Consider the following 72,089-nt stretch of genomic DNA (forward strand, 5'->3'; position numbering starts at 1 on the left):
TACAAGCATCTTCTTTTGTGAAATATTTCTTTGCACTTTTTAAAAAACCAACTGTAAAATTTGATTGTTTTACTATTGAATTGTAAGATTCCTTTATATATCCTGGACATAATTTTTGAGAGATATATTTTAAAAATAGCACCAAAAGTGTATTATTCCTGTCTATATCTTGATTTTTTTTTCATTTTTGTAACTTCAATTTTTAATTTTGATAATGTCTAAATTTGATAATGTGTCATTTTCTCTCTTATCATTACTGTAACAGCTTACTACAAACTTAGTAACTTATCACAAAATTACCCTGAAGTTATAGAGGCCAAAATACCAAACCAAGTTTGTAAGACTTCATTCCTTTGTAGACTTCAGGGAGGAATCCATTTCTTTGTCTTCCTCCATGTGGGACATTTCTGGAATTCTGTCTCATCGTGTCACAAAATCTAAACCTTTTTGCCCATGTCACATTCCTTTCTCTGACTCTGACCCTCCCCTCCTTCTCACAGGAACTCTTGTGATTACATTATGGTCGCCCAGGCAATCCACGGTTACCTTACCATTTCAAAATTCTTCACGTAATCACCTCTGCAATGTACTTTTTTCCATATAGGGCTACCTATTCACAGATTGTGAAGAACAGGGCTCAGTCAGTTTGGGGACTACAAACTCAGGCTATATGTTGTGTTCTTTTTCTACGATTCACAATTTCTGTATTCTATCTAGGAAATATTTGTCTATTTCAAGATCATGATTTTTAAATATTTTCTTTTACAAACTTTATTTTATTACCTATTAAGTTTGGGCCTTTGATATATTTCAAGTTAATTTTGTGTATGATTTTGAGGAAAGGATCAGAATTCACTTAATTTTTTTCTAACTGGTGTTTACAATATTAATAAAGCCTGTCTTCCTCTTGTTAGGTTACCCTGATAATATTGTTGAAAATCAATTGACCACTTATGTGTGTATTGGTTTTTTTTTTTTTTTTTCTGTATTGGGTTTTCTGAATGCCAACGTTATTGATTCAGTCCTTAACTTAGCATCATTGAATAGTTTCCAATACCAAACTTAATTTTTTAAAACATGACTTACATAGCCCTTCATGATATGACCCATTCTTCTCCCTCTTATTTTATGTTTCACCCTTACACTTTTCTGTTCAATTATATTGAGTGGTAGCTCTCTGGATATGCTAACTTCCTTGAGACCAAGCCTCTGCATATGTTTTTTTCTATGCCTTGAACATCAGTTCCTTCCATTTTGTATCATTTATTTCAGTTCATCTATTAGCTATTTATCACCTTCTCCAGGAGATGTTTTCTGACTTCTTATTATATCAGAGCACTTACTACTGGATTCCAACAGCCACTAGACTTACTGTGCTTCATTTACCTGTGGGTTCCCAGGGTATATGTGTCCTAGATTGCTCGTCTATATCTCCTCACACCAAACATATTCATTTGTCAAATAAATAATGTTTAATCTCAAGCCACACAGAATGAGACTCTTCATAATGGTATTGTTGATTCACAGAAACTACATTCACTGTGAAGAATGGACTGGATGAAAGAAGTTGGTAAAGAGTCAATTTTTCATTTAGGTAAAATGCTAGTGAGATAGCTCTACATAAATAAATATTCTAATAGACATACAGAATCATGGTAAATGAATCTTAATATTTTATATGATAACTTAAACTCTTTTATAGGTAATATTATTAATAAAATTATCTGGCTAACCAAGATTATTGTATCTTTTTCAATTTAATAAGGATATATGCAGATGGGGAACCAGTGTTTATTTAATACACTCCATGTACTTGATATTAAACTATGAACTTTATAATTGTCATCTAATTAATTTCCAAAAGCAACACTGGAGTGTTAGTGTGAAAATGCTAATACTCAGAGAAGTAATATAAACCACTTAGGACCACACAGTTAATGGAAGAGCTGGCAATTAAGCCTGGAGTTATTTGATTCTTGTATGTGAACACTTTCTAAGAAAATAACTACATTTTTCTTACTACTAAATCTAATATTAGGATTTTTTTAACAATTCTGTGATCATGTGATGATTTGGAAATTATTACACATCATCTGTTATTTGAAAGGGTAATATTATGCCTTGTATCTAGATGTCCCCTAAAAGCCTCATGCAGTCCTAGGTGTGACTTTTCAGAGATTATTGAATCTAGGGTGTATACTGCTAGGGTCAAGGATGTGATGCTGAGATTGATTCACTGGCAATAGGATAAAGGATAGGAGTGCTGCCCACCCTAAGGGTAGCCTGGATAAGGTGTAAGGAACAGAAAGAACTCCTGTGTTTACCAGTAGTTACTTGTTGCTTGCTTCTTCTGCTTGCCCTGCTTTGCCATGAATTGTTTCACCTCTGCTACTCCCTTTGCCATGATAACCTGCCTTGGAGCCAATTGACTATGGATTGAAGTTTTTACGAACTCTGAGCAAACAAATCTTTCTTCATTTAACTTTGGGTTTACATATTTTGTCTTCACAATGAGAAAAATAACTAAGACAGAATTTGGTATCAGAAAGGTGGAGTTGTTTCTGTGGCTGTATTAGACCATATGGGTCAGCATCCTTTGGAACTGGCTTGTAGGAAGAGTTTATTAAGGTTTGCAGATGGTGGCCCAACAAACAGTCCTGGAATGCCTTAACTTTACTTGATGGGAAATTGTGGTTAGAGCTCAGAAGACCAGAATGCTGATAGAGAAATGCTCCAGATAAAGACCAGGCTCATGAGGTTTCTGCTGGGCAGGATTGCATTGGTTTTTACAGTTTAGATGGTGTGTGATGTTATGCCTTGGCAAAAGTTTGTCTACATTTTGCTTATGTACAGAGACTGGCTGATACTGAGTTTAAGGGTGGTGAACTAATTAATTTTCCAGGAGAACTTTCAAGCCAGTCTAACATTGAGGCTGTGGCATAGCCAATATTGGGGAGTTTTAGCCAGATTTATGATCAACAGCAAAGAGCCCAGCAGAATGATTTTAATTGTTTTGGGTTTGGCCAGAAAAGGAACTCCAGTAAATTTGTGGTCTGCAAAGATGGAACAGAGGTGAAACTGTTTGCCAAAAAGACAAGCAAGTAAAAGTCAAATATTCAGAAAAAGGATGATAGAAAAGATGACATGAAGATATAACATGAACCAGCAGAACTTTATCCTTTGCAGCCTCAAAATTGCAAAAGTGAAAGACTTTGCCTTGATAAGAGAAGGCTAGAGTAGCATGTTCCAGAATGGTGGTGGCCTAGGGAAATTGTTCCTCAGGATTTGGTTGATAGGTACTTGAACCTTACAGGCAAGAGAGAGGAAAGTCTGGCTAGTGCTTCAGCTGATGACAGAGCTTGGCATCATCCACGTGGTGCTGCTTTTAGGTATATACAGAATGTAAGAGTTGTGGGGTCCAGAAGGTTTTTTCCCTGATTTCAGAAAGGCTGGGGGGCCAGCTAGTGTACACCTGAAAGGGAAGTGTATAAATCTGTAAGTGTGAAGCCAAAGGTGCTGTAGAGATAACAGAAGTTTGGGGAAGCAAAAACCATGGCATGTCTGATACAAACTACAAAGAGGGAGAAGAACTGGACAAAGAGAGAAGCTGAGGGAACTACAACCACCAGCAGTGCCGTAGGAGCACAGCCATCTAAGACTGTCGGAGTTCATGTCTTACCACAGTTGCCTTGGATGTTGCACATGGAACTGTAGGACTTGATGTTTGCCTTACTGGAGTTTGGAATTGCTTTGTTTCCATTCTTTTCTATCTTTCTCTTTGTATGGTTTTGAATGGAAATGTTTGTCTTGTTTCATTGTGTGTTGCGAGTGCTTAACTTTTCTTTCCTCTGTACAAGGGCTCACAGCTTATAGGTTTCCTTGAACGTCATAAGAGGCTTTGGATTTGGAGCTTTCAGCTATGCTGAAATTGATAGGATTTGGTAGCTCCTAGAGATGTACTTAAATGCCCTTTGTATAAAGAAATGTGCATAAGCCCTTGGAGGGACATACATGGAATGTTACAGCTATATCTAGATGTCCTCTCAAAGCCTCATGCAGTCATACATAGGACTTTTCAGAGATAGCTGGATCTAGGGTGTGTTCCTCTAGGATCAAGGATGTAATGCTGGGATTGAATCACTGGTACTAGGATTAAGGGTGTGAGTGCTACCCAGGCTAAGGTAGACTGAATAAAATGTAAAGATCAGAAAGAGCTGCTGTGTTTATCACTAGTCACTTGTCACTTGCTGCTTGCTGCCTTGTTTTGCTGTGAACGGCTTCTCCTCTGAGTTATCCCTCTGCCATGCTAATCTGCCTTAGATGTAGCTGCCTACAAACTGAAACTTTACAAACTGTGAACCAAATTAACCTTTCCTCCTTTAACTTTGGGTATGGTGTATTTTGTGTTAGCAATGAGAAAAGCAACTGACAAAGCTAGATATGTGACTTGGTAAATTTTTTCCAATTAATGGAAATTCCAAGTATTTTTAGGTTTCATGGTATCCTGCAAATATATACTTTGGTTTGGTAGTTGTTTGGATTCTAAAATGGTACTAATACGCTATTGAAACATGGAATCCAGGAAAGTCCAAATTAGGCCCCAAACTGTGGTCCTTCTTCCTCCAGATTTCACAAATAGTACATCTAGAAGGAAACAACTGAGGAAGATGGTAGGTGACTTTATTTTTATCTGGGCCCATAATTCTGAAACAGAGATCTGTGAAAAGCATGGCCAACATTCCTCTGCTTTGTGTTCTTTTCATCCTCATCTATTTTTTTTGGAAAATCTACAACCAAGCCAGGTTTGCAGCAAGAAGAAGCTGGGAATCCATTCCACAATTCGACCTGATGACCTTTGCCTCTATGCTACTCTGAAAGCATTGATGAGCAGGTCAACTGATGGCCCAGTGTTTTGATAAAGTTAGTCAAAACAAAACATTGTTTCAAAGACCACATAGGTTTAGATTGTTTACCCAACTCTATTTATTATCTCAAATATGCTTAGCTGTTGTGTTCAGTGTAGCACTGAGAAGTGAAGACAGATGATAGAATTCCTCAACTAATAGCGTGCCAAAAATAGAAAATGTCTTAAATTACAACATACTGCAATACTCTATCTCTTGCTGCCAAATAGAAATTATAGTCCTAGAATTGAAAGATCCTTCTATGGAAGAAATCAGTTTGAAGGAAACAATCTGTCATTAATTTTCAATAAAAGACACTTACTTGTCTATGTGGAGTTTGTATTCCTGAGTAGAGCGGGTGTGTTGTCTTCATTTTTCCAGTGAAGCTGGTGTGTTGTCTAAGTCTATTTTTATTGCTGTGATAGTTAACTGACTGTGTCAATGAGAGTAAGAAATCCCCCACTAAACTGAGTCAGTATAGTTCTGAATGTGATGGAGGGGATTTACTGAAGGCAGAAGACCCACTTGAGGGCAGCTCATCACTTGAAAGGTATAAAAGGAAATCAAGAAGGAAGGATTGCTTCTGTTTCTTTGGAGGAGCTCCAGCCCTCATCTTTACCTTGGTTTCCAGAGCAAATCTTTCAACCTTCCACCACAGACATTTCAGCCTTCTGACACTGACTCTTCAGTTTCCTGATACAGATTCACATGGGAAATTACACTGAGCTCCATGCCTTTGACTAGATCCTTCAAATCTTCAGTGCACAGACAGACCATTTGCACTCTTTCATACCAAATTCTTTGGGTGGTTATTGTAAGCCAATCTTGTAAATTCTTATATATTTGTATAGTTTGCATTAAATATGTTTCTAGTAAGCACTGACTAATATAACTGTATGACAAAATACTTGTGACCAGGTATTTATAAATAATAGGTGCTTATTATCTCACTATGCTGGAGGCTTAAAATGCCATTGTGTCTGCTCTGTTCAGCATCTCATCAGGGTCTTCTTGCTCAATCACAATATTGTGGGGGCATTTATGTTGAGACAGAGTAACTGTAACTATAGTCTCTCTCTTCTTGTAAAGCCACTAATACTATTTTTAGAGCCTCATCATTATGTGCTAATCAAATATTGACCTCCTAAAGTGTTGTGTTTCAAAATTCCATACACTTGTGAGTCTAGGGTTTTTTTTCTAGCATACAAACTTTTGGAAAACAGATCTGAAACTGCCCAGCCCTATAGTTACTAATTTAGTACATTCAGGGTAAGGTTCAAAAATTGATGTTTCTAACAAGTTCCTAGGACCTGTTGGTAATGCTAGTTAGAGACATCATTTTGCAAACCAACAAGTTAAAGGAAGTCCACTGTCAAGAGCAGTGAAACTAGTGTTTCAATGTGTGATGTGGGGGCCTGTCGATGTCGCTCCCGGCCGGCAGGAAAGACACACGACAAGGTCTGGCGGTGGTCAGGCTTTTCTTTATTCTCTCCTTATACAGTCTGCCCCGAAGCCTCTACCGGTCCGCTCTCCGCGGCTCCTTCCGTGCTTCAGTCTGCCCCGAAGCCTCTACCGGTCCGCTCCCCGCGGCTCCTTCCGTGCTTCAGTCTCTCCTGAAGCCTCTACCGGTCCGCTCCCCGCGGCTCCTTTCGTGCTTCTCTCTCTCTCCCGAAGGTGGAGGCACTGGCTATATATAGGATTAATAGCTAGGCAGACTACCCTGTGAGGCGGGAACTTAGTGGGGTGATAAGAAACAGGTGCCACACAGGCGGGCTCGATGAGAGGGGTAATCTAGCTCAGGCTTTTGTACTTTCCCACAGGCCTTGCAATCACCGCGTCTGATGACTTGACAGTGCCACGGCTCCCAACAGGGGCCATCTTCAAATGTCACCAGTGGTGATTATTGAAGATTTTAATCATATTCCCAGAGATTGGGGCTGGCAGCTTTGGAGAAGAGCCTACATACCAATTTCTAACAAACACTTCCGGTTTTTCTTGTAGTGTTTTTGATCCTGTGAAGTTTTTCAAGCCTTCACTCACTTCTATCCACTCTGTGTAGGAAGCAGGCTAATGCAGTGACATATCTCCTTTTGTTGGGGCATAATGACATAGAGCTTGACTGAGAAGGGTTAAAGCTCTGTGTGTGCCATGTTCTATTTGTATACATTTAAGTAAAATTACTTAACCATTTGGGAGTGTAAGTCTTAACCTGGAAGATGGGATAATGAGGCAGGTATTATATAATAGTCACTTAATGTCTTGTATCTTAGGAAATCCTCACAAATAGTAGCTCCTTCATGTGTGAGGGAAAAAAAAACTATTTTGGGGATATCACTGGTGAGAAGTAAGAATACAGTGAAAACTCCTTTGACTCCTGTCTCTTGCCTGTTGGCTACTAGTCCTGTTCCCCTGCATAACGCCACATTATGAAGTACAGTGTCCTTCTGTTACTGTATCTAGGATTTCAGGTGTGCTAGAGGGATGGGGGAGAGATGTACTACTTTGTACATGCTTAGAGATGGGAAACTTGCAGGGCTTAGAAGAGAATTGGTCAATCAAGAATAGAAAAATGTTTTTGAAGCTCAAAACATCATGAAGTCAGACAAAACCTGTATATACTCTAAAGGGAGTCTAAAGTCTTGGCATGTTTGGTTGCCTTATTTTATTTTTCTGCGTCTGCCCAGTCATACACATAATATGGGGTAATGTATATTCTTTCTGAGTCCCTGCAGCACAAGGACAAGTAGATGGACTATAGTGAAGTGAGTAACTGTATGCTTTGGCCTCATCCATTGAAATGGACATTCGTAAACGACCCAAATAGCCTCTCTCAAGAGCCATTATTTCTTCTTGTCCTTGTTTTACTTTTGGGTGTTTTTCTGTCACAATCCTCTCATAATTTAAAGGACAAGATATTCTGCAGCTTTTGGCCTTAAAAGAACGGTTTTTAGTTTTTTGTCTGCAACTGCTCTTGCTGAGGTTATTTTATATTCAATATGTTCTCATGATGAGCCCTGGGCTCTCAGATTTCCAAGTAAATGAAACAGTGAGCCTGACATGTAAACTAAAAAACAGTAAAATGAAAGAACAGACAACCATCTCCATTTTACTCATAAACTCTAGCTTTTCTCAAGGGAACCAAGTCCAAAACATTGTAGTTTCAAACTTAGAGGGATTAAAAGCAGGGAACAAAGGCTGAGAACGTTGGTGTTACACATGAGTGTTTAATATTCAGTTAGTGTCAGAAAGCAGATCTCAGGGCTTCTGAGGGCTTCTGCATCATCCTGGGTAGTTGTCATTTCTCCTGGGTTGTGTGCTTTCCTCTTCTTTGTTTTGTTCTTTCAATTCTTTTGACAAATTCTTCATAAATTAAAACTTAAAAAAATGAAAATTTAAAAACTTCTAGAGCATAAGGAAGAAGAGTACAATGAATTCATATGCAACTGTCATGCAGATTCAAGTTATTACAATTCAGCTATATTTATTGTACCCCACTTCTGCCTTTTTGCTCCTCTATTCTTTCTTCATCTTTTCTCTTTTGCTGAACAGTTTTAAAGCATAACCTGGTGTTGTAAACCAGGACACTGGATGGGTTTCCCTTTGAGAGGCAGCTTTCAAACTATGCGGTGAAAAAAATATCTGATAGATCATCTGTGTTGCAGCCTTGAATTGCACAGGAAGATTCATGTTGGATCTTCCAGTTATTAGCCAATATGATTTGCTTCAGAATACAGTATATTAAGGCACATGTGTGTTTTTCAAGTTATTTAGGAGTTTTAGCAAGTGACTTGAGAAATCTCCTACGTTGTCCCCAAGATTACAGTATCTTGGATTAATTCTAAAGTCAACTTTCTATTTATGTTATTGTATCCAATAGGTGAACTATTTCATTTGCAGTATTTAGGTATTGATAGTTAAAAACATAAAATAACATGATGTTTAGTTTTTTTTAAATATAAAGTTTCACTGAGGTAATAAATATATTTCCTGTGCAGTGCCAATTTAAAGATTAGGATTTGATATACAATCATAGATTCATTGTGTTTTATTAGGAATTGAACACATTTGATGATAAAGTGGTTACTATGTCTATTAGTGGCTCATTATATTTCTCGCTGAAGTTTAATACAATAGAGTAGACATGACAATTTTTGTGTCTCAAGCAATAGATGATCAAAGAGTTGCTAACCCATGAGTACCCATGTGTACTCATGAATTCACATATTAGCTATCATATAAGTGTAAATCTCTGTATTTTTATTAAGGCATATTATCTTCATTATTGAAAAACATGATTATTTTTATAAGTATTTGGCAGTTTCTGAATTATGTTAATAGAAACATAGATAAATTTGTTGTAAATAATTTAGAAATGTTGATAAAAATCTCTGCATGATCACTTTCATATGTATTACTGTTCTCAAGGGGTCTTTACTATTTGCACAGTACATAGATCCAAGAAACTTGCAGGATTTTGAATAAAAAATTTGGGTTACAGCCCTATTTTATACTTTTGGATTTCTTAACTGAGAAGATAAGGAAATTACATTTATAATGAAAAATGTATCCATGTATTTATAATTGACTTTCCATTCATTTTATTTATACTTAACTTTACCTGATTTTAGTAATCATCTTCTGAAAAAGTCATGAAAAAAGCTTTGAGAACAGTAGGGAAAAAGGAAAAAATTCAAGTCAGTCATACTATTAGTGTCTCCTAGTTCAATAAAAAGGAAAGTTTATGCTAATGTCAATAGGAGAAATTTTATACTCATATCTTGTGCCTTGAGAGACTACTTTAAAGATAAAAACATGTAATGTATTATCTATTGTTAGTCTATTACTATTTTGTTATGAAATTTTGTTTTATCTTTTTTCATAAAATAAAAAGTAATTTTAAAAGGTTTTGAATAATACAATGAAAATTTTAATATAACAATTTATTAAAATACAGTTCAAGGTATAAACGTCTCCCTCTAATGACAAAAACATGATAATAACTCTTATTCTAATCCTTTTAATTTTAATAGTAATATGGGTAAAACTATGTAAGTTGAAATTTTAATAATGGGTAAAATAATTCTAATTGACAGGAATTTTGGCAAGATCTCTGCCAGCTCATTTTACTATATTTTCACCCCTGGTAGTGGTAGACTATTTTTCCATGAAGGGTAGGTATACACCTCATAACCCCTATGCTGCTTACTAAAAGATCCTGGTCCTTTGCCCTGGGATTTTTAAAAAGAGAGTTTGTGACTGTTATTTGTATTACAGGGCAAGGTGGAAGTGATACTATGTGATTTCTGCAACTACAAAGATAATTCAGGCTATGTATGACTCTCTCTTGGGACATGTGCATTGGAAGTGCTAAAGTTTCCTGTAGGATATCCACTTATTCTGAAGCAAGAACTTTGGAGAGATCTGTGGAGAGGCCAAATGAAGGTAGGAGAAAATGTCAGAAGATGCCTGCAGCTGCTGCAGCCACCAGATGTTTCAGTCTGTCAACTGGATACTGGGCATGTGAGTGAATGAGCTATTGTCTCCTATACCCATGTGAGAAAGCCCGAGGGAGAAATGTTAAGCAGAACCCAGTTAGGTCTTAGAACTCTGAGAAAACACAACAAATTCAGTTGTTATTTCAAGAGATGTGTCTCCTACCATCCCCTAGCATGTTTGGGAGTAGTTTATTATGCAGACTGTGACATGAACATTTTAGAAGAATTCTCTTCTGTGGTTCTTGAGCAGAGTTCCTAGGACTCTTACAGATAGGAACACTGGGAAACTCTTTGTTTTAATGCTTTGTCCCTGACTCTAATTCTTGATACAGAGCTTCAAAGGTGTGACTAATTTCCTGAGTGACAGGGATGTCTGCTATAGACCTTCTACATCTTGTACAATGTTCTTGGTGATAGAATTTTTTGCTTAAAGTAGCCATTTTGGCAGGCTCCTGGCAGCCTTGGAATGAGTACTGGATGGCAGGGTAACCAACAAAGTAATTACACAGTGGAGCTTTCAGTATGATTCCCCTACCTCTGGGAAGAGAAGAGGGTCTGAAGGTTGAGTGAATCACCAAGGACTAATTGTTCAATCGATTGTCACTCCTCAATGAAGCCTCTATAAACTCCCAAAAGTACAGATCTAAGTTCCAGATAGCTGAATACATGAACGTAAGTCTGTGGCAGAGGGTATGTTGACAGAGCATAAAATCTCTCTGTCTTTTCCTCTAAGGCTCTTTTCTGTGATGCTGTTCATCTTTATTCTCTGTTATATACTATATTAATGTAATAAACAGGAAAGTATGTCCCTGAGTTCTGTGAGCCATACTTGCAATCTAATGGAACCAGAAAAGTGGTTGTGAGACCTTGATCTGTAGCTGATCAGTACTGAGCGAGTGTCACAGAAATGAGCTCACACAACTCCAGTCACCTGATTCTGGACAAAACCCCAAATATACATGGTGGAGAAAATGCAGCCTCTTTAAGAAATGGTGCTAAAATGAATCCCCAATATCAACTCTCAGAAACTTGAAACTAGATCCCTCTCTCTTGCTTTATAAAAATTAATTCAAGATGGATCAAAGGTCTTTATATATAAGACCTGAAACTTTGAATCTGCTAAAAGAAAAAGAAAGTACTCAGAATCAGAGGCATGTACAAAGACTTAAAGAATAAAACTCTAATATCATAAGCAATAAAAACAAGAATCAACAAATGAAATAATATAAATTAAAGTTTTTGCATAGCAAGAGAAGCAAGAGAAGCAAGATTGAACAAGAGTTTCCCAGTGTTCCTATCTGTAAGGGTCTTAGGAGCTCTTAGGGTCTTAGGAGAGTAAGGATATAGACTATGGAATGGAAAGAAACCTTTGCCAGGTACTTTTCTGACAAGAGGATTAATATATAGAATATACACAAACTTAACACCCAAAACACAAATAGCCCAATGAGTAAGTAGGCAAATGAACTGAGATATACTTTTCAAAATAAGTACAATGATCAATAAGCATATGAAAAAATTCAATATTTTAATCATTAGGGAAACTCAAATCAAACACTGACATTCCATCTCATCCCAATCAGAATTACACTTTTCAAGAACTAAAAATAGTAAATTCTCATGAAAAAAGAACACTTCTACATTGCTGATGGGAATACAAATTAGTATGACCATTATGGAAGTCACTATGGAAGTTTATCAAATAACTGAAAATAAAAATACAATTTGACCCAGTTATACCCACACTTTGAATATATCCAAAGCAATCAAAGTCAGTGTATCCATATTCATTATGGTATAATTCATAATAATCAAGATACAAAATCAACCTTGGCACATATCAACAAATAAATGGATAATGAAAATATAATATATACACAGAAAAATATTATTCATCCAAGACTAATGAAATTTTGTTCTTTCCAGGAAAATAATGGCTTTGAAGATCATCATGTTGAGCAAAATAAGCAGATGCAGACAAATGTCGCATGATTTTCCTAACATATGGAATCTAAAAAGGTGACCCAAAAGTAGAAGGTAGACTATTATTAGATGCTAGACAAATAATAAGGAGGAGGAAAAAGGCATAAGGGAGAGAAATGAGGGATGGAAATGATAAAAAATGTACACTGAAATTCAATATTTAATAAAACTAATGAGTACTCATGAAAATAAAGACATTTCTCTGCAATAAAAAATATTTGGCACCTACTGCTTGCAATTGTTATCTGAAGTGGGCGCAGTTTTCTGAGACTGAGCTCTTAACCTGTGGAATCTGACCATGATTTGGGTAGACAGTGGAGGAATTGAGTTAGAATGCTCAGTTGGCATCTTCTGGAGAATTGCTCTGCTTGTATGGAAAAGAATCCTTAAATATTTATTGCCAGAAAGAAGCAAGATACAGTTAGTTTAAGTGAAGAAGTAAAAACACTTTTGTCTTGCATATTTAACACAACTATAATAATTAGAATATTGACCAGTTGACCAAAATATTCTGTGGATTTTCATTTCAGGAAACTTACATGAAAATCCCTATAATTTCACATAGTATTATCTCACAATTCTCTGATATACACGTAGTGAATTCCAATTGCTTATACAAATTTCCATGGTTCAAATAAACCTCTTGGGAGGAATTACAAATCATACAGTAATAAGGAATTGTGCTAAGAATACAGTAGTAGACAAAGTAATGCAACTTATCACAGTCATTCAAACTCCATAATTCTATTAATACAGTAAGAAGATCAACATTGTCTATATACAGTAATTATATCTAGTGGTGATCCAAAAAAAGAACTGGACAGAAACATATGGAAATATTCACATTTAATCCTCCCTTGCTTTACTTCCTAAGGGTAAAAATGTCAAAGAAGTGAAGGGAAATACCAGCTTTTCTCATTAAACTTCTGTGGTGTTTGAATCTCTATAATTAGGCTCTGAACAACTGAAGGAGATTTGAGGTTGAAAATCACTGCATTCGAGATTCAAGGTCACTTAGCCATCAGTTCTCAAAGCTGGACCTAACTCAGAATCACATTTAATGCGTTGCTTCTTTTCATTTGTATGTGCCTGCATATTTGTCTGTTGTCACCTGAGTTGGCACAAAGAAAGATGACCATATGGACTGTATTTCCCACTGTTTTCCTATGGTCCCAGCCTCTGCATATGAGGTCATAGTTACTTAATTTTACATTGCTCCTTCCTTATATTTTCTTTCAGGTTACTGACAAAGTGTTGATGCCAGGAAGATTAAAAACTGATGGTTTCCAAGACAATGAAACTGCATACTGAATCAAATTAACTTGTAACCTTCTCAGAGAACTTAGCACCAGGACTGGGTTTGTATTTCTCTTCCTATAAAGCTCTATGAGGTATGATAGGAATTATATGGTAGAGGTGTGATGGCAAATATATGATAATGTTAAATTTAAAAAACTATTTACTTTCTTTAGGTCTTACTTATCTATATTTGTGATACATAATAATTACGTTCAGTTTGGAGAATTTGTATACATATATACTGCCTCTGGCTCATTTGAATTCAACTTTTCCCTTTTCCTTTCTTCCTCAAATCTCCTACCCCCAAGGAGTATAGTCCCTGTTTTCTGCCATCTCTCCTTTATTTTGTTTTAAAATTATTTACACTTTGTATTTTTAATATAAGAGAAACAATATGCTGTTTAACCACCTGTGTTTGATTTATTTTACTTAGCACTGTCTCAGGATCCATCAATTTTCTTATGGAACACTCAAAGGAAATATGTCATATATATGAAACATTTTCCTCATCCATTCATCTTTTGATGACTCTATACCATAACTTAGCAATTGTGAGTTTTGAATTTTGCTGCTATCGATGTCGGTATTCATGTATGACTGTAATATGATGACTTTGTGTCTTTCAGGAAGATACCCAAGAAATGTATAGTTTGCTCAGATGGAATGTCTATGTTCAGTGTTTTGAGAAATTTCTATACTGATTTCCATGTTAGTTGTGCTAGCTTAATTTTCTACTAACAGTGTGGGAGGGTTCCTTTTCTCTGACATCATCTCCAGCATTTGTTGTTCTTTGAGCTCTTGATTACAGCCATTCTTGCTGAAGCAAGGTGAAAACTCAGTGTTGTTTTAATTTGCATTTCCCTAATGTTCAGAGATGCTGAACATTTCCCCCATCTATTTATTGGCCATTTGTTCTCCCAATAAATGTGTATTCACTTCAGTTTTTCATTATGTAATTGGGTCTTTTATTTTGAGGAGTCTAATTTTTTTGAGTTCCTTATATTTCTAGATATTAGTCTTCTGTCTGAGGATTAATCGTCAAAATCCTTTTTCATTCTGTATGTTGCCTCTTTATTGGCTTTTTCTTTTTGCTTGCTGAAGCTTTTAAATTCAATATAATCTCATTTGTTGATTCTTCATGTTGTTTTTTGTGCAATTGGGGTTGTTTTGAGAAAGCCCTATTTATCTTCTACCAGATTAACATGTTTCTGTTTTAGTCTAGATTTCTGATCCATTTTGTTTTAATTTTAGTACAGAATTAGAGACATGGGTTTAGATTCATTTTTCTGCAGGAGGATAATAACTTTTCCCAGAATCGTTCGTTAGAGAGGTTACCTTTTCTCTAATACTTGTGCTTTTAGGACATTTGTCAAAGACCAGATGGTGAAAGTACAATGGGGCTCTTTTCTTGTCTTATTCTATTTTATTGGTGTATACGTCTATTTTTGTGCCAACACCATGTTCTTTTCTTTACCATAGCTTTGTAGAATAACTTGAAACCTAAGATTGTAATGCATCTTGCTTTGCTATTTTTGTCTTTGGTTATTTGAAGTCTCTTCTCATTCCATGACAATTTTAGGATTTTTTTCTAGTTCTGTGAAGATGTTTTTAGTATTTTGATAAAAATTTCATTAAATCTATATCGGCTTTGGCAATATGGCTATTTTGACAGTATTAGTTTTGTGCATACAGGAATAGGGAGTGTCTTTCCATTTTCTAATGTTTTCTTTAATCTTCAGGTGCCAGAGTGTATTATAGTTCCATCATAGAAATTCTTCACTTCTTTGGTTGGGTTATTTACTGAGTATTTAATTTTTTGGAGTTACTATGAATTGGATTATTTCTCTGATTTAATTTTCAATAGATTCACTATTGGTAAACAGGAACATTACTGATTTTTGTGTGTTGATTCTTTATCCTGTCACTTTGCTGAATTTATTTATTAGCTTTAAAAATCTTTTGATAGAATTTTTTGAATCTTCAGTGTAAAAGATAATTCCGTTTGAAAATAAGGATAGCTTGACTTCTTTTTTATTCATAGTCTTTTTATTTTTCCCCTTGTCTGATTGCTCTGGCTAACGTTTTGAACATTCTATTAAACATGGGTGGTGAGAGTGAGCATCCTATGCTGTTCCTGTTTATAGAGAAAATATGATACTGATAGTGGGTTTCTCATGAATGGCTTTTATCAGTTTGAGGTAAGGTTATATATATTTTTATCAGTCATTGTCAATGACTGTTGGATTTTGTCAAAGACTTTCTCTTCATCTATTGAGATGGTCATGTGGTTTTTGTCCTTGCTTTTACTTATATGACATATTGCATTTATTAATTTATCCTTGTGTCCCTGGGATGAAACCCACTTAGCCTTGGTGTATGGTCTTTTAGTGATTTATTTTAGTATCTTGTTGGAAATTTTAAACTTTGTGTTCATTAAATGTATTTTTTTCTGCTTTAGTATCAGGATAGTTCTGGATTCAAGAAATGGGTTTGTCAATGACGCTTCTCTTTTAATTTCACAAATGTTTGAGTATTATTGACATTAATTCTTTTTTGAAGTTCTGGTAAAATTCATTGGTGAATATAGCTGGCTTTTCTTCGTTGGTAGAATTTTTATTACTGTCTCAATTTCATTACCTGCTGTTGGTTTATTTAAATTTTCTATGTATTCATGATTCAGTTTTTTGATGGTCTATGTGTTTAGGAATTTACTCATTTATTCTAGATTCTCTAATTTATAGGAATATAAGCTTTCAAAAATAGTGATATTTTAGTGATATTTATTGTGATATTGTCTTTTTCATTTCCAGTTGTACTAATATGGGTCTTCACTGTTTTTGGTAAGTTTGGCTAAGTATTTATTAATCTTATTTATCCTTTTAAAAAACCAATGCTTTGATTCATTGATTCTTTATATTTTTTTCACAATCACTTTGGTTTCTACTATGACCTTTGTAATTTCTTTCCTTATACAAGTTTTGATTTGAATTGCTTTTGTTTTTCTAAGACCTCAATATGCATCATTCAGTTATTATCTGGGATCATTCTATTTTTCCAATGTAGGCATTTATAGAAATAATATTCTACTTTAGAACTGCTTTTACTGGGTTCCATTGGCTTTTGGTATATGGTACTGTGATTGTCATTGTATTCTAGAATATTTTGAATTTCTCTCTAGCTTTTTCCTCTGGCTCATTGAGTAGTCAAGAATGTTTTATGTAATCTACATGTGATTGTGTAGTTTTGTGTAGTTTTAGTTTGTGTAGTCTTTTGCCGTTTAGCTCTAGTTTTATTTTTATGACCCAATAGAATTCAAAATTTATTTCAATGCTTGTGTATTTGTTTGAACACACATTATAGTAGAAGATATGGCTACTTTGGAGAAAGTTCTGCATTTCTGAGAAAATATATATTTTGATTTGGTTAGAAGAAACAATATAAATGTCTGTAATGTCTGTTTTTCAATGATGTGGTACACTTTTGATATTTTTTTTATGTCTTTGGTCCAGTTGATCTATCTGTGAGTGGGGTTTTAAAATTTCCCAGTATAAATGTATTGGTATCTATCTTTCTTTTATGTTCAGCAGTTTTTGTTCTACGAAATTAAATGTGCTGACTTGATACACATATATTTATGATTGTTATCTTTTCCTGTTATTCTCTTTACTTAAATGTATTGACCTTCTTTCTGATCAGTTTTGGCCTGAGGTTCACTTTTTCTGAGCTTTGTATAGCTATTTCTTTCTTGTTTTTGGACTTCAGTTGTATGGAATATTGTTTTCTATCCTTTGGTTTCTTCCCTCAGGGGGATTTGAATTTTTGCCAAGATGAAGTGCTTGCCAGAGTTGGGCTTTTAGCAGTGCTGTGATTGAGCTGCTGTTGTTACTAACACTCCTGTTACTGGAAGTCATCTGATGGGCTTCTCCTGTAACTTGCCTTCCCAAGGTTGGATTTTTGTTTAGCCCCATCTAGTCCATGCAAACCTTAGGGAGCATCTTCTGAGCATCTCATGAGTGCTGCTTCTAGCCTGCCATGATGCTCCTCCTTCTATAAAAAATGTATCACAGTAAGAGATTTATTGCCATTAATCCACCTCAAAATATTTCTCCTCTCTTCACACACTATTCCATCATCCTTCCTGATTTCTGAAGCAGGTCTGGAGGTCTTTTTCCTGAGCCTCTTTATGAAATGTAATTTAAACACACACTGAATGGTGCTGGTGAGTGGCAGTAGTGGAAAGGCAGGCATGTAAAATGCTATTGTGTGTCCTCATCTCCCTATTCACTGGATCTAGCACTGTGCAAATTCTGGCTCTTTCCAAAATTTGAATGACCATGAGAGGTAAATGTTTTGAATTGACTCCACACATCAGGACAGCCATGACGGCATGACTAATGATACAAGACTTTCAGAATCTCTTGAGAAAATGACAAGGACAATAAAATGAACATATTTGAAATAAAGGGGAATGTATTTAGGGAGATAAATGGGAATTCATATTCTAGAGTAATAATTTTTTTAAAAAAATTTTAAACATTCACCAATGTTTTTTATTATGCCTCATATTGTCAAAGTTTGAAAAAAAACAGTGAATTATTCCTGAACATGTGTTGGTTGTTGGTTGTAGTTGAGAATTAGGATTCCTGACTCAATTGATATTAATTTTGAAATTATCACAAAATATTTCTCTGTCTTTCCTTACTTAACGTTTATAGTTAAATAACAATAAAAATAAAAATACAGCTATACTTCCTTGAAAAACAACCCATATTCAAAACAAGGAATTTGAATCTCAGATAAGTTATTGCATCGATCTGTTTCATTCCTTGATTTTGGAAAAGCTTTATCTCACAATTTTTCTAAACAGACTTAACATACTTACAATTTTATGTATATATTAGAAAGAAATAAGAGGTACTGATGGTAGAAGACAGGGAAAAGAGAACAAAAAATTCTGAGAAACAGTGATTAAAGATCAATAAAATGAAAATAACAGTTGGACCATTATTTGGCCAATATAAACATATTAAATTCATAAGTTTTGGAAAAATAAGCTTCAAAGTGAAAGTCTTTATAGTTTGTAATAGAAAGCATCTTTTTGCTCACAGGAAAAGCTATCTTTTTTTACAGAGAAGAGGGAGGAATGAATGCTTTTGTACTTTGTGAAAATAAGACATACTATGAAAGATGGAGAACTCTGTTTCAACAAGTCACCAGCACAAAAGAAAACCCACAGTAATTAGAGCAAAAGCGTCACTCAAAATGGGATATTGCTTCATCATCCTACACACAGGTTAAAATCTAAACATTATGGCTATCTATAAAAAGGTGATCTGTACATTTGTATGCAAAAAAGAACTTTTAATATGTCTTTGTTGATTTTGTTCTAAGACCATATTTAGTCCTTTTTTTCATTTTTACTACAGAAGAAAATTAAGCTGTATAGCCCTAAATAGTCAAAGCTGCCTTTTTTTTTTTATCTTTACTTGTTGGTAAGTACTAGCTGGATTCTTAGACATGGACTTTGTTTTCTATAACAGTTCTCTTTTGCCCAGATGGTTATAGATGCACAAGTTGCATGGGAAATATCAGGCCATGAGTCAGTGTAAGAAATATTTAGAAACCTAGGGCCTGAATTTTTAGCTGGTTGAATAGGCTTGGAATTTGTTTATGGTTTCATTTCAAACATAGAGGAAACATATACTAAATGTGTGCCACAGAGCATTTGAAAAATCTTCTTTCCTAAGCAGAAACATTTTGCTATGTTCTCTCAAGTATAGAAACAATATGTACTCTTAAGGTAAAAATAATTATGCGTAAAGTAAAAAATCCTCTCTCTACCCCCAATGTCATCACTTTTTAACATAACTCATTGTTAAAACTTTGTTATTAATTATTCCAAATACTTTCTATAAATGTAAACACAATTTTAACTTTTTGAAATAAAACCACAAATTATTTTGTTTTGTAAATTATCTTTTATTTCAGCATGATAGAATTGTTATTGTTTGCATATAGAATGGCCCCAACTAGAAGTGAGACACTGGAGTTGTAACCCGGAAGTGTATAACTCTTCGAAGGCTCCTCCCTTTATGCACTGCTTCCTGGTCACCATAACATGAGGGGTTTTCCTCCATAACAGTCTCTTTCAGTGTATCATTTCTGTATTTGACTCTGCTGAGGATACATGAATGAAACTTCTGAAACTGTGATCCAAAATAAATCTCTCTTCCTTCAAGTTGTGGGTATCAAGTTTTGTGTCCTAGCAATAATAAAAGGAATAACAAGTTTTAGAATCAGAGAAGTAGAACCATGACCATGACTATACCTGACCATTTGATTTAGAAGCCTTTGGAAACAGCCTTCTGCAAAAGGCAGGAGTTTGGAGATGTTGAACAGAGAATTCCTGGAGTCAGCTCTGAGCCTGACTGGATATTTTGGTTGGAGCTCAAAAACCCAAAATGATAACAAAATTGTAGATGGTAGAAGAGACAAAGGTCAGGAGGTTTCATTTGGAGACAAACACTCCATTGGTCATTAGATTTAAGAACCTATATACTAAACTCTGGCAGAAAACTTGTCTAAATTGCCCAGAGAATTTGCAGGATATTGAGACTGAAAGCACTAGACTAAATAATCTGTCAAGGACTATTTCAGCACAGCCCAACATTCAGTCTGTAGCATGGATTACACTGATGGCTTTTAGTTGTATGTTCACTGAAATTTAGGAGAAAAAAAGCCCATTTGAAAAATGTGAAGTTCCACCAGAAACTTTTATGTAAAGCTGGTGCTAAAGAAAATCATGGCTGTGGAACAGATTAGCATTAAAAAATAAAACCAAGTACTTAGCATTAGGACAATAGTAAAGATGCTTTGCAAGTATCCAATTCACCAAAAGCCAGTTCTTCAGAGGCTGGATTTATTGCATTAAAATGCAAGAGTTGTAATGTCAAGAAAGCTTCCACTCAGATTTTAGAAGAAAGCCTAGAAAGCCAAGAGGTGTGCCTATAACAGGGCAGTGTGTGAAGGGACAAGAGTGAAGCCAAAAGAATAGTGAAGAATTCAGGAATTTGGAGAAGCCAGGAACATGGCATATCAGCTGAGGAATGCTGTAGGCAGTAATCAGAACCACTCCAAGAGCGAGACCACGAGAGTTGCTACTCGCAATGCTGTAGATAGGATTGCCCGAGAACTTTATAGCTCAAATCTCATCACTACTGCCCTGGGTGCTGAACATAGAGCTATGGCATTTAATATTTACCCTGCTAGATTTTGGTTTTGCTTTTGTCAGATTTCTCTATATCTGTCTGTCTTTTTTGAATGGAATGGAAACACTATGTCGTTGTAGATCAGAAGTATTTATCTTCCTTTCTGTTTTATACAGAGACTGACAGCTAAGGGTTTAACTTGAATCTTTAGTTTAGATTTTTCAGCAAAGATAAAACTCTTAAAATGTTGATTGTATTGAGGATGTAGCCCAGCTAGCAAGCAGGAGGTTTTGAGTTTGATTCCCAGTGCAAAAAAAACCCCAAACCAAACCAAACCAAACCAAACCAAACCAAACCAAACCAAAACAAAACAAAACAAAACAAAACAAAACTCACAGATATCAGAATTAAAACATTGTTGGCTGTTAGAGATGGATTAAAAGCCTTATGTATACAGAGATGCACATGTGTCATTTTGCGGGTCAGGGTCAGGAGTGGAATGGAATTGTTTAGACCTAGAATGTCTCCCAAGTTCCTCATGTCTTGAGAGATGGGGCTTGTGGGAGGTGATTAGATTGTGGGGTACTATAACTGACTTGATGTTAGTTGGTGGGGTCTGACTGACTGCAGGTGGACTAATGGGGGATCTGGAATGGTATATCTCTCATCAGAGATCCTCCCTTCACTCTCTGCTTCCTGGCTACCATGATATGATCATCTTTTCTCCATATGCGTCCTTCTACCATGCCATTTCTGTGTTTGGTCAGCATGGGTTGAAAATTCTGAAATTGTGATCCAAAATAAACATCTCCTCCTTTAAACTGTAAATATTGGTTACCACGTTATAACAATGACAAAATGATTAAGACAGTTTTTGGGTCATTATCTATAACCCTATATTTTATCTTTGGAACATCAACTTTAGCAGATCCTTTATTATGGTCACTGTCCACTGTTATACAATGTTCCACAAGAAATAACTGTTCATTTACATATTTCTATACTTATTCTTTCATTTCCCATAATAAATTCTAGAAAATAGGAATTGCTGGATCAATTTATATGTGATTGAAGTTATAGTACATATTGCTAATGACAGTCTAGAAATGTATTAAATATATTTCCATCAGATGTGTCTGGTGGAAACATTGGATATTGCTAATTAATGCAGTGTGTCAACACTGGATATTACTAATTATTTTTAATGTTTATCAAACTGATTGGCAAAGGTCAGTATCTCATTTTGATATGATATATGTCACAGGACAAGGAAAAAAGAATAGAGAGAATAAGATTTTTTTTCTGAATTGAGATCCAGCTGTGTTTCCTGCAGGAAAAGTCTCTGTTGTTTGGCTTTATGAATTCTTTCCTCCTCTCAACTCTTTCTTTCTCCTTCTCCTGCTCATCATAGTGTTACTAGGTATTGTTGGTCTTTTGCTGCAGGCCATTCCTCTACCTTAGCAAAGGGATAATTGCTTCTGTCTCTGACATAGGTTCTCTTTATATTAACACACATATTCTTGCACATAGTCACAAATGATATTATACATGCATAAAAATGATATATAATGAGAAAAAGACAGAAAGAGAGAACTATACACATGTATGCACAACACCAATACTTCTTAATCATATCACATTATACCATACAGAGAAGGGCACATTGTGAAGTACTTTTCAGTATCATTGTGAAGCAAGCAAAATAAAATCAGCATTATGTCCATTAGTTTAGAGGACCACTGCACTCCTAGAACACTTCAGAAGGTCCCTGATGATTGTAGTCTGATGGTTTCTTAGGTGTCATCTTCATTATTTCAGTGGTCTGGATTCTCCCTCCTGGCGCATTTCTGCAAGCTGAGAGCTATTTCCCCCTGGTCAAACACATTTACACTTTCTGAGCAGAAAGACCACAGGTAAAAATGTGTGAACAGAGATTCTTGTGTACAAACTCAAATCTACAAGAAATGGTTTAAATCTGTTATTTCTGTCTTCCAATGTATTGCTTCCCCTTTCATTTGATAAGAATTATTTTTAGGAATTAAATTATAGAACGGTGTATGTAGATACAGTTTTGCCCAGTTTTTGCTTAAAATGTTCTTATTTACCATTAGAGCAGTGTTTCTCTATGCAGTTTTCTTTATTGATTTTTTCCTGTGTCACCAGCATTGCTCAAAACAGAACTACTAAAATATGCTGACCTCTTTTCTTTCCTCAGAGTTTCTTAGCAATAACATACACTCATAACTGATCCATAAAACCTACTGTTTAATTAAAATACATTACATTGGGGAAATACAAATAATAAAGCCTGTAAAGAATATGAACAGTACTTTTTCTGTTTAGTTTTCTGTGGATAAGATGGAATCTAATTCTAGAGCTGAGATCACACAGCAGAGAAAATTCTGAGCAGGCTGACCGGAGTTTGTATCCTATGTGGGATGTAGGTTCAGTTTGGCATCTTCTTTCAGAAGAGTCCTGTCTCATCATAGTGGAATACTTGCTGAGTGATATAGTCTTCTTCCTTCATGAATTTTGTGAATTTGTTCTTTTAGGCTTCTGCAGTGACCTTGTCAGAACCGGAAGCCTCACTGCATGTTATCACATCATGAATGCTGCTTCTCTTGTGAAATTTATCCAACTACCCTCCACCGGTTTGAAATTCATTGCTTGTTGCACTTGTAAAGGGGTTTTCTTACAATAATCACTGTGCAGTTCCTTTTTTTGCAGACCATATGTTGCTATGACCAGTGAGCTGTTTCTCACTGAAATGCACTAGCAAAAGTGTTTCCACCTTTTCCAGCACTTGTGTCTTCTGCTTGGTTAACATCATTACTCCTCTGGCCATGTTAGCTCACTTGATGGCATCTTTATTATTCTTAATGACTGGGACTGTCCACTTTGCCATCTTGTACTCTGAGGCCAGAGCAGTCACATGAATATCACATTCCTGCTTTTCTGCATTTCATGTTTTGATTCAATGATTATTTTCTTCAAGACCTTCATATCATTCATGCTTTGCACTTTCTTGTTACCTTCATACTGCTCTGCACACTGTGTTACCTTCATTACTGGTTTGCATGTTCTTTTCACCTTTCATTACCAATCTGCACTTTTTATTTTTTGCCACTGTGCTTGCACTGCACATTCATTGGAGCTGTAATGGATTGACTTATACTGTACGGTATGGCGTGTGATAAACAGTTCACAAAAAAGAGCTATATTAAGAGTACACAGGTCTGTCTGTGACTTCCATCTCAACTAGAGGAAGCCATGAAGATGGTTGTGTTCATATTGGCATGGGGACGATGGCCACTGTCGTGTCCACCCGATGTGGAACTCTTGAATGGAAGCAAAATTTTGCTGCATGGTTCTGCTCTCAAACTGAATTGTTTGCAAATAAAGCCTTCATGAACTGAGGTGTTACTCTTATTTTAACAGAAGTGTTTACATAGAGGAGGTAAAGAGTCGTATAGGAAGGACCCATCATTTCTCCCCAAATATTTCTCTGTCCAAATTCTTTCTTTCAGTGATGTAATTTTCATCACAATCAACTTTTTTCCTTTGGTTTTAGTCACATATGCAGTTGTCTTCTTATCAAAATGCAAATACTGGATTATGAGGCTAATCCATAGGAGTTTTTAATTCTTAAAACATTCATCAGACCTTTAAGATGGGGAGTCAGAAAATAACCCAATAGTGTTAGGTGAGGAGGAAAATTTCTGGACCAGAGAGTAGGGAAGACAGAAGAAGCCAACCTGAAAACATAGTTTTCCTTTCCACTGTGGCTGGCTTCCTGTCCTCTCTGCCCCATTTTCATTTACTCTGTCTTTTCTCTTGGCACAAGGAAGATTAAGAATATGAGAGATTATTTTTTTCCTAACAAACAAAGGGCATGCATTTACAGTTATTTTTTCTGTTTATAGCCTTTTCTTAGAAGGTCATCTGAAGAGGTATTACACAGAGCCATATTTTTTTTTGAAAAGTAGAGAAGTTTTTAACTAATGTGAATCTTTCATTTATGAAAGTTACATTTACTTGCTAAAAGGTATTTAGGAGTACATAGTGACTGAAAATCACCTTTAGTTACTGTTAGTAGTTTAGAATAATTCCCTTAAAACTCGATGAAGAATTTTAGTAAGTATTATTCAATCAATCAGTCTATCTATATATGTAATCATATATATGTGGGTATATTTAATCACATATATGCTTTTATACACACACACACACACACACACACACACACACACACACTTTTTTAATTAGGATTCAATTCCTCATTTCAATCAGCCCAAGTCTATTGATTTCTGTATTAAATGTCTGTCATTGCAGTTGAGTTTTAATCTAAAAGGACTACTTGGACATTTGTGAACCTTTCAACATTTCTTTGTGATAAAGGCACAGCCTCAGATCTTTCCCAATTCAGTCTTGCAAGTTTGCACTTTCCCTGACATCACTGTAATGTGTGAAAACATAGAGATTTCTCTTTTCTGTGCGTTGGCAAATATCTCAGACTCTGAAGTGCATTTATTCTTTCATGTATTTTAAGCTTTCTCTCTGTTTAGTATCATATTAGAGAACTAAAACTCCAGGCAGCCACTTTAGGACATAAATAGAAAAATCATTGGAAAAGTTACCATTGTCCAGCTATGAGATAAATACTGTTCTTGGGAACTTGTTATAAATGATGCTGTCTTTTCACCGGAGGATTGACTTGCTCTCAAGGGTGAATGGAAAATGGTAGAGTAACACTCAGAAGCAGAGCAGATGAGTAGATAACTCATCACAATTTGGATGTTATCTTTCAGAATGACTCCAAGGATTTAAAATAGTGATTGAAATTAAAATGAGAATTTTGCACTTATTTTGAACACTGTATGTGACACTTTTTGAGCAAAAGATAAAGTAGCAAAAATTATTGAGATTTATTTATTAATAAATTAATTTATTACACAAAGATTTTCCCTTAATATTTTTTTACTGTTGCAATGTATTATTTTCTCTGAACTATAAAATAAGAGATGCTCTCATTGTGTAAAGATATTTGGATTTGGAAAATTTCATATGTTCTCAGGTACAAAATACACAAGCTAAAAATTTTATACAGGTTGGCCAAACTGCAATCTAGGAGATGAAGGTAAGCTCTACCATAGCAACATAAAGAATGAAAAATTTTCTGGGTGAAAATGCTCTTATCCAAGAAAATCTGAGATGAAGCTGGTGGGAAGGAGAGAGGAGAGGAAATGCTGCAAGAATGTCTTTGCAGCACTTTTAGATTATCCCTTATCCTTAGCTAGACTCTGTGATAAATGCATTTCTTATCTATAGTCACACCTCTCACACTCGTGTTTTAAAATCTTTTGTTATAGTGATGTAGAATTTCCAAGATTCTCCCTTTGCTGAGGCCAAGAGCTCCACCTATGAGCCCCAAACTCCTTCAAATATCAGTCCTTTATTACGGAGGACTTTTTGGACTTCATCTGGTTACTAAGGATTAATGTTAACACCTTAGATTAGGAGTGAGATTGTGGGCCAAGTTGTACCACTGCTGTTTTACAAAAATAAAGTTTTATTGGAACGTAGCCTACCAGCATCCTGATTTTTAACACTGTGGCTGTTTTTGTAGTGTAAGAGCAACATTTAGGTATGACAGAAACCTTATGAACACAAAATGAAAAATGATCTAGTCTTTTACAGAACATTGCTAGTGGATGAAACTAAAGTCCTAATTTTAATTTGTATTGGTATATTCAGCCTAGAAAGTTTTCTGGCAAATGGTTGTGGATGGTCTAATGGTAGTCCTCAGTGCCTTTCTGATAATGTGGAAAGAGTTTCCCATGCATACGCTACAGAATTCATGCAGTCAGTAGGATGATCTTGGTACAGGTAGTGATTTGTCTTTTAAGAAAATTGTGCATTAGTTTCTTTTTGGTACTGTAACAAAGTACCACAAACTTAATGACTTGAAACAACACTCATTATCTTATTTTTCTGGAACTCAGAAGTGTAAAATGAGTTGGCAAGGTTGTTTTCCTTCTGCAGATTCAGGAAAGAATCTGCTTCCTTACCTTTTCCAGTTTTGAGATGACGCCTAGATTCCTGGGTTTGTGGTCTTTTCTTTGTACCATTCTAACCTCTGATGTCATTGTCATATGTCCTGTTCTGACTCTGACATCCAGACTGTCTCTAGTAAAAATTCTGCTTTTGCACTGGGCACATGTGGCTAATGTAGGATTATCTCCACATCTCAAAATCCTTCATTGAGGCTTTCCAGCAAAGACATCATTGTGATATATGATGAAGTATTCACAGGTTTTGGGAAGTAAATCATGAACCTCTTTAGGTGTTTATGATTTTATCTACCACAAATGGCAAATGCTTACTTTCACCTCAGCCCAGATATCTCAGCCATAACAATTTCACTGACTGACGAATGGGGAACACTGAGATAACTTTTTAAGCCAGTGGCTTGAGAATTCCTATAGGTATTTTATTTATATTTTGAATGAAAAGCATTAAATACATTTAGTACTTAAAAGAGGACAATAAAATATTTGGGAGATGATTGAATCTTGATTACATTAGAAAGTAAAAGAATTATTTACCTCATAAGTACAATGCATATTTGCATAAATAAAAGTTTTTCCAAATGAGCATTGCCATTTTCCATTGCATGTTTTAAACAAAAGAGACTGATTTCACATTTTGTAAACACATGACCATTCTCATCCCATGCTAAGTATAAGACACTCTGAAAGTTATTTTATGTAAATGAAATTCATCTGAATAACTCAAAAAGAAATACAGTTTTATAAGTAATTGTTCTTCCACAGATGTTTCTAATTAATTGTATCACTTATATCAGAGGATCTTTCTTTATCTTATAAAATGGAACTTACCTTTTGGCCAAAGTGAGTATAAGCAAAAAACAAACCAAAAAATTTTCCTTTAGCATGTATATATACTATACCTATACCTACAGTTGTCTACTTATTGAGGATCTTAGAATTTCAGTTTCATATACTTGAGAAGTCAGAGTTTTTGGGTGACTATGCTGTGTCCCACAGAATATTAAGTTTCATTTGGGCGCCTTTATATTAGTTTAACAATCTCAAATTGCTCTTTCTACATTTTTGCTACAAGGTTTTTATTTCCTTATCCTCTCTTGAGCCCTAATTATCCCCTCTTCACTTTACCATAACTCTTTCTTCCTTGCGTGTTGGCCTCCAGGTCTCTTATTTTTATGTAAGTCCCATTTGGCATTTATCTAAGCTTCTTCATTGTTACTCCTGCCTCTAACTAACAGCTGTCTTATATTTGCTTTGGAGACAGCACTAAACACAATCTCTCATGCATAGTAAGTACTTAGAAAACAGGTGTTGATGTTGCTCTTTAGATCTATCATTGTCTGTTCTGTGGTTTTATTTTATTACCATTTATTTTGAAATTGATTTAAACCACTGATTAAATTGCTTAAACAAAGCTGTGGCTATGCTCTTTTTCTTTGTTTTGTTTTCTTCTTTCTTTCTACTTTATGTTGTCTATCTAATATGTATAAAGCATTCTTTCCTCTGGAGATCAGACTGTATTGCTTCACATCGTTTTTGACGATCCTCCACTCAGGAAACCTACATGTGTTCTCATTAAGCATTTCATTTTGCCATCATTATCAAAGCTGGTTTTACCTCCAACTTGGTTCTATAATTATATCTTATTCTTGGTTTTGGAAGATGTGGCTTGTGGTTGTGACAAGAAAGGCTAGGGTTGTGTGAACAATTCTTGAAGATTTCCTTGGTCATCTTGCTCTTCCTTCCGAGTTTCAAATACTCTTTCCTTGTAATTCTACTTGGCATTTTCTTTATTCTGCATTGTGTTTCAGTTAGTTATATCTCCCTTATTAGATTTACTGAATTTTGCATATATTTCTATGGTATGCCATCCCAGGACTAGAGACTAGCTCATAATAGTAGGTACTCAACAGACATTTGGAATTGAAATAAAACATTTTTTTCCCACCTATGATCCCAGTTGGTCTTAGCATTAAGGGCAATTTCTACTATGAAAAGAGCCACTGTTGTTAAATAATAAAGCTGTCATCTAGATTCACTGCCAGCCAAGAGCCTTACTCAAAATGAATGACTGTGCTCATTTTTAAAGCATGTCCTCCTAAACTGCTAGAATGATAATTGCTAAATACTAACCACTTAAATTAAATATTTAACGCGCTTCACGTATTGCAAAGGTATTTATAGGAATCTTTATAATTTTAGTTGTATCAGCAAGCTGACCTCTGTGTGTCTATGTTTTTTATTTTGTCAAGTAGGACTAAATGTGCTTTTTAATTTCAGTAATTCTTGGTGCTCTCCTTTTATCTGCACCTTTCCTTCACACACCACATATCTAGTCTAATATTTATGCTATTCATAAAATTGTTGAAAAATGTTCTCCTGTACGTACCCTCTGGTAAAAAATTGCAATTTCTGTGTGATTGGTAAGATGGTTTTATCAATGTGTTCATGATTTAATTGCACTGAGAATAAAAACTGGAAAAATCAAGGACATGGAATTTGTCTAAGAAAGACAGAATAGTTATTGGTGGTACTTTACTTTTAACTATTTTTTTTTTTTTTTTTTAGAGAACACAAGATGTTAACTAAAATCTACAATGTAAATTAATGGTTAAACTTCCTTCAAAGAAACTTCAAGGCTGAATTAACATACCTGTCCCGGATTAACTTGGTGGAGACTTAAAAACAGATTTAAAAAAAAAGATTACTGAGAAGACTTTGCAGAATGCCCCCAGATTTGGCACGGCTTTCTCACAGTAACACTTGATGGTGCGGCTCTTCAAAAGAAAGGAGGGCTGAATTAGTGAAACAATCCCACAGGTGCATGGCCTGTGGGTTTCAGTTCCAGTTTTGCCCTTCTGAGATCAGTGACAGCCCACCCTCAAGGCACCATCTGCAGGCCTAAGGGAAAGATGTCCCATCTCAAACGTGGGAAAGGAAAAACTCAATTTGAAAGCTGACTTAATTACCTTCTGTTTTCAGAAAGCTTCCTTCTTTGTACCTCTAACCTTTTTCTCACTCATGCTGCAAAACTATTTTGGCATCAAATTTACCCAATGTTTCTGGTTCCTATTTTCAATTTCTATATCTACTTCAGAAATACTGATGGGAGGCAGGGAAGTGATTTTGTGGGTTTGGAGGTTGTCAGACTCAGCAGATCTTCCACGAGAGCAAGGTTACTGCTCATTTCTGAAACCCAGGCATGAGGAACTCAAATTACATCATAGATGTTGTCACATTTATTTGTTTTTTTAACATGAAACAACTTGGAGACAATTTTAAAATTGAGTTATCATACAATTGTATTTTCTTTAGAACTCCACTCTCAGTTCGAAAGAATGTGAAAAGAAAAATGCAATCCATAAGCCAGGCACAGACATATTGTATTTTAAAATGACACTGAAAATAAGTAAAGTTTCGGTGGTATTTTTTCTTTATTTTTTGGGGGTAGGATGAGGAGGTCATTGGTGGTCATATCATAGGATGGGTTTGATATTGGGAAAAGAAACTCTCAACCTGCTAAATGTTCTATTGAGTTTGTGTTTTTTTAAAACTGAAGAATGAATTTTAGGAATAATGTAGAGCAGAATATATTTTTGTGAGAAATAAATCTCTGTCAGAGAGAAACTGAAGGGATCCTGAGTGGATTGCCAAGGACCCTTCCTTTCCTAGAGATTTTCATAGAGTAAAAACACAAGGCAAGGGGGGTTTAAGGTGATAAAAAATGGAAACTTACAAGGTGGGCATGAAATGGGAGAGAACTTTGGTCAACCAATAAGATTCTGAATATAATTGATTAAGATTAAATTGATTAAGTTGGGACAAATGGGGAAGAGAGTCATGTAGTAAGTGGGCATAAACACAGAACAGGGCCTTTTCCTATAGGGAGCTGGGTCCTTTTGGCTTCTTCAACGTGATCAATACATACTTAGAATATCAGTCCCTGATATTTATCCTTAGGATGTGGGTCCATTTGTTTTATCTTTTGTATTGAGGTCTAGCCCACAGAGGGAGGTGTCTCTATCCCACAGTTGCAAGGTACCTGGTCTTCTGCACTGGCTCCTTTGAGGGCCTTGGCTTATCCGAGTGCAGATAATATTTCTATCTAATTCAGCTGCATCTGTAACAATTTCACCAGAGGAAATTGTTATAAAAGGCAAGATTATAGTTTAGAGTCTAGTGTTTAGTTCAAGAAGTGGCAAGCTACAAATGCAAATCCATTCATCATACCCTGGGAGATGGCCATTGATTTAAGACAATATTTCCAAATTGGTTGGCTTTATACTTTCAAGCTTTGCTGGCTCTATTCTTTTGCTATTGACAAAAACAATTCACATTTTCATTTTGTTTGGGATGGAATTAAATTGGAGATGCAGGAGAATCTTAAATGGGTATGCCACTGCTTTTCCTACATATGACAAAATCATTGGATTGAAAACCAAGAAATACAAGTGATTTTCTTGCTCTGCTGCTGTGAATTGTTACTGGGAGCAATACTAAACATCTTTAAGCCTGAATTTCTTCATCTATAATATGAGAATGAGGAACTATATCATCTCTAAAATCCCTTTCAGCTTTGAAATTTTCAATGGTGCAAGCTGTTCTACACTTACCATGCAGGAGAAAACATGCAGAGAATATTGGATTTTCTTGTGTGAAGAAAAAAACTTTCTCTTTTAAAATCACGGCTATAATTTAAACATATTGTTCAAAGCATTATGTGTTTGTGGCATAAAAGTCATGAAATATAAATCAAAATAATAAAAACATTGTCACTACTGTTAGATAACTATTTTTTTTTTGGCACTGGGGATGAAACTCATGATCTCACGCTTGTCGGGCAGGTGTTGTGCCACTGAGCAATATCCTCAGTCCTGGATAACTACTATTAACATCTTGATATATGCTGTTTCTGACTTTGTCGATGAGGAGGGACATACACACACAAATACATACAAACATCCTCAGTTATGCATATGGCATCCTGAAGGGATTAAGGTTAAGTGCATTAAGAAAGACTCACTATCACATATTATGATTTAGACCTAGAATGTCACCCTGAACTGTCGTGTGCTCAAAAGGCAAAACTTTTGGAAGGTGATTGGATCATGAGGGACACTATGATGATCTGTTGTTGAGAGGTGCAGTCTAGTTGGGTGTAAGTCATGGAGGGCGTAAAGTGGAATGGTATATATCATTTTTCAGCTTAACTATTCTTTCTTTGCCATGAAGTGGCTTTTCTGTGCCAGGCCCTTCCACTATTCCTTCCTATCTTGGAGCCACATAATGATGGGCTGAATCCTTTAAAAACTCTGAGCTAAAATAAACTTCTCCTTCAAGTTATGGACTTTAGATATTGTGTCCTAGTGACAAGAAAGGAACTAAGAGTTTAGTACCAGGAGTGGGGCTTTTGGCATGACTATACCTGATCATGGGTTTAGAAACCTTTGGAATTGGTTTCTGGAAGGAATTTGGAGTTGTTGAGTACAGGAAACTTAGAATGCTTTAAGCCAATCTTGATGAGAAATTCTGATCAGAGCTCAGAAAAGCAGAGTACTAATATAAATGTGTACACTGAAGGCCAAGATCAGGTTTCAGTTGGGAACAAAAATTCTATTGGTCATTGGACTCAAGACCATGTATGTTACACTCTGGAAGAAAATTTTTCTAATATTTGCCATGTCCTGATGAGATAAGAAATTAGGGTGTAGTCAACCAACTGAACAAGTGGACATAATCAATTGATCATGAAGGTCTAGGACCTAAGTGCACAACACAGATTCCAAGCCCTGTATCTGGATCAAATTACACAGTGAAATCTTCAAAGTATCTGGTATGCAGTTAAGCAGGGTTTGATAGAATGACCTATATCTGACATGAGGCTGAAGAATGAGAGATATAAAAGTCCCTGCCATTAACCTAGTGGCCACTGTAAGCCATTCCAAGTGAATTGTTCTCATTCTGCATAGCATACTTCTTTCCCTACCTTTAATAGATGTAAAACTTTGCTCCCATTTTTTGGCATGTTTTCTCCAGTTCTTTGTTCAGGACATGAAGGATCTGAGTCTACAGAGCTTCACAATTCAATAGGATTCTATGAGAGACTGAGATCAAGCACCACTGACTAATCTGGAAGAGGAAATTTCAAGGTACTCTAACATTCAACTGTGTCATGGGATCTTCTTGTGGCTCTCAACCAGGTTTATAGTGAGAATCAGGTACAAAAATCTCATTTAAAAAGTTTGGGACTTCCAGTAATTTAGTGTTATGTGCAGGCAGGGGAGAGTCAGGACAACCAAATGTCATCCCCTTCCTGTTAGTCAGTGCCATTCACAGGCCACAGGGAGGAAAAGAAGAATCTAGTCACTTCCTGTGAGTTGGCACCATGCATGGGCCATGAGAAGGACAACCAGACACCAGCCTCTTCTCATTAGTTGTTGTCATTTGTGGGCTGCAGGAAGGAGAATAAGAAGCCAGCCATTTCCTGTGAGTCAGTGCCTTGAGGGCTTCTCAAGAATCTACAAGATTCCAACTATATCAGACTCAAGGGTACAAAACCACAAGCTCTACTTTGTGAAGAGAGCCTCCAGACACCCTTTTTGAATAAGGCCACTTAGGTAATTTGTTTCCCAAAATTCAGTTCATAGGAATCAGCAATCTAGGTATCCAGAGGCATCTGCCGCCATAATCCAAGGAGAACAAGCAAATGGTTGATCTGGTGGCAGACCTTGGCTTCATCTATGTGTTGTTGGCTTTATAGATACAAGGAATGCAAAATCTGTGGTTGATACATATGCATTTAAGCAGCTTTCAGAAGAAAGTCTGTATCCTTGAAAGAATAGGGATTTTGAATCTGAAAATGCAGTAGAGAGTTTAAGAAATTGGAAAAGGCAACAATGTGAAAAGTTTGAGAAAAACCTATAGGTAATGAGAAAGCCTATCTTAAGAGAGAGGTCATGAGAGCTCCATTCTGCAATTTCACAGGGGTAGTGCTGCTCCAGTCCTTTAGAGTTCACATCTCACCACAATTTGTCTTCAATTCTTGACATAGTGCTACAGGGTTTAATGTTTGTCCTACTGGGTTTTTAAAAAATCTTGATTTGGTTCCCATGCACCCTTTTTATGCACCCATTTTTTCATTTTTGAATGGAAACTTTTACTTTGCACCATTGTATGATGGAAATATTTAACTTTTTTTTGCCTTCTTATAAGATCCACAGAAGCCAGGCATGGTGATGCACTCCTGTAATCCCAGCACTTGAGAAGCTGAGTCAGGCAGATAGTTGAAAGTTTGAAACGAGCTTGGGCTACAAAGTGAGCCCAAAGCCAGCCTGAACCACACAGTGAGACCTTGTCTTAAAAAGAGAGAAAAAAAAAGTTCACAGTTAAGAGTTTATTGTGAGTCTCTGAGGAGAAAACTCTGGACTTGAACTTTTCAGTTTTGGAACCATTAAGACATTGCTCACTTTTAGAGATGGACTAAATGCATTTTGCATAGAGATGCACATGAGTATTTTACAGATCAATGGTAGAATGCTATGGTTGACATCTAGAATACCACTTCCTCCCCAAACTCTCATGCACTCAAAGGTGGAACACTTGACAGGTGTTTTGATCATGGGGCACTATAGCTGACTTGTGGTTATTGGTGGCTAAACTGGATTAACAAGGATTTCTCTCTTGCATAAATTGCATATATTGCATATATTTTCTTATATTAGAATCCAAATTATAAATAATTTAAAGGCAAAATAAATGATAAATTATAGGAAATGGAGATAGATCTCTTGGAGATCAGAAGAAGATCTAGGAATGGAGGGAGAAAAAAGGATGGAAAGGGAAAATAAAAAGGATTAAGGTACAATATGATACGATATGTATGTGTACCACTTCCCCAAAATGAATGTATTCATTATATATTACAAATGTGTATTAATCAAAAAGATGAAAAAATTCTTCTGGTGAGAGTTCAGAAAAATAAAAGGAGTGCTAGAGAGAGATGGAGAGTTTCCATTTTTAAAATGAATACATAGATAATTGTGATCAGGCTACTGAAAGAATATGAACATTTAATGGTCACACAGCGATATCTCAGATAGAAAGGAACAGACCATTGGAAGCTGGAAGAGAGAAATCCTTGTTAAAAAGTGTCAAAGTTTGTCAAATTGTGCTTTAGTGTATTGTGGAAGATACAACTTGTGAGCAATGAGATTGCATCTTTACCAGAGGACATCTTTAAGCCAAGTATTGAAGATGCTGTTTATAGTTAAATGTGAAAGGAGGAAGACAAATCGAAGAGGATTAATTAAGAAACATGAAGTATAATTTTTATATTTGGAAAATTCTCAGGCTGTTTATATTAAAAAAAAGAAAGTTTGTTCTGAGGACAACACTTAAGGATTTGGTTGTACGGCCAGTTTATGAACATGTATTAGTATTTTGTCTTGACTGGATCATAGGTGCTGACTATTTGATTGGACATAATTGTAGAGTGACAATTTTGAATTATAGTTTTTATCTATTTTATTTAATGCTACATTATTAATACCTGGATACAAGAGGAAGTCAATGAATATTTGACAAATAAAATGCCAGATCATTTTTACAGTTTCTATGTTGATTTTCTAACAAACATTCAAATTACATAAGTTTTTTGACTGATTTTGTCAGTTTTATGTATTGTTAATCCCTTTGACATTGGGATGAATGGAATATTGAATGTATATAGTGGAGTCTTCCTTTTTTTTAATCCAAATGCTGTCAAGTATTGATTAATCAGCAGGGATTTCATAATCAACGACATCTTAGTACTAAGAAAGTAATAAGCTCTCGTATGAGATTCTGATGGTGATACCCTGTGAAGGGTTTGACATTTAAACTTGCTTACAAGCTAATACGCAAGCAGTTTTATGGATGCTTACAGAAGATATGAGAATTCTGGTTCAGAGACAGAGGGTTTCATTACTCATGGCACAGCAGGCTGCATCAGCATCAATACATTGACATCAGGTCTTCTTGCTTTCAGGTCCTACAGCGATAATGTGGATAGGATCAGATATATCTACATACTCAAAAAGTTGCATTTTAAAAGAAAAAACAAGTTTAGGAATTGTGAATTTTTTATAATAGACAAATAGTATATCTACTTTTTGCTCTATAGGGATACATTTAAAAGGATAGTCTGAAGAAAAAGTCCTTAATATTTTTACTTGAAGAAATGGAAATTAAGGATATGCCATCCCCAATACACCACTCAGGCATAAGGATTACTTTGAGATGAAGGCAATTCAGAAAATGTAGATAAACTAGTAACCTTCTGTTATCTCTATACTTAAAATCAAGATCACAAACTCCTCTTGTTCATGAGATGCCCTTCCAGTGAGACTCTGTATTTCTGATGCCAGGAAGGAAAAAAACATCACCAGAGGGAAAGTGGCAACCAGGACACAAGACTTACTCATCAGGTCTTATCTACCAGTAGTGTCTCATTTATCGTGTTTGCCTTGTATAATTTGCCACCCTTAGATGTATGTCTCAGTCCATATGTGCTGTTTTAAGAAAATATTGAATATTGTGTAATTTATAAAGACTTGAAATTTATTCTTGTGGTTCTTGAGGATGGTAAATTCAAAATAAAGCAGTAGTCTTTTTGGTGTTATTCATTATTAGGTTAATGTGACTTGAAGTCATGATGAACTATCATTTTCCACCCTGTAGGACAATAAGTGTATGAGTGTGAATCAACTGAGACACCCACACGTTGGTAATGTGAGTGTAAAACAAAACACCTTCTGTGAAAAATTTTAATTCTCAACAAAATGAAACGAAACAAAAACAAAAAGAACTGGACCTAGAATTACCATATTGCTCATCAATTCTCTTCTTAATCATGTATCCAAAATAATTGAAAACAAATACTCAAATTCTTATAAGTGAGTGTTCATAGCAGTGTTATTCAAAATAGATAAATACCCCCACAAAACACCATTGATCATAAATGGAAAAAGAAATTGTGATATATATATATATATATATATATATATATGTACATATATATGTGTGCGTGTATGTGTGTATATATATATATATATATATATGTGTGTGTGTGTATAATTTTCTCCCAAAGTTGAAGTAATGATACATACTATAATATGTGTAAGCTTTGAAAATATTATGGCATGTGAAAGAAACTAGGTTCACATGTTGTTTGAGTCTATGTATGAAATACTCAGGATGGATAAATCTTAGAGACAACATAGATCAACGGGGTCAAGCGGTAGGAAGGGTAAATAAGAATGACTGCTCAATGAGCACAGCTATCTCCCATCAACGGGTCACCATATGACTTAGCAATGGTTCTTAGGGTCATTTGATAATGTCAAGTGAGAATATTTCATTTTTAGAATGAAACTTGAATGTACTGTACATACTGCTAATGGATTTAAGAAAAAAAATAAAATAGATAAAATATGAAGCTCAACTGAATTTGAATTTCAGAGAAGCAACACATGTACTTCAATATGTTTCCCAAATAGGGCTTAAACGTATTTAATCTATTTTTGTTCTTTATATGAAATCCATATTTAACTGGGGAACTTATAGTTTTATTTGTAACATTGTGAAATTCAAATTTTGAGGATGTATTTCCTAGGGTCCAAGGCATTTTAGTTTTGAGGGTGTTCTTTTATTGTGTCTATGGAAAGATAGGTGGTACGTCTATATTTTGTCATATTTACTTCTATGATATCTTGTCATATGCTGCTTCATCAATTGCTGGGAGATTTAATGCTGCTAAAAAACTATCAGAGACTACTTTGTGACTCAGTGAGTTATTGTTAATTTTACAATGGAAGATATTTTTGGCCTATTGTATTGAGGATTTCTCTGTAGTTGCAGTTAGGAAAATCAAATGATATAAAATAATACAACACGAAGAATTTGGATTTAGAGTAAAGAGAAAGATGCTCTTTAGAAATAACTTTGATGTAGATAAGCCTAGTAAAGTCACTTTTCTTTTGGAATTTTCTTGATTACATAATATTGACAAAAAACCCCTAGAGTATCCCATATATTGAACATACTACTTAGGCATGCAACTGATGTATTGTGTCCACCTTCCTTTGTGTAGTTGTTGTCTTGGCCCCAAACTCAACTTCTGTTTTGGTTTTCTACCTCACTGCAATTCCTTCCAAACCTCTTTACAATGTTAACATCCAATTTTACAGCAAATACCTTTTCAATGAACTCTCTCCTAATTGCCTTTGGGATGTTTTCTAGAGTTCATTTATTTCCTGTGATTTATATTTAGCATCAGAGATTGTGTCCTTTTTATGACTTTGATTTTCCTACTTGTTCTCTAATTTTTAATGTGCAGAATTTAGAATATAGTAGAGCTTAATTTTATTACCGGACATTACGTGAATAGTTTCTATTCTTTGAGTGAGGTGTAAAGAACATTTTTTTCTTAAAGCTGGCGTTATATTTATATGCTTTATTTCTATTGACAATGGCAAGTTTCTTATAATGCAAACCAGGCTCATAATTGAAAGTTCATCCTATAAACATAGATGAAACTGTTGTTTCTTAGCATGTGCATTAAAATCCATGATGTTTTATTTCTGTCCTTTTATAAATGCTTCCATCTACATTAAAATCTAATTTAGATGGTGATTTAGGACAATAAAAATTATTAAAACCAAAGAAAACTTAAAAAATACTTTTCAAGTTAGGTCTGAGTACCTGTTGTTTATGATTATAAGCCTTCTTAGGACAGTTCACATATGTGACATGTAAAGTCAAAGAACAATAGTAGTTTCCCCACATATTTTAATAAGCATATAGGTATTGTTTTATGTTGAATTCTCTTCCAGAATTCAGATTAAAACCAAAGTATTTCCTTAACTTGAGTTCATTCAATCAATTGGGAACCTTAAAAAAAATCCAGAAATATACAGACAGTGACATCATCTAAAGTCCTCGTTTTCACAATTTATGTCTAATGTAGTCATAAAGACACACTGACACCTCCACATCCTATGTATGCCAAATGCATTGATGTCCTTTATGCATCTCTATTTGTATTTGATTTTACTGTTTATAAAAGCACTCAGTACACACTTTCCTTCCGATAATTATACCATTTCTCTCATTTTAAATACTTATGCCTTGTATTTGAGGTGCTTTGGTACTTACGAAAGTCTTGTCATAGAACAGATCTGACTGTGTTCTATTTCCATTTGTCTGGGAGAACAGTGAGGATCACAGAAGTTAGGAGACTTGTGCAGCTAAAAAGTGGTACAGTGGGGGGCTGGGGATTTAGCTCAGCGGCATAAGCGCCTGCCTTGCAAGCAGGTGGTCGTGAGCTCGATCCCCCGTACCGATAAAAATGAAAAAGACCAAAAAAAAAAAAAAAAAAAAAAGTGGTACAGTGCAAACTACAAATCCAGTTTATTTATTTTCAGCTTCCATTACTCTTTCTATACGTGAGAATTAATGTGCTTTCTAAGAAGTATTATGAAAAAATGTTAATGGTTTTAGCAAGCTCTCCAGCCCAGAATGCTCAAACCCACCTAATTTCCTTGTCAATTGTACTTTAAAAATGCTGCGTGGGTTTTTCTGATGATTTGCTAGAATGCAAACAACTTCTCAGGTTCCATTCCCAGAGAACCTACACCCTGGAGATTTCAGTGCATGGCAGGTTGTGGATTTGCTCTAAACATGTTCTCTCTAAACAAGTAAAGAAACAAAGTCCCTTTCTTTTCTTGTAAAGTAGGATTGAACTCCTAACTGTTATCTTTTATTTTTACAGTCCCTGTGTAAGTGATGTGTCAGATGTTGCTGGAATTACCTACATGTCAGTGAAATGTTAGTCTTTCTATCTCACAGAACAGCATGTTGAGCCTCAGGGAGAAAAAGTAACTTTTCCAAAGTAACTGCTATTGTGCAGGGAGCCACTAAAGCTGGATATTGATCACCTGTGTGGGGCTAAAACAAGACCAGTCCTGAAAACACAGAGAGCCCAAAACAAGCCAGGTAAACAAGAGGTTTCAGCTCCAAGAAGGCAAGGGGCCCAGGTCAGCCAGGAAAACAAATTGCTAGCAGTGGGGTTGAAACTGACATCATTCCTCTGGGTGTATAATAAAGGCGCTACAGTGGTTCAGCAGTTCTCTTCCTCCCATCAGGAGAGTAAGGGCTCCACCTGACCCCAGCTTTCGTCTCTTCTTCGTTTTCTAACATTCTCCTAGTGCTTTACCCCAGGAACCTCAAGAGCTGCATGGCTCATAGCACCACTGAGTAAGTTCGTTTGGATAATCTAAGGTTGGTTATTATTAGTTCATGAGTGATAGCAATCTGATATAATTGAAGCATCTTCACATTTTGCCAAAAATTACCTTTCAAAATGAGAGGTGTGCATTTCCTAATATTCAGAGTTTTATTTAGAAAACTTTCAAAATTCCCTTCTATGTCTGATGGTATGTGTACAATGCACACATAAATGCAGGTTTTTTTTTAAAAGAATTGACACCTGTTTCAGAATTTTTATCAAGTAGAACAACTTATTTATGTATCTGCACAACTAGAAAGGCCTTTCCAGTCTACAATTTCTTAAAATCTTAAATATTTTAGTTCATACTGTGAAGAAACATTTGCTTTTTAAAAAGTCTAAAGTATTGAGCCACATATTTTGCTTTGATTCAATTTTCTATCTGGGGAAGACTTTTCCTTATTCATCAGTCAGTGTGTAAAATTTTATTGTTATTTGACAAATAGAGGAGGAGTAAAATAACTAAGCAATCAAAAACATGAGATTATACTCAAGGCCTGGGAAAGGGAAATTAGATGACTCTAGATTTGAAAATTATACTTCTGTTAGAAGTAGTCTCTAGAAATTATGAATTTATTTATACAGTCTCACTTGGAAAGAACTACCTTAAATCAAGATAATAGTTTTAACATAAAGTGCTTGGTTTAAAGCGATGTCTTGCTGTCAGCAATAACTTGAGCAAAACAGTAATAGATGCAACTTTTCTTTCAGCTTGGCCAGGGTATTGTGTGCAAGTTACTGAATCACTCTTGTCAATAAGACCAGTCATCCCTGTCTCACAATAGAAATTATAAACATCAATGTGTCACACCTCACTTCCTTGGAAAGTAGCCCTGAAGACCTATCAGTCAATAGTAACGACAAGAGAAAACACTCATGTCACCTGCCACCTCTCTGCCCCCGCCGTTTCTCACAGCCTAAAGAAGAGATGTCTGGGTTGGTCCTCCTGCAATGGGCTCTGTCTGTTTACTGTAACAACAGTCAATAAGTACATATTAAACATCCATAATGAGCCTGGTAGTGTGCCAGATGTTGGCTCTCATCTTACAGCTTCTGTAGTAAATATTCCTGCTGCTTGGAGAATTCTCATTGATTTTCACACGGCTGGTTTCATTCTGTCACTCAGATCTTACATAAAATTTCCAGTTCAGTGTTCCATAAATCTTTCTATCTGAAGTAACTATTCAGTCATATCCTACCACATCACCCTATGTAAATTTTCTGCATTCCACATAGTACCATCTATTATACTCTCATTTTAAAACTTGTTGATATCAACTGTGTATCTGTCTGTTACCCCTGGTCAGCTTCTCCTGGTCCCCCTCTCCCTACTCTTCTGGTTTTGTACTGGGGATTGATCTTAGGGTCTTCCCATCAGCCACATCGCCAATATTTTAAATTTTATGTTTACTTTTAGACAAGGTCTCACTAAGTTGCTAAGTTTCTCAGGCTGGGCTTTAATTTTCATTCCTCCTGCCTCAGCCTCCCAGAATTGTAAGATTATAGGAGTAAACCATCGTGTCCAACCATGTAAACCTTTTATCTTCACTATTGTATCCAGATCAACTAGCAGAGTTGGCCCATGATAGGCTTTTAACAACTAGTTTTAAAATCAGTGAATGAATATTGGAAAAAAAGTATGACATCTTCAAAGAAGTCATGCTATTAATGGTAAATGAGAGAAGTAGTAATACAAGGAGGGGTTGAAAAGAGAAGGGAAAATTCCCTGCAGTACACTCATCATGATGTTTATGGTAAATTATTAGGACCAGTCTTAAAATACAAACCCTAAATAGATAATTTTTCTTCATTTTAAGAATTATGTGCTGATAAATTCCAAAAAGGATAATTTGCTAAAGAGAATGAATGGATACTGTGTGAATCAAGAGGGCTCACAAAGGCAAAAGAGAAATTGTGCTTGCCTAACATAGTACTTTATGGAACACTCTAATTTCGACCTATGTGGAATTTCACAGTTACTGCTCTATGGATATTTTAAGGCATAATCTTCCGCATATTGTATAAAGTGTTGTTGCTTTGACTAAATATACATTTACATAACTCCGGCAAGATTTAAATTCCACACAGTAAACTAAAACTTCACCTTTTTGGCTGCTGGAGTTTGAGTCTTGAGTCTCTGCACACATGTTCGAAGAGTGGCTTCCCTAGAGTGGTTTGTAAACTCAGAGTCTTTCTGCCTTGTGGCTTTCTGTTCCCTGGGACTTGGGATATCATTCTGAATCTTCTGCTTGCTGGAGAGGAGAGCAAAGGGAGCCTTCTGAAAGGTTGGAGGCCTGGGTTAGAAGTGTTATCCTTCCGTTCCACTCATGTTCCATTGGTCAGAACACTGTCACATGGACTTTCCACCAAAGAGGCTGCACACTGGTCTGGCCGTGTACCCAAGTAGAAAGAGAAACTGGGAATATTTCACACATTCCACTAGTTGAAGGATCGGGTTAAATCCATATATCTACCTTGCCAGAGAATTATCTTTTAAAAACTTTTCTGTCTATAAAGACTTTTACTTAACTGCCTTCTCTCCTCAAGGGAGAGACAAACATTATGTGGAGAGAACTTCCTATGGACGTTTCATGATTATCTTCTAGCAATTTCTGCTAATGTACAGAAACACTTCTATTTTACAGTTTACCTTTGAGGTTTTTTTTTTTTTTTAATCGTTATATCTATTTTGAGGAATGGATTTATATTTTATCTTTTTTTAAACCAGAGGTTCTCAAACTTTTTGGAGCACTAAAATACCCTGAAGGACTTACCCCATACCCAGATGTTTGGCTGTTCCTGGTCTGAGTGGGGACCGAGAATTTGCATTTCTAATAATTTCTCAAGTGATTCTTATGCTACTGGTTCAGATACCATATTCAGAATCACTGCTCTAAAGTAAATCACTTTTAATTGTTTAAAGAGTACATCCTGCTTTCATACATTTGAAATTTTATTCATATATGAAGGTTACATAATGGAAAATACATTTAAAATCAGAAAACATCTTACAAATAAGAAAATCTTCTCTAACTTTGAACTAACCACATTTTGCTCAGTGGTTTGCAACTCGCCAAGTCATTCTGTCTCTAAAATTTTTCCAATCTTTTATTTACAAAATAATAATAACACATACCTTCCTGGAACAAGAAATTATGTCCCAGACTAATCAGGAGCAGAACAGCCAGGAGATTTGCTGTTTCTATAGAAAAGGAGATTTAGCAGGCATCAGAGAACTCCTGGGGGCTGTGCATTGATGGAGAGCACTGTTAGTTATCTTCGACCAGTAAGGCTGCTTTGAATTTTCTAGGAGGCAGTGTACATATCTACCTTGGACCAAACTTTAAAACAATTCACTAGCATTCACGCTGAAAGGTCAGCATTGCATTCTTGTGATTTTCAACAGAGCTCTAAGACAGAATCATCTGTGTGGCTTTGGAAAGGATATCCATGCTCTGGTCTCACACTTGCTAAATTAGGATCTGACCATCCACCAGGGTCTCCTGTGGGAACTGGGTTAAGAACCTTCTTGTGGGTAACAGACTCTTGCCCTTTCGAAATCCTGCCTGGTGAGTGAAGCAAGTAGAACTACGACTTCTAGCTTTTAGATGACAGGCACATTCTGTGCACTGCAAAGTTTGATTGCATTGGGGATATTAAATTCCCATGCACTGAGCACTCTATCACAGGACAAATGAGAGTGTCAGAGCAGGCTTTTTAAGGTCCTGTATTATTATGCTGAGTGATAAACTGCTTGCAAGTGATTAAACTGCCTCCACAGGCATAGGCCCTAACTTCTTTTGCTTCTCAGGTGAGGCCATCTATCTTTGTAGGCTTTTTCCTCACTGAAGAGAAGGCCCACACATGTTGAACTGCTGCAGAGCAGCTCCGATGTTACACAGACTGAGATATTTCACGAGGTATCTCATGCATAATTTTCCAAGTCATGCAAAATGATATAAAAACAAAGGCAGCATTATGGTAAGAAATTGGGCAGCTATAAATATGCTTGGGTTTAAATATCTGATTTGAAGGTTTCATTTTGACTTTTGCCACTTGGAAACGACAAGCAGAACCATAATTGCGAGAAGGAAGTGAAACAGATTGGGTATGAGATTCAGATGCCATTATGGACTCTTGGCTTTCTCTGCATAATTTACTTGGGGTTTCAGTTGTTCAGCAGAACAACAGGCCAAAGAACAAGCCTCTTTGTTTGATAAATGGTTGCTTCAACTTGCTTCATGAGCTCTCCATGGTTATACTTTTTTAAAAAAAAATTTATTTAAAAGGAAAAAGAGAAAAAAACAAAACAAAACAAAGCGGTGTAAGGGTACAAGTAATACAGAACTACAAAAAAAAAAAAACAACAACAAAAAAACAGTAAGAAATCACCAGTTAATAGATTACACATTATCGTCTTAGAGATAGTTGCTCAAGTCAAAGTATCAAAGCATACAAAGTGAACATTCAAACAGTGAGACTGCAAACAGTTGTGTTCAATGATCCAACCAAAAACATTTATATGGTCAGCTATTTAACACCCCTAAACATATTTGCAGTTGTATCCTTTAGAGCACTTTTTTTCCCTCTCTTTTTTTCAACAAAATTTACACATTTTGGGTTTTATTACTCCTTAGTTCTTATTACTTTTTTGGGGGGGAAGAGAATAAAGTCAAATATGGCAAAACAAAGCTGTCAGTCAAAACCAAGGATAGACATAGCACATGATGTAAGAACAGAGTACAAGGTTATCAACAATGGTTACCATAATGTCTCTTGTTTCCTTAAAAAGAATTATCTATCTCATTAGGTATTATAAAGTTGAACAAAACAGTAGAGAACAAGACCAATAAAACTTAAACATTGTAAACATTACAGGACTTCCAAAGGAGATAATAGTCAAACCAGAATGGGCATCTTAGTGAATCTTATTGCCTTCAAAGTAGTTGCCTATACCCCCAAACTTGATACTATCATACAGAATGGAACGGAGTCTAATCAGTCAAAACAAGATGTGGGAGTATTATAGGACTTCAAAACAAGTTAATAGGAAATCAAAAAAGTTACTATAATATATATATCCTGCTAATTTTTTAAATTTTTCCCCTTAATTAAAAAAACATAAAAAATAAATAATTTTTTATGAATAAGGGAGAGATTGAGATAAAAGAGGACATAACAACATAACAATACAGGTCAAAGCATGACTGTTTCAGCAACCTAGTGCTTCACCACCAAATAACTCGATTTAATAGTAGTTACCATAGTGTCTGTCTTTTGCCTTGAAATATTTGAATATAACTTCATATACTATAGCTTCAAATATTTCCATATCAAGAAGCCCAGAATAAAGCCTTTCCAATTAATAAGTGAAAACTTTATAAGGCTTCAAGGCCACATAATGGGGAATCATGATTACCACATACTTTTATATATTTGAATCATTACTTACATTAGGGAAACTATTCGGTATTCACACATGCGAGATTGATTTATTTCACTTATGAGTATGGTCTCAAGCTGCGCCTATTTATTGATAAATATCTCAATGTGATCCTTCTTTATAGCTGAGTAATACTCCATTGTATAGAAATACCACAACTTTTTTATCCATTCCTCAGTTGATGGACACTTGGGTTGTTTCCAAGATCTGGCGATTACAAATTGTGCTGCTATAAACCTGAGTCCATATATATCACTGTGGTATGATGCTTTCAGTTCTTCTGGGAATATGCCTAGAAGTGGAATAGCTGGACAAAAGGGACTTCCAATCCCAGCTTTTTGAGAAATCTCCAGACCGACCTCCACAAAGGTTGTACCAGTCTACACTCCCACCAACAGTGTAGGAGAGTTCCTTTTTCCCCACAGCCTCTCCAGCATTTGTTGTTGTTGGTTTTCTTGATCCTGGCCATTCTTTCAGGAGTGAGATGGAATCTCAGTGTGGTTTTAATTTGCATTTCTCTACATGGTTATACTTTTAAAAAGCTATTATTATTAACATACTTAACATTACATTAGTTTGGCATGTGTACTAATTGTCTCAGAACAATTTTTATTTGGCTTACATGTCAGCACAAAATGACTTTTGATGGTTTTAGAAAAGTGACTGTTAGAAAATCATAGAGATTCTGATGAGTTAAATTCTATATTTGCACCTATATCTTGGGGCCAAGTCTATAATTTTCTCCATAAAAATGATAAGAAAAGGTATTAATTGTGAACCAAACCTATTATTTTAATTGTTTTGATTGGAGATAATGGCAGATTCTCATCAGATTCTGTGGATTCTGTTCTCTGATATTTCTTTTCCCGAGAAATATATTTTCTGATTACTTCTTGGTTTCACTCTTTTGATGCTCTAGATTTGGTTTAGAGGATTCCTTCTGGAAAATCTTCTGGATTCCTTCTGGAGAAACTGTGTCAGTGTCTTCACAGAATATGGAGGCTTCAGAGAAAGGAAACATAAGAAATGATTTTAGTTCCTGTGTTTGTAGTTAGCAGCAAAGAGGAGCTCCGAAAAAAGAAATCAATTTCCAGTGGGAGAGAAAAAAGACACTGAGGACAAAACTGGCTTCTGACTCCGGATGAGGCTAACGTTGGTGTATGCCAATGGCCAAATCTTTCCCAAGCTCCTGCCTTTCATGTTGGAGAGTCCATTGGTGAGTTCCCAAGCAGTGCCCACAATACCAGACAAAAAAGCTCTGTGCTGCTTTGTGCTAGAAACTAAACACAAGAGATTATAGTGGAAACTCAGTAGTGAGGTTTCATTGTTTTACATTCTACCCACCCACAAAAGGAGAGGTGAAAACAAACCTTTGTGAATAAGATCATTTTAAAATAAAGGTATTTGTGAAGAGTCAAGCAATTATATTTTATTTTCAGAGGTGATTTGTAAAATAATTTATTTTTTGTCTTAAGTCAAATCTGAAGATATGACTCGTCCTGCAATAATACAATGAGTCATATCTAGTTCCATAGATGAACTAGTTTCAGAAATGAATGTGGCACGGGGTGACTTTTTCTAATTAACTCTTGAATGCTAAGATAAAGTCTTCCATTGTGTAATCTTTTGCATAACATCGATCCACACTTGACTACGATTGTCATTAGGGGTATAAATACTTGGGTCAAAACATTTTGCCTAGACTTTGTGCTTTCAGTTCAAAGAAAACTTTTCTGTAAGGGAATATAGGGATTTTTGTTTGTTTGTCTATTTTTGTTTTTGTTTTTATGTTCCCTCTTATTTGGAAATAACACCTACTAAGACTAATCCTCTATAACTTTCACACTTCCGCAATTGGTATATCTCTTAAACTTTATTTAATTATCAACTTTTTAAGTTACCTTTTTGGTTGCAAAGAAATTATAGTCCTTTGTAATTAGAATTGTAGATAGAAGGACCACAGCTCTCAAATCCAAGCTATTGTTAGCATGGAAGTATATATCGGCTACATTTTCATACACTGAAACATCATGGATCCCTGGTTTTATGGCTACTGTACTGTTGAGTTACCAAGATTGTTTCAGTCCTTAATATTTTTATTATCATACTCTTGGGAGTTATTGAAAGCATTACAGTTATTAAAGAATTGTTAAAGATCATTAATCTGCTTCTCCCTGACATACACTTAATGCTAGTACCATCTTCCTTTACAACAACCCCCCCAAGTGGTAGTCTTCAATTTGAAAGAACCTGCCTAATGAACATGAGGAAGAGATTCAAGCTTCAGTCAGACTTAAAATTATTTACCCATTGAACTGTTTCCTGATTTAACTTTAGCAATTCATAAGTTTCTAGAAATCTGTCCATTTCCTCTGAATTTTCTGTATTATTAGAGTACAATTTCTCAAAATAGGTACTCATGATCTTATGGATTTCTGATGAATTCATTATGATTTCACCCTTTTCATTCCTAAATGGATGGATTTGGATCTTTTCTTTTTTCATAAGTTTGGCTAAGGCTTTGGCTATCTTATTTAATCTTTCAAAGAACCAACTTTTCAATTCATATTTTTTTAATCTGAATAGCATTAATTTCTGTTCTGATATTTATAATGTCCTTCATATGAGCTTTGGGTTGAACTTACACTTTTTTTCTGGAAGATTGAGGTTTAAATTAGATTATTTATTTGAGTTCTCCGTTTTTCTGATGTGGGAATTCACTGCTATAAATGGTAGGACTGATTTCATTGTATCCTATTAGTTTTAGTGTGTCATATTGGCATGATCATTTAATAGTAGGAATTGTCTAATTTTATTTAATTTCATCTGTCATCTTTTGGTTGTTCAGGAGGATATTTAGTTAATTTCCATATGTTTATGTAATTTTTATGATTTCTTTTGGCATTGACTTCTAGTTTTATTGTACAAACTGATAGCATGCATGGAATAATTTCAGTTCCTTTGCACGTTCTATGAGTTAGTATGTGGTCTATTTTGGAGAAAGTCCCGTGTACTGCTGAGAAGAATGTGTATTCTACTGTTTTTGAGTGTAACACTCTGTAGATATATGCTAAATCCCTCTATTCAAAGGTTTGGCTCAATCCTGATATTTCTTTGATCTAGTTGATCTGTCTGTTTATGATAGTGGGGTACTGAGGTCCCCCATTACAACTAAATTATTGTTTATCTGACTTTTCCTATCCATTAGTGATGAATTTTTATAGTTGTGTGTGTGCCTCTATTTGGTGGATATTTATTTTTGATTGTTATTGCTTCCTCCTAGACTGAACCTTTAAGAAGTATATAGTGAAACTTTGTCTCTTACAATAAGTCGTGGCTTGAAATTCACCTTGTCTGAAAATATAATTAGCTACCTATGATTTTTCTGGGTTGCTTTTGCATGGACAAAATGAAATTACATAAAATATTTTATTCTAAAAGGAAAAGTGAAATAAGATTAGGAGAGGGATTAGTAGCCATTTCCATGTACTTCATAGCTTTGATTTCATCCAGGTGTGATGGTGCTTGCTGAAATCTCAGCATTCTGGGAGGCTGAAACAGGAGGACTGCTGAACCTAACCCAAGTAGCCTAGCAACTTAGTGAGATCGTGTTACAAAATAAAAATAATTTTTAAAAGGTCTGTAAATTACACTGAGTGTGAATGTACTGGGTTAAATTCCAAGTTCTAATGATAGATATAGATATAGATATAGATATAGATATAGATATAGATATAGAGATTAGAGATAGAGATAGAGTTAGAGATAGAGATAGAGATAGAGATAGAGATAGAGATATTGCAGTGGTGCTTAGAAAGAGAGCAATTTGAGCCACCTGATCATTTCCCACACTCACTTTCAACTTCTGAGCTTTATATCATGCTCCTTTTGACTTGCTGGGTTTACCAGTTTCCATTTTCTACATATATGGACAAATGCTCCCAAGACAGGTAAAATCAGAAACAGAACTTTGATGAAAAAAGGAAGAAAGGAAAAGATTATACATATATTGGTAAACATATATAAATGTATGTGTGTGTATATATATGCTAGATAGATAACTATACTACTAATATTTCTGAGTTCATCAAAAAGAAGTTTGTGCTATAATTGTTTGATTGATAACTTTTCTGTCTAGATTTTGAAACCTGAAAAATTAGTTCTGAGATAACAATACGCAATATATTAACTAGTGTTAATTTCCTACTTTTTTTCTTTTTTAAAATTCTGTATCATTTCTATCCTTTTTTCTGTTTTGCTTTTTAAAATAAAAAAAATTGAGGGGAGGGCATACTTGGATTGAAGCTATGAACAAATTTGCAAATATTCTTGATAATTTAACATAACAAATGGATTTTAAAGGTTGATCTTTGCTTCTGTTATACATCTATTTAGTAGCACCCCAAAGTTGATCGAGTGAGACTTGTACCCAGCTAAGAGAAGACTTCAGTCTGGACACTGACTGTCTCACCTCTTTGACTGGACAGTTCCTGCATTTTGTTGCATCTCAGTGGTCTCTCAATCGGCAAAGTGTGCTGGCCAGAGTTGGGCTCTGATTATTGTCTGCGGCACACCTGATTTGACCCTCACCAGCACATTTCTCTAAGCCCTCTCATTTTCTGATCTGTAGCTGCTCTCTCTCATCTCATATTTGGGCCACACTCCATCAAACTAATAAAGCAGCTGTTTGTTATGCAGGGCCTGCTCTGCAGTGTGACTGACAGCTAACTGCAGCATTAAGTCTTGTGTGAGATCTCAGCCTGTTGCCAGCCTCTCCATTATATTCCATAAAAATGTTTCTTGTTAGGGACAATCGGAAGTGAAAGTGAGTTGTTTTAGGGTCAGTGCCAACTTGAATCCTATGAAATACTGCTGGATTAGAGGGTGGGGGAGGTGATGAGAAGCTGTCCGGAAGAAGATGCAATTAAATGTATTAAATGTGTGCACAAAGGATAGCTTTTTCTGTAGCACAGCATGTATGAACACAGAGCATCTTTTTCAGAATATGTGATGCGCTATGATCTTGCATAGCCATTTCTGTGAGACTGTAATACTAAAGGAAAGACAAGGACAGATGATTTACATTAATTATGTATTCTGTGTATGCTGATTTGCTCCTATGAATGTCAGATTCCAAATGAAGTCATTGTGTCAAACCCTGAAAATGGAACCAAGGAAGTCCAGAAAAGAGAAACCCTGATGCATGATTTCCCTGCTAATAGGAACTGTTGGAAAAAAGTATTTTCTCTGATCTACAGCTTACTACAAGAGTCACACAAAGCTAGCTAGCAGCACAAGAACATGGAAGTGCTTATAAAATGACACTTTCCTGATCCACCATTTCCAAAGCCCAATCCTATGAAACAGCCTGTTGAGACTTTAAGATCACTGCTTTTATCTACAAGCTGCTGTCACTCACTAATCAGAGCTTGCCAGGCTCTGAAAGATACCACTGGCAACAATGACTTAGTCTTCAGATCAGTGGGCAGAACAAAGACCCTAAGTAATAGATTTGGAAAAGTATGTTTTTCACAGGGGCAGTTTTTCTGATATCCATAAAGGATTCTATGGGACAGTGACAAAGCAAATCAGAAGAGAAGTACATGATAGTGTCCAGGGCTTCTCTCAGCCTGCTGGGGGTAAAACTTAGTGGACAATAATAATGGATTAGGAGATCACAGTGGAGGAAAGTCATGCTTTGCTTTCTGTTTTCTTTCTTTCTCCCCCCCCCTTTTTTTTCTAATGGGGATCGAACTCATGACTTCACACTTGCAGAGCAGGTGCTTATGACACTGAGCTAAATCCTCAGCCCCAACAGGTAGTTTTTTTTTTATATAAAAGAAAAAAGATAGACTAATACAGAATTTCAAAAACATAATGCTAAGAAGTCACTAGTCGATAAATTATATACAGTCATCAAAAAAGTTCAAATCACAAAATTAAAGCATAGAAAGTGGAAAATCAAACAATGAGAGCGCACTGTTCCATTCAATGATCCAACAAAAACTTAGTAATGTGGGTATCTGTCTTACACACTTAAACATACATGCAGTAATATCCTTTAGAGAACATTCCTTCCCTTTCTTTTTTACGATAGCTATTCCACATTTCAGATCTTATTACTCCTACAGTTTTTATTACTTTTTACACCAGAGAGACAATGTGATATTCATTTACATATATTAAACTATCCCTGTGATATTTATAAATATAATTCTTATTTATTTCACATGCTTCTAGAAATCTGTTCCTCTGTTTTCCATCTTAAGTGAATAGAGGTTTTTAAAGTAGGTATACATGATCTTTTGAATTTCCATGGGATCTGTGGTAATTTCCTTCTTTTCAGTCTTTGTTGAGTTTTCTCTTTCTCTGTCTTATATCGTTGGGTGCTCCTGTATTTGGTGCACATATATTTATAATGGTTAGTTCTTCCTCTTGAATTGTTCTACTAATGAGTATTTAGTTATCTTCTTTATCTCTTTTAATCATTTTAGGTGTGAAGTTCACACCTAAGTTCACCCTTTTTCTGGGTTCCTGTTGCATGGAATACTGTTTTCCGTCCTTTGACTTTTACTCTATGAATTTCCTTTTGAGTCAGATGTGTTTCTTGTATAAAGCATATTGTGGGATCCTGTTTCTTGATCCATTCTGTCAATCTATTTCTTTTGATAGGTGAATTGAGACCATTTACATTTATAGATACAACTCATGTGTACTGGCTCAACTTGGCCATCTTATATTCCAATTGTTTGTTTTCTGTTTTGCCCCTTGTTTAACTGTTTGTCGACCTTGTGGTTTCTTTCTGTTGTTGTTCTGGAGATTGTGCTCATTTTTATCTCTATTTAGTAAGTCTTTCAATACGTTTTCTAGCGTTGGTTTGGTGGACATAAATTTCTTCAGTTGTTCTTTTTAGTGGAAATACATTTTTTCATTAAATTTGAAAGAAAGTTTTTCTGGGTACATCAATCCGGGTTGAAAGTTGTTTAATTTCAGGGCTTGAAACATCTCACTCCAAGTTCATCTTGCCTTGAGGGTTTGTGCTAAAATGTCAACCATGATTGTAATGGGTTTTCCTTGATAACTGAGTTGTCTTTTCTCTAACAGCTTTTAGTATTCTATTTTTATGTTGTGTGTCTGGGGTCTTAATTATTATATGTCTGGGTATAGATTTATGTTGGTTGTGACTGGTTAGTGTTCTATATGCCTCACTTATCTGCATATTAATTTTTTCCCCAAATTTGGGAATTTTTCTGCTATTCCTTCTGTGAATAGTTTACCCATGTCATTTGCATTGACTTCTGCATCTTTACTGATGCCTATTAGTCTTATATTGTTTCTCTTGGCATTATCTTGAAGCTTCTGGATTGTCATTTCATGTTGCTTTGTTATTTTTATAAGTTCAAGCCTTTCATGATGGTTAACTGCGAATCTGTCTTCAAGGTCCAAAATTCTATTCTCAGCTTCATTTAAACAATTTTTCCAGCTTTAAATACAATCTTTTGTTTCTTGGATATGTCTTTGAGTTTATTTCATGGATTCTGCTTGTTTTCTATATTATTCATTCAAGGTTTCACTTAGTTTTCCATGCTCTTATACTTTATTTTATATCTATTTCTTCTCTAGCTGTGCTTCGCAACTCCTTTACTAAGGTTGGTATTTCTGTCTTTACATGGGAGATTACTTCTAATTTGATTTCATCATTTTATTTCACTGGCTATCTTTTCAGAGATTTCTAGTGTGTGACCTTTAACATCCTCTATTTCAATGTTTCCTTTACTTGCTCCTGATGAATTAGATGTTTGAGATTGGATTTTGCTTTTTAGTTTTGTCATTTCACCTTTTGGGCTAATATTTAGTCTTTCAATCCCTCTAGTTTCACCTATTGGTAGTGTGTATCTTAGGGTCCTACTGTGTGTGCTGTCCAACTGCTGGGTGCCACAATGAAGAGGTGGGCCAGTAACCTAAATTTCTCCTCCAGGGCTTGTTGAGTGACACCTATATTCTTCCTAGGCTGACAAACCACATTGATGGAAGCCTGTTGAGGTCTTCTGTTTGGATGAGGGGTTACTAAGCCTCTCATTGACACAGCAAATTAATCCACTGCAGTCCAAAGTTCTGGGGGGAGGAGTGGGAGCCAAAGATCAACAGCAATACTAGGTCCAGCAGGTAGGAGGTCCCAGGAGCCAGCAACTGGATGGCAGAGGTGCACAAGAGACTGGCTTGGTCGGGCTGTGTGTGCTGCTGGAGGTCCTGTGTACTTCAGCAGATGGCAGGATGGCAGGGGCATGGAAGAGGTGGACTTTGTGGGGCCAGCCTTGTGCACTGCTGATGGTTCTGTGTCCTGTGACAGATGGTGGGATGGTGGGGGCACACAAGAGGCTGGCTCGAAGGGCCTGGCGCTGCTCACCACCAATGGTCCTGTGTCCTGCAACAGATGGCAGGACATGCTGGGCTCAATTTCTACCCCAGGCTGGTCTCAAACTTGCAAAGGATTGTCCTGCTTCAGCCTCCCAAGTGCTGAGATTACAGATGTGCACCACCAAGCCCAGATAGGGAAACGATTTATTTGGCTCACAGTTTGTAGAGGTTTTAGTCCACAATCAGCTTGCTCCAAGGCAGGGTGAGATGGCAGATAGGCCTATTCTTTTACCATGGGATTCTCACCACAAGCTACTCGGGTACTGCTGCCATGCTCATGCACCTGGATTTTCTTACTCAGCAGTCTTCCTGAAAGGGGTCTTGATGTATCCACTTTGTCATATGAACTTTACCAGGAAGCAAGGAAAAGCTCAAAGTATTAACATTTCCAGATTTGCTGAAAAGTCCAAAACCAATGTTTCCTTTGAGATTTAAGACAATCTTTTAGCTGTGAGCCCATATCAGTCCATGGTTGGTTGGCTCCATGGAAGAAAAAGGATGGCAGAGAGATATGGCAGAATAAAAGGTTCTCATATAATGATAGTTGTATGTCTGAACTGTGCCTCGAGAGGTAGAGAGTTGAAAACACAGAGTGTGTGAGGAGTCATCTGACATTGTGAAGCTCCCAGCCTCTTTTCTTGTGTTTCTAGCATCCAGTCCATGGAACATAATTAGCAGAATCATGTCTATATTGGTTACTTTTCTCTCATTGCTGGGGCAAAACACCCAACACCCAAAATGAAGGAAGGAAATGTTTATCTAGATCACTGTTTTTGGAGGTTTCAGTCCATAATTAGCTGGATCCAAGGCATGGTGGCATGACACTGGGACAACAGTTCAAGACAGCAGCCAGAGCAAAAGCATCCAGAATAAAAAAGGGAAGAGTAAGCCTCTTCTCCTCCCTTGTATTAAACACAGGTCACCACCACCATCACCACCACTCACTTCAGGGAAGATGTAGCCCACCAGGTAGTTTTCTGAGTAAGGCAAAATATTCATGAGCTCTACTAGGTCTTCCCATTTACGACTTTGCATAGGATATGAAAAGATGGTGGCTTGTAGAATTTCTTTTGTAGCTGTCCTGTAGGTAGCTACTAAATGTTTCTTGTCCTCAAGAGGAACATGCAATGAAGGAAGGGAGCAGGGATACAGAAGGAAGAAGCTACAGAGGTCAGAAGATGGAGGGAATGTTATGGATTAAAAACTGGTGGTCAACTTGACAGCAGCTGAATTAAATCAGCATGATGCTGAGCACAGATTGACCACCTGAAGGAAGTTGCTAGCATAATTACAAACATGGAGAAGAAAAAGTTAGATGTTGCGTGTTCCTCAAAGTGTTGCTGTTTGAGCCACTGGTTTTGGAGGAGCTTGTTATGACTAGCTTCCCCAGTGTGAATTTGACCATTGTCATTGAGGGAGCTCAGGGCTTTGTTGGTGAGAGTGGCTGTGGTTCACATTGGGGGAGCTCTGGTCCTTATAATCGAGCATTGCTTCCTGGCTCCAGAGGGGAAGACGTGTGCCATTTAATCTCCAGGACAAACTCCTCATGCTGGTTTTCTGGTGTGTACTATACTCTTCTTATCATCAGAGGAGCTTGGGGCCTCCAGGTCACTGAGGATGGTTGTGTTGCTCTTCAGGACAGCCCTGGTCTTTATTAAGAGCATGAATTCTCAGCTCCAGTGTAGAACCCTCAACCTACCAGCACAGTTCCTTCACCCTGCTGGCATAGACTTTCTAGCTTCCAATGCTAGCCTTTGGGCCTTTCCAGCACAGATGGATCCATAAAAGAGACTGCTGTGAGTCCTTGTGGGCCCTAGACTGCCAGTTAGACTTGTGGGAAGCATTGTCATGGGCTCTAGATCTTCATCTGGATTCATGCAGACATTACTGTGGGATCCAGGCCCTTGATTGAATATTCTTGGACATTAGTGTTGTGGATAGGTTTCCTATACTTTCTTGTGTTAAACTCCGGGTGACTATCATGAAATAATATTATAAATTCTGTGTCCTGATTCTAATTGTTCTCCTCTCAACCCCTGACTACAACAAGGATCAAGGAAAGAAGGAAGAGAGGTAATGAATAAGGAAAGGGTAGAAGAAGTCAGGGTAGTGGGGGAGAGAGAGAGAGAGAGAGAGAGAGAGAGAGAGAGAGAGAGAGAGAGAGAGAGAAGTGCAGATAGACAAAAACAATGTTCTATCCACTCTCTGCCCCAATTTCCAGCCTTAACATTCTGTAAGGCCCCCTATTACTAAAATTAAAAATGTCTTTGTAAAGATGCGAGAGAAACTGTAAACAAATCATGTATGCCTCCTGGTGGAATGAAGTCTAAATCATGGAAATTCAATCTTGGTTATTATAGGAAGGTGAAGTTATATTTCTTGTACATTATTGCTAAACACTTTCTGGAATTTTGAGCACTTTTCCTCAAATTCACCTAAAAGTCTTCATCTTCAAAGAAGCATTTCATTGCTTTTCTTCAGTTTCATACACTTTCTGAGTTTTTGTTTCCTCTGAATATTGCTGCTGGACTAGGAGAAAAAAATGCAGATTCCAGGTTTATCGCTCTTTTACTGGAGTCTCATGGAGACCTTCACACTATCTCTGGCTCTTCATTTCATTTTCTGTAAATCAGAATCCTAGAGGAGGTTGTGAGGTGGAGAGTGGATCACTGATGATGAGAAGTTGTAGATAAGTGTCAAATGGGATTACAGCTGCATCTCTTTTACTCTGGCTACAATGTTACCAGTTTGGAAATCTGATTTTACCATCAGATTGTGTATTTACCATCAGTGTATATTTAAGTTAAGATATGTTGGACACTTTGAGATTTTTTTCCCACTCAGTAATGGGTTCAACTCAGGATCTTGACCTTCTCATAGGTCCTGATGAGAAGCGTGAGTTGGGGTAGATCACTTTCTCCTCAAGTGTAGAAAGAATTCAAAGAAAGAAACTTCTTTGCTGTAAAAGTTCCCTGCTCTTCACAAAGATAACACCCTTTCGTGTTTTTTTTTTTTTTTTTTTTTTTTGCAACAGGAATTGAATTTAGGACTTTGCACTTGGTCCTACTGGTAATTCTTGACTGAAGCCTTCAAATATTTTTTGAGAACTCAGGCTTTGTATATTCAGTGCATACTGATAAGGCAGCAGAGTGCAGAATCCCTTAATGGCAGGCATAGTTTTATCTTTTTTTAAAGACTTAGGAAAGCAAGACTATAGCACGACACAAGCTCAAAAATTCAATTTCCATTTCCTCCCTAGTCCTATCCTGGATGGGTTAGCCAAAGGTCAGTTCATTATATTAACAAACAAGAATTAAAAATGTGCCAGCTGTGGGGAACACAGGATCTATATGATGTGATGCCAACTCAAATGGTATTAAAGAGGATTGACTGTAATCTAAAATAAGAAGTGTCATTGATAAAGGTAAATACAAGATGATGCTGGCAGTGTAGGAATATACAATGAATTTGCAATTTTTTTTAAAAATTAAAAGTGTAGTTTGACTTTTTGCTCCTTTGTTTCATTAAAAATATTTTTGTGAAAGTTATCAAAGGTCCACTTAAAAGGTTGTTTATCTACCTTTAACTTTTTTGGCCTCTAGGGTCATTCCACACAGTGGAAATTCCCTTTGTGTGGAACCCTTTCTCTTTTGGCCAAGACAACCATCTCATGATTCTCTTCATTTCTCTTTGTCTACTTCTCCATTTCTTTTTCAGACTTCTCTTCTGCCTGACAAATAAAACTTGGAGATTCTCAGAGCTTATTCTTCATTTGTTCTCAGATTATATTATCTTTCTAATTATTAGAACCTATATTTATGACTTTAAATTCTATTTGTTACACTACTGAATTCTGAATTTCTATCACAAATAGGAGCAATTTCTTGACTTTTATCCTCATGCATAATGATGTCAACTTGACATTGTACTAGATCAACTCATAGGTACTTTAAAATAGTATGCCAAAATTTGAATTGCTTGTTTTTTCCATCTGTTCCTCTTTTTGTCTTCCTAATCTCAGTAAGTGGCTTAGGCCAATCCTTTAAGTCAGGGTATAGTCAAATGTGATTTCTCTCTCAGTCTTTATGTGTAAAAACCTACCAGGAAGTTTTACTTCTTTTTAAGTTAACATATGTAATTTATTTTAAATATATATTTCAGCATGCTTTTATGGTTATAAATTCTGTGAATATTAACTTGAAAGTCAGAGGCAAAACAAGAACAATACCACTACTATTTCTTAATTTTCTGGTCATTCCATGTGGAACATCTAGAAGGAGAAATAAATCAGAGGTATAATATTGCCATTATTTTCTTAAAATTATAGAAAACACTTGTCAATAATACTCATATAGACTTCTATATGATAATTCACTTAGATATTTATAAACAAAACACTCAAAACCCAATGTTTTTATATCAAAAAGATATAACTTTTCTATTATTATTATTCATGATACAAAAACATGAAAATGAGAATAAGTGGGAAATTTATAATCAGAAAGCACCTTAAATAGGTTTCTAATAAAACCAGTAAATCAAATTAATTAAAACATTACCATATGTGTACATGAATTTAAGACAGAGCAGAAAATGCAACAGGATACTATGTTATCTATATATTTGTCTATCTATCTTGAATAGCAAAGGTGAAATATATTCATCAGAGCAGCATCAAATATTTGGAACTTCTGTCAGAATAAATTCAATAATCTTTGGGTGCTTAAGAAGCAGTAGCCAAAGTCATTGAGGGCAACACTCAAATAAATTAGGTAAGTTTAAAAAATTACATTTTTGAAATTGATGAGAAAGGTTTTGAAAGCTGTTATGGGTTAAGAACTAGTGTCAACTTAACACCAGCTGGATTACATCAGCATAGCACTGAGCATAGATGTTCCACTTGAGAAAAGTTGCCAGCATAAATAGAGAGGTGGAGAATGAGAAGGAAGGCATTAATGCATTATTGCGTTGAGGCATTGAGGCATTGTGGGTTCTTCTATGAGGTGCTGTTTGAGCTGTTAGTTCTTCTGGAGAAGCTCTGGTCTTCATATCAAGCATTGCTTCCTGGCTCTGGAGGGAAATACATGTGCCACTTGGTCTACAGATGAACTCCTCACCCTGGCTTCCTGGCATGTACTCAACTGTGCTTATCATCAGAGGTGGTGTGGTAATTTTCAGGGCAGCCCTGGTCTTTGTTTTGAGCGTGACTTCTCAGCCCCAGTACAGAATCCTCAACCTACCACCACAGCTCCTTCACCCTGCTGGCCTAGACTTCCTGGCTTCCACCACTGACCTTCCACCTTCCCAGCATGGATCCGTAAAAGAAACTGGTGTGAGTCCTTTTTGTGGGCTCTAGATCTCCAGTTGGACTCATGGGAGGCACTGTCATGAGCTCTGGGTTTTCATCTGGACTCATGTAGGACATTGCTGTGAGATTCAGGCCTTGGCTAAATATCCTATGTCTTTAGTGTTGTGGACAAATTTCCTAAATTTTCTTGTGTTAACTCTGGGTGACCATCATGAAAATATTATTATAAACTCCATGTCCTGATTCTACTTGTTCTCTGCACAACTTCTGACTACAACAAAAGCTAAGAATTAAATATACTTATAGGAATTGCTGCTTACATGATTCTGTCTACTGTTATACATTAAAGTCATTACTTTAGGGGAGAGAGAGAGAGAGATTCCAGAAGTCTGAAAATTTTCATAATGTGTCTTTTCTGCCTTCATCAATTACTACACACCTGGATTCTGTGCAAGAGACCAGAGGGCCAGTTCTGTACAGAAGTGGGGAGGTTACAGAATCTTCTGTGCCTCTTACCACCACTGATTGGTAGAATATATGAGCAAAACTTATCCAGGAATATTCAGTATAAACCATTCTGCACATCATGAGTCAATCATTTCATATTTATTCCAAGAACTTTCATCCAGTAGAGTCCCACTTGGGGTACTATTGCTGGTGTGTAAGTGACTTGTACTGGTTAATAGTTACATTTACTATAGAAAAATGGTCCTCTTCTTTCAGGTTTATGGTCTAGTGAGTATGGCTACAAGTTCCTTTCTTTCCAGCTTGTCTTCGTTTGTATTGGGAAGGAAGAGGGAGAAGAAGAAACAGAAAATAAGTAAGGAAGTATAAACAAGTAGGGAGGAGCAGTCCTGCCTTTTTTGTTGATCCTCTAGAAAGTTTTGCTGGCAAATTCTCTGTGCAGTCCTTTAGAGGGTAAACAGAGCTCAGGTGGAGTCTGAATTAGAAGCATCTCTTGAAGAATGTAAGTTGGAACCACTGTGGGCAGACTTACTCTTTGTGTTCACCACTGGAGTCTGATGCACTTCTGCCTTTTTCCTCTTCCCCATGTTTTCTTATTCTCTTTTGTACCTCGAGAAGGATAATAGCCAGCCAGATGAATCTTTGAGAAATTTGTCTCTAGAACCTGCAGCCCTCTACTCTTCAAACTCTCTTGCAGGTGTTTTGTAGATGAGATTACAGATATGTTCTTCTGAAATTGGGGTTTTAACCTCCTCTCATGCTTACATTTTTCTGCTGATTAGAAGTAGATTCTCATAGGCAGCATATTCCTCAGGGGAAGAAACTCTTGACTCTGAGAGCCAGGTGCATATTGTGTTGTTTTTGCAACTACTCAGTCTGGTCCTATAATATTACCTTTGGCTCTATGAATGTTACTGCAAACATCAGTGTCTGCCTTGTGGTCCACATAGCATCTGTTGTGGCTCCTGTTGCAAATCCTGCTAGAACATGTGCTGTCAGTCATGGTTGGTTTCTCAGCTTTCTGTGGAATTTCATCTTGCAAAAGTCATAGTTTCTGGAAGAACAAACAAACAATTTCAAAAATATACTACTTTGTCACAGAAACAGAACAACATAGTATTGGGATAAATATAGAGACACTGGCCAATAAAATACAATGGATGACACAGAAATAAACTCATGCAACTTCAACCATTTGGTTGTTGACAAAGTGCTGAAAGTATATGTTGGAGAAAAGCCATCCTCTTTAACAAATGATGCTGGTACAATTAGTTATTGAAACCAGAGCCTTATTTTGAGCTCTGTATGAAAGTCTTAAATCAAGACTGACCAAAGACCTAATGTAAGACCTTAAACTTTTATGTTTTCTTCTAGAAATTTCAAAGAGGCATTTAAAATTATAGGGACAGCAATAATTTCCTGAGTATGACTCCAGTATTAAGAACAAGAACTACCATAAAATCAAAAAGATTCTGCACAGTAAAGGAAGAAATTAACACAGTGAAGAAAACCTACAGAGTGGAAGAAAGTCCATCAGCTACCCTTTTGACAAAGACTTAATGCCCATACTATGTTTTAAAAAGTCAACAGTCTTAACTGTGAAGAATACATAACTGAACCAAAGTGGATGAATAAATTGTAGAGACTTCTCAAAGGGAGAAATAAAAATAATAATTATATGAAAAATGTTCAACACCTTTAGGCATCAGGAAAATTCAAATTGAAACTACACTAAGATTCCATCTCATTCCCATCAGAATGGCTATCATCAAAAATGTAAAAAACAGTAAGTGCTGGTGAAGATGTGTAGAAAAAGGAATCTACACAATTTTGGCAGGAATAGAAATTAATACAGACACTATGAAAATCAATATGGAGTTTTCCTCAAAAATCTAGAACTACCATATGATACTAATTTCCCACTCTTTTGCATAGATCTGAAGGAACTGTACTCAGTATGCTACAGAGGTACCTGCATACCTATGTTGATTGTAGCACAATATCCAAGATCTGGAATCAGGTTAGATGTTCATCAGTGGATGAAAAGATAGATAAGACTATATATATAGTCTTATCTATCTTTTATATATATCTTATCTATCATATTTCATCAGTGGATGAAAAGATAGATAAGACTATATATATAGTCTTATCTATCTTTTATATATATCTTATCTATCATATATATATATATATATATATATATATATATATATATATGAGTTTATTTAGCCATGGAGAAAAATGAATGGTTATCTACATCCAAAAGGATGGAACCTGAGATCATAACGATGAGAAAATTAAGCCAGACTAAAAAGACAAATACAGCATGCTTTCCTTCATGGTAGAATCTGAAACAATGAAATAGAGGAAGACATGAAAGTAGAAGGGAGCTATTAGAGAAGAGAAGAGTCAGGGGAGAGGAAGAGGAATATAAGTGAGGACTGTAGCAGGAGTGATTGCAATCCAAAAGAGTTACAATCATGGGCAAAAGTGTCACAATAGAATTTTTCTGTATATTTAGTAAACAATAATAAAAAAAACAAGAAAACAAAATGAAAATCAATTTAAAAGAAAGCAAGGGAGGAGAGAAATTGGGATATTGTTTTAGTAGGACAAATAATACATTGGATAGTAGCTTTAAATTCAAACACTTTTTAAAATTAATTTAATGAATCAAATATTTCAATTTGAAAGGCAAAGGTTGACAAACTTCTGCTTTTTTTGGTTAAAAATCAAAATAACATTATGGTATTTGAAATACATCTATATAACATAACTAGACAAATGTTGGAAACCAATAATAGCAATAAAAAAACCTCACAAAATGGAGATTGAGAAAAGATGGTGGATAGATAACAGCAGCTACAGAGGCTCTCTGATATAGCCAGCTTAGATTCCAGGAACGGTACATGTGTGGGGAGTCCTAAGCAGAGGGAGATATACCCTGTTGACCCAGGAATGAACTAAGCTGAGAAAAACCAATTGGAAATGCAGTTCAGGTGCTATGATTGGAACAGCTAAAGTCTTGGTGCTACTACTAGAACTCGCAGATTGAATTCACTGCCACTGCCATTCCTGAAGTGGTGCAGCCAGGGTAGCCCACTAGTTTCAACTCAATGGAGATGTAAATGCTCTGAGAGAGGGAATCGGTGAACTGAATTGAGAGCAGACCTGGTGGTGAACCCTGCATTGACCTGTGGTGAGTGAGAGGAATAAAGACCTTTCCATAGACAAAGAGGCTCCAACAGAGGACATTCTGGGACCGGGTAGACTGGCTGGAACAGGGTACTGAAGTGACTTTAGTCACATATTCCCTTCTCAAGCGGGACTGGTGGGGAGTGCTTGACCTGGGTGATGCCATGCAGTGAGGCCCAATAGGCTAGCCCAAATCAAGTCCCTGAGCCTGGCAGTGCACCCTAATGCAGTGAAGCCTTCAATAGGTTGACCCAGAGGGGTGGGCCCAACAAGGGCTGCCTGGGACACTACCTCCTAGTATACTGCAGTGGGTGGGACCACATAGTCAGCACGCTTCAGACAAACCAAAACCAACAAAGAAAGAAACTGGGCCTCCTATATATGCCTGTATGAAAGGAACAAAAAAATATGAGAAGAGGAGGCAACAAGAAAGGGTCCTCAGTCCAAAATCCTGAGAATACTGATCCAGAAAAGGTAAATGCAAAGGAGAATGAGGACAGAAAACATGCAATTTCAGGCATGGCACCAACAGAAATAAAGTGATATCTTCAGGACCTCATAGACGAGTTCAAAAGTGAAGTATTTAACCAAGTAAAGCAAGATATAAATAGAATAATTTAAAAAATGCTAAATACCTCCCAAGAAAAAACAGTTGGTAGAATGGAAGAACAAAAAAAAGGGGAGAATCGTTTGATGGAGAAAATCGAGAAAACATAGAATACATGAAGCAAGTTCAAAGAGATTACCATGAAACTAAAAACTCTATTGAAAGCTGGCATAACAGCTTGAAAGAAACTAAGGATAGATTACCTGAACTGAAGGACAGGTTTGTAATGTAGGAAGATGAAAGGAAAAACTTCTTAAAAATAACAAGGAAACAAGAGTAACAATACAAAGGCTAGAAGATGACAAGAGGATCTATAACTTAAAAATAAAGAATGTAAATGAAGTAGGGGTACAAACAAAGGAACTGCAAAGGCTATTCACAGAAATAATCAAGGAAAACTTCCCAAACATAGGAAAAGGAAAAGATGCTCAGATGTATGAGGCATACAGAACTCCAGCTACCTACAATCAAAACAGTACTACACCCAGACATATAATAATCAAGATTCCAGAAATCCAATATAAGAGCAGAATATTAAAAGCTGTCAGAGACAAGAAACAGTTCACTTACAAGGGAACACCCATTAGAATTACAGCAGATTTTTCGGCATAAGCCATCAAATCTTGAAGGGTATGGGGTGAAATAATCCAAGCTTTGAAAGACAATAACCTCCAGCCAAGGTTGATATATCCTGCACAACTGTCCCTAGAAATTAATGGAGAAACAAGGTGCTTCCAAGATAAAGAGGAACTGGGGGAATTGGTAACCACCAATCCAACTCTACAGAGAATACTATAGGACATTATAAAGAGAGAGAAAAGTACCAGGATTCCAGAAACAGTGGCAGAAAGGCCACAATGAATGGAGCAGAAAGCGAAATGAAGAAGACAAAGAGACAATTAATGACAGAAAAGGGGAACAACAGAAATCATGCAAAGAATGTTGGATATAATAATTTCTAATATAAATGGCCTAGATATAGTAACTTAAGGGAAAAAAAGACAGAATCGCGGGCAGAGTGGATCAAGAGGTAGGGTCCACCAAGAGGCTCTTTATAGGAAATACAATTAGCCTGAAGAAGGTTATATGGACCAAAATCAAATATGAGAAAACCTGATGTGATAGGGAACCAAAGAGTAATAGGGGTAATTAGACCAGTATTTATGAATAGGTTGAATAGACAGGCTTTAGCAAATGAAGAAATATAACTAGAAATCCAGCCCAGGACTGAGAAAGTTTGGAAATACTTAGGTAAATAGCAGGTTGCCCCCTGCAAAGCAAAACCATGAGTGTTGGGGAGACCCAAAAATTCACAGTTCATTCTGGGGGACTAAAGTGGAGAAATAGTCTTCAAAAAAAAAAAACAGCAGAAGATATAGCTAATAGTGTATCAGGAATGAAAACCCCTATTACTCACACCACTCTGCTTGCTTGGAACTTGTTCTGTCCTAGTTTGTATACAAGCACTGGATCGAGGGCACAGACAGCTGTCCCGAAGGTATCAGGGCATAGCAGAGTGGTCATCTTTAATTTCCTATTAACTCAATCAGGATCTCTGTATGACTTATACTGTTGTATCATGACTGGTCTTAGTTAAATCTGACTTGTTTGATTGCTGCTTATTACTGACAGATTTCATTCAAAACTGTTAGGTTACTGGTATCAAGTTGAGGAATATAGACAACTATACTGAAAATGACAAGGATTCACCATGATGTCCATTCTGATTTGATTACTACCTGTTTTTGTAGCTCTACAAAGTTGTATTTCTGTTAATCCTGTTATGTACTGATGCATTCAATTATAATTTATCTGATGATATAGCCAATTCTGTTGATGATAACAAGAAACAGCACAGTGACCATGGTACAGCAGTTTTATATGTCTTTTTAGTTTTATGTGTCTATAGGAAAAAGTTTAGTTCTTTACTGCTTTGTTCTGTTTCTCCCTCTAATATAGAAACAATAGAAATACATGCTAAGACTCATGCTTGCCTAAAACCTATAAACAGTTTACGAGAACTGATCTTATGACACATGATGAAATGAACAAATACTTTGAAGGAAAGAAAGGGGCATCACAGTACCCAGTGCTGATTCTGGAGTGTTATGATGTGAAATCCAGCAACATTATAAATCTTTGTTCAGAAGGATTTTAATCTAATAAGTTTTGTTAGGTCTCAATATAAATGAAGATATAGATAAATGCGTACATGTCTAAGTGTATAGGATTGATAGCCATAATACTTAGTTTTTGTTGGAAAGCTGAACAGAACTGTTTGCAGTCTCCCTAGTTGAATTCCCATTTACATGTTCCACTTGTGTGTCTTGAAAAACTATTTGTGGGGGGATAATATGTATATATCAACTAGTGATTTATTACTGTTTATTTTTCTTTGAAAGTATGTACTATTTCTGCCCATTTTCCATTTTGTTTTGTCTTTCTTTAAATTAAAAAAATCTCACAAAATGATAAAAGTTTGATTAATCAAAAAAGTAACAGAATTCTATACTGTGTGCCAAATAACACGGCTCTAAGCCACAAAACAAAAACAAGTACAATTATGAAGAGAGGTGGATAAATTTACCCCCAAATTTCAGTATTTTAATATACATTTCTCAGTGACTGACAGAACATGGAGATGAAAAACTTAGCAGGACTAAAAAAACTCAAATAAAAAATTCAGTAAACTTAACCAGTTATATAGAATAAATATAGTATATAATATGTGCTTACAATATAAGTGTAGACATGTAAAATAATACATATTTTATAATTATATAGTATTAATCATATTTTATTATATGCCTTACATAATTGTTTCTTAGATAGTTATATGATACATTGAATATAATATATAACATAATGTAAAATATTGAATATGTTTACCTATATAACACATCATTTCCTAAATTTGTTACTGAATTTCATTGCTCAAACATAAATACATTAATATACTTACTATTTCTTAATATATATAGTATAAACATGTATATACATGAATATATACAGTTTTATATTATATATATAATATAATATATACAGTTATATATTATACTGTATATATATACTGTATATATATACTGTATATATACAGTATATATATATACAGTTATATATTATACTGTATATATAATATATACAGTTTTATACATACATATATATATATATATATATATATATATATGTATGGCAGTTTAGTATTATATGCACATGAAAAAAATCTCTGTAAATTTCTTAATTTTAAGACTTTTTTAAACATTATGCTCTGTTAAACCATAGTTTGTAGTTTGTAGTTGTACTATCAACATAGAGACAATATTTTTATCATTATTGTTAAATAGAATTTATTTATTGCCACTCATAATGGCAGCTAATTCTCCTATGACATAATGATCTTTCAAAAGTTTTATTCTAATCTATTGAATCAAATGAAAAGAGTCAAATCATTGGAATTAACTGATTTTTCTCTTTACACCATTTGAAAATACTACTGTAAAAATTGGCAATATTTAACAGTTTGCAAAGCTCTGTGCTGTTAATAGAGCCAACATATTCAGTGGTATGGCTTAACTTTTTGAGAGTGCACAAGAAAGCATGGAATCAAAATGAGTGAAATTAACTTAGAACAAGCATTTAGTTTAAATGAAAAGATATGCTTCACAGAATCTTATGTAAATTCACTTCTGCAGCTGCACATGTTGAATCAGGGCCTTTCAATTCAGTTTTCTTAGCTAATTTGAATTTGATGTTGATAATTCTTCAGCAGATTTGTGCCTTGTTATGTGTTCAGTAATATCACAACAGCCTTCATGGTGGATAGTAAATGTTGAAAATAATTTTTGCAAGCTACACAATCATTAACTTTCTCAGAAATAGATATGCAGTAATTACTTTTTCATTAAACACTGTTTCTTTCTTTCAAACTAATTACTGCCAACAGAGTTTATTATAAATTGAAATGAGGAAAAATAATAAATACTCATACATTTACAATTTATACTTCACAATTTATACTTCACCAAACCATCTTGGCAAATGTATTCAGATCACTCACTTTGTGTTCCATAGTGCCCATCATTTATTTCCATACATATTTCATAAACTATAATTTTCTAGTTTTCTATGGGCTCTGATAGTTGACACTGTGTGGCTTCTTGGGTATCCGCGACCCAGGGCATGGGTCATTTAGCTGGTGAGCTAGATAGTTGCCACGGACAGCAGCTTTCTTCTTTTGAGTGCAGCTATGTTGTCACTGAGCTTCAGCAAGCTTTCCTAGAGAGGAAAGTGTTAGTTCTATTGTGTATGAGAAATAATTGAAAAGAGAACTGGAAAAAGAGAAAGTTTAAGGGCACTTGTCTTGCACCTTTAACCATGTTCTAATATTTGTAGTACTTATGTTTCTTACACATGCAAGACACCAGGAGAGGAGCTGGAAGCACACAATGGAGATATAACACAAGACACGGCTGTGTGGGTGTTGATTAGATACTTCTGTTAAAAAAACCAAAATAAAGAAGTTCCATTGTATTCTTTGTCCAGCTTCTTCCTTCCTCTTCCCAGACTGATCAAGCAAACAAACACCCCAGAAAGCGTGAAGAACGATGCATCAGAAAATATTATCGTGTATCTTACTGTATCAAACCTGATGAGATATTAACAACTCCTTTGTGTTAAAAATCTGAAAATTTGAGTGAATTGGCTACAGTTGTAGAAAATTGCATTGTACTGAAATGAACATAAACAACAGAACACACAAATAGTTATATTACTATCGACAAAACTGAAAGGATTATTTAAAACTTTTATAGGGAAAATATGCCTAAATGGATTAATCACTGTATTCCATAAAACTTTTGGGCATACAAATAATTCCAATCTTTTTCAAACTTCCAGAGGATTAAAAAATTAAGCTCAATACATTTTTTTGAGGCTATTATTACTTTAGTAACAAATCTTAAGGAGGATTTGATGGAAAAATAAAAGTATAGATAAATTTCACCTAAAAGCACAGCTGAAAATAAACAAAATATTAGCAAATTTAGTAAGCAGTAAATACAAGAGAAAATATAGTATAGCCATGTGAAGTTTATTGCAGAAGTACAGACTAATACAGAAAAGTAATTAAATTCATTGTATTTACCAGGAAAAACTGGGAAATATTGAAATATCCTGTTTTAATTTTAATGAGTGAATAGAGACATTTGTCAAAACTCAATATCTTTATTAAATTTAGAAAAAAACCTTTTCCAAGTGAGAGAGGAACTTTTTTTTAGTTGATAAAAGTATGTAATACAGCACATCACATTTAACATTTGTTAATATGTTGTGCTGAAACTATCTGCAGAATGAATGCAGGGCCTCAGCACTGAACTGCCATCTTTCTTTTTTTATTAATTTTAAAATGAAAAAAGAATAAATATGACAATACAGAATTTAAAAACAAAATAATAGTAGATTCACAGTGGTTAATATATTGTGTATTGTTATCTTCAAAGTAGATACTCAGATTACTAGATATAGGCATGAAAACGTGATCAGTGAAAGCACAAACTGTTGTTTTCAATGAGCTACCAGATACTAGAAGTATAATTATCCATATATTATAAGTAAATATATATTTATATATATATATAAATATATATAATGTGTGACAATTATATATATTATATATAATATATATATATCTTTTCCCTTCTTTTTTTTTCTCCTTTCCCCATCTCACTTGTTCTTTCTTTTTGAGTTTCTTCACTTTCATTTTCACAATATCTATTATACGTTTTGGATCTTATTTACTCTGTTTTTTACCCTCGAGAGACAATACAACATTTACACATGTGAGTCTGATTTATTTTCAATCTTTTTCTTGTATTTTATTTTGAGGTAGGGTCTTGCTAAGTCTCCAAGTTGCCCATGCTGGACTCGAACTTGCCACCCTCCTGCCTTAGTCTCTCAGAGAGCTGGAATTGCATGCATGCACTGCCACATTCTGATTCTTCACATACTCCCCACCAGGGGTTTTATATACTGGAATACAGAAAAAACAAATAAGATGTGGTGTCTAGTTCCAAAACTCTAGGAAGCTAAGGATCACAACTTCAATGTCTGGGAAAAATTAAACACTTAGCTAGAACTGGTCTCAAAATAAAAAAGGACTAAGGATGTAGCTCAGTACAAAAACCTTGGGTTCAGTCCCCAATAATACATTTGCACACACAGGAGAACAAAACAAAGTTTTATGAATTTGTAAAGAAAAATCTAAATATTTGTTATTGTTGGATGATATACTTTATGTTGAAAATTTAAGACAATCTACAGCAAAACATTTAGAGTTAAAAAGTAGTTTAGCGAGATTCTGAAAATGGCGGCGGGCTAGGGGATCGAGCGAAGAGTCTCTCCAGAGAATTCATACTCGAAGCTAAAAAAAGACAGCATGGAGAGGGCCAGACAAATCAATAGCGATTCTTATTAACCAAGACAGTACAGCTGGAGGATTTAAAGTCGTGCTGAGACCTTCAATGCCGATAATGGGAGGCTGCAAATCCCGCGCCCTTAAATCAACAAACTGACTCGTGGACCCAGCACGAAACGCTGAGTTGCTTTTGGGGACTGCGGGAAACTGAGACCCGGACCGGGACTCCAAGTAGCAGCCAGTTCTGCACCACTGCACCAGAGCAGATGTACAAACCTCTGGCGTTTCAAATCTAAACGGTGCACAGATATCTGACCGGTCAGCGCTGTGCCGGGAGTGCGGGAAGAGTGGACAGCTTGGTGTGCGGCGGTCCCGGAACGAGGACTTGCACCGGACTCTGGTGAGTACAGAGAACCCCGTGGCTGCTGGGTTTGGCCAGAGAACAGCTGGCCCGCCACCACGGGGAAATCAATAACACAGAGTCTGGTGCAGACATATTAGCCTGTCACGCAGCTTGGTGACATCACCAGGTCCCCTTGTAGGGAGGGCTGGTGGAAGACATCTTGAGTCCTGGCAGAGCCTGATTACTTGCTGGCTTCAGCTCCACACAGAGAACTTAGTGGGAGCAATCTTAGTTTTGGGCAGATCTGCTATTCTGGTGCTCCTGTCACAGAGAGGTTTGGAAGAGAATGGCTGGGACTTGGGCAGAATCCTGTGCCATAGTGACATTACTCAGCTGCTTCTGATACAAAGAGAACTGGCAGGAGATACTGGGGCTAAACCAAGCCTCTGCTTGGGGCCCAATAAGCGGATACAAAATAGTCACAACTCAATGACAACCAGAAAGTACAGCCTAATTTATGAATGAACTGACACAGAGGCTAGAGACTAGACTGTACCGCCCCTGCATCCCAGCCTACCCCAGATAACAGCAAATTGGGGAGGACAGCAAAAACTCAAGCCAGCACGCTTCTGAAAGGCCCTAAGCAATTCGGAGAGGGCCAGAGAACTCCAGGACAGTCTGAAAGAAACCAGAAACATGACAAGAGATAAAAATAAAAAAAAATCTCCAGCTGTTCAACAGGAGAAAATAAACCCAAGAGAACTAAACACTGAAGAGAACAAACACAGTAACCATCCTCTACTCGACACAGCATCAGCCGAAATTAAAAAGTACTTACATGATCTCATAGAGGAATTTAAAGATGTACTCCTGATCCAAGTGAGGCAAGATATAAAGAGATTAATTAAAGAAATGACAAGCCCCACCCAAGAGAACACAGATGGAAGAACTGAGGAAATCAGAAAAGAAAGAGAAGCATCTGAAAAAGAATTTAAGCATAACTTAGAATACATGAAACAGATCCAAAGAGAATATCAGGAAACTAAAAACTCCATTGAATATTGGCAAAATGCCTTGACAGAAACTAAAGACAACCTTCTGAAACTTGAAGAGAGATTTAGGGCTTATGAACGTGAAAGAAAAAGCCTCTTAAAAATAACAAGGAACCAGAAAGAAGCAATTCTAAAACTGGAAGATGATAAAAAGATACATAACCTAAGAATAAAGAATGTGAGTGAGGAAGCAGGAACATCCAAAAATGAAATACAAAAAATATTCACAGATATATTAAAGCAAAATTTCCCACGTATAGCAAAAAGAAATGATATCCAGATAAAAGAAGCATACAGAACGCCAGCTACCTACAACCAAAACAGATCTACGCCTAGGCATATAATAATCGAGATCCCAGAAATCCACCAAAAAAACAGAATATTAAAAGCAGCCAGAGAAAAGATGCAGGTTACCTATAACGGGAAATCTATCAAAATAACAGCAGACTTATCAACACAAACTCTTAAGTCAAGAAGGGAGTGGGGAGAAATATTCCAAGTCCTGAAGGAAAAAAATATGCAACCGAAGTTCATATATCCATCAAAACTCTCTCTAAAAATT

At 35.9% G+C, this 72,089-nt stretch overlaps 1 long non-coding RNA gene across 1 annotated transcript; it reads left to right on the forward strand.

Annotated features, from left to right (window-relative positions):
- Positions 1 to 16,491: 16,491 nt before the first annotated feature.
- Positions 16,492 to 30,481, forward strand: LOC134472737 (uncharacterized). Its single transcript, XR_010042679.1, has 2 exons — positions 16,492 to 16,521; positions 29,526 to 30,481. It is a non-coding gene; the product is annotated as an uncharacterized LOC134472737 (long non-coding RNA).
- Positions 30,482 to 72,089: the final 41,608 nt, after the last annotated feature.

The sequence above is a fragment of the Cavia porcellus genome, unplaced genomic scaffold, assembly GCF_034190915.1.
Source record: "Cavia porcellus strain 051 isolate PalLab524CR breed Dunkin Hartley unplaced genomic scaffold, mCavPor4.1 scaffold_1, whole genome shotgun sequence".
NCBI classification, from domain to species: domain Eukaryota; kingdom Metazoa; phylum Chordata; class Mammalia; order Rodentia; family Caviidae; genus Cavia; species Cavia porcellus.